Genomic DNA, 67,812 nt, shown 5'->3' on the forward strand with positions numbered 1-67,812 from the left:
ACACACACACACACATTGATACAGTATGGCAATAAAAGAGGTGAATGAAGAGGAACCTCCATTTGTTTATCAATCAGATCAATTTGAGGAGTACCTACGGTCTGCGTGTTACACAAGTGTACACAGTGTGGGACTCGCACTGGTCTGGTCTTGACTTGGTCTCAACCCCTTTAAGTCGTGGTCTTGTCTCAGTAACACTTTGGGTGGTCTTGACTTCAACACTGCTACATTGCCAGAACTGTGTCTAATAAACACTGCCACCCTGGAGTGTTTGGGATTTTGTTTCTCTTGATCTACCGTGCCATATAATGTGTCGTCACTGTCCCCTAGTGGTGACTTCCATGCAACTTGGAGCACTGCGGCAGGGAACAAACATAACTGTCAAAGCAGAAATACATATATATTTTGTTTGTTTTTTTTTACATGTGTGTAAAACAGAAGTTTACAAAACTGTAAATAGCACCAAATTGACGTACAGTATCTTTTTCTTCTCAAAAAGACCAGACAAAGTGTCCACACTGAGGATGTCAAGTGTGCTTGTCAGTAGAAACCCGTAGCAGCGCATTAGTCCCATATCATCCACTTTGTTTAATCATTTCTCTGTTACAAACAGTTTAACATCATAAGAATGCAGTCACTTCATATAAGTTAAAAAAGATAAAATGTGGAAACAAAACAATCATGATCAGAGAAAGAAACAAAATGCCCTATAGAATAAAATCTCAAGGGAAAATATTGCCCAGCTATACAACCATAGGTGTGTCTTTGTATTCTGTGTCTTCTTCTCCTCACTTCACTAAACTAAATACCCAGGACATCCGGAACCACTGGGACGGGGAAGCTTATGGGAAATAACTTTCACCAGTCCAGTTAATTTGCATCTGTGCAAATGGGATTTGAAAGAGAGAGGAGAGAAGCAGAGGAAGTCACTTGAGCCTAATGAGAAGCACACATAAGTCTCTTTTTTTGAAATAAATTCTGTAGCTGAGGTGCTACTGGTCTCCTTTTTGGTTGGCTGCTTCCTTGTTGCAGTCTTTGACCCCCCCTTTCAGCTCAGCTAGCTGTTCTGAATGGGCAGCCAGGGTGCCATTCACCTCGGCCAGATAGGAGTCTGAGTGTCTCTCAAGCTCTGCCCTGATCCTCTCCAGCTGCTCTGCCAGCTCCCCCAGGCTGCTGCACTGGCCCTCTACATGGCTCACCCTGCTATCAACGTCCTTCACCTCCTTCTGTACTTCTATCGCTGTGCTCCGGCAGCCCTGCAGCTCCCCGGCCAGCTGTCTCTTCAAGGCCGCTAACTCTCCCTTCAGCTGGGCCAGCCGCCTTTCCCCTGCCCCCAGGAGGGAGGTTTGGTGGCCCACTAGTTTGGTGATTCCTTGCACCTGGTTGACTAGTTGGTGCTCTCTCTGCTCCCAGGAGGCATTAGCATGGCCCACTTCACTTGCAATGGATCTAATAGAGTCCTTTAGGCCCTTCAGAGTGCGGTTCACTGAGTTGATGTTGACCTTCAGCAGGGTGATCTCTCCTTGGACGGTGCCCTCAATGTCCTCCTGGGCGATATGGAAGAGCAGGTTCTGCAGGGTGTTGTTTAGGCGGTCCAGCTGGTTAGAATGGGAGTTCAGGCGGTCAGTCATCTTTTTCTCTATCTCCTCACACTCCTCCTCCACTGTAGTGCCACTGACACCCCCTGCTGGCGGGGTGGAAGGCGAGCAAGAAGAGGTGCAGAGGAGCTCCAGATCTATTAACTGTTTCTGAATGCCATCCAGCTCTCCTTCCACTCTCCGCCTCACAGACTCGATCTCCGTCTCCAGTGCAGGGACCACCTGACCCTCCAGGAGTGCCGGAGCGGTGGCATTACTCAGCTCCTCAACAGCCACAAACACTCTCTCCTCCAGGGTCTTCAGCTTGTCCTCCAGCATGGTCTTGAAGCCATCAAGACCACCCGGGAGCCCTGCGACTCCATCAGGTCCGCCCTCTGTGGCGTTGAGGCGGCCCTCTATGTCCACCAGGCGGGTCTCGATCAGTGTCTCCACATGTATGCTCTGGTCAGTGAGGGCAGTCTGGAGCTGTCTCTGAGATTCTGTCAGACCTTTAACTGATTCCTCCAACAGCAGCACACGGTGGGACAGACTGTTCACCTGCAATAACCAAAAACAATTTGATTGATAATCAAACTTCATTTGTTCAGCCAGGATTTTTTTTTTCTTGCAGAGAATTAGAAGATTGATACTGCTCTTAAATTTTGGTGGTATGACATTGTTCTTGAAGTATTTTCCCTTCATGGAAAACCCACATGTAAATTTATTTAAAAGGATATTATATATTTATATATTGATCACATGACAGCAATGTTACCTGTCCACAGCAGCTCTCAGTAAGAGTTAGACCCTGGATCTGAGCCTGCAAAGAGCCCAACTCCTCCCTGAGCCCAGTCTCTCGTCCATCCAAAGACTGCTGCATCTGCTCCTGCCCATCCATGTGCTCCTTGTGGCACTGGTTCTGCACTGCCCCAATCTTCTCATCACAGTGGCTCTCCAATCCGGTGATACGGCGCTCAAACCCATCCAGGATCTCAGCTCGCACGTCAGCCAGCTTGGCGTCCAGGATCTCGTCCAGATGACCAGTTGAGCCAGGGCCAGGGATGGGCCTGCCTTTAGCTCCTTCCAACAGCTTCTTCAGCTGGCCATCATGACCTAGGACCATCCCCTGTGGTGAGAAGAAGAAAAAAAAAAAAGGTAGCAGTAAATAAAGGAAGGATAAGATAAATGAGGCCTGATCAATCTGTATAGATACTGTGTCACCTGGTCGTGTACAAGCACAGTAGCTCAGTACCTGAATCTCCTCTAAGATGAGAGTTTTGGCTCGTAGCTCATCCTTCACTTCTGTCACCCTCCCTGCTAAGTCTCCAAATCCAATGAAGCCCTCTCCTCCGTCCAGTCCATCAGGAGTCCCATCTGGGATCACCCCAAATCCCACTGCAGAGTCAGGCACACGGGGAGCATTGGGTAGCAGGGACACCAGGATTTTGTTGGTGTCCTCCCGAAGAGATGTGCGCAGTCGTTCCTCAAGGCCAGCCACCATCCCGTTGAGAGTGTCCAGACCCTGGGTGAGGCGACGCATGTCCTCCTCCATACGGTCCAAGCGTTCACCAGTCACTCCAGAAATCCCAAATTTGTTTCCTGTATTTCCAAGGATCAAACAGACAGGAGAAAGAAGGGTTTACAAGAAAGTATGAACCCAGGGCTTTACAATAAATTGGTTGGTGTATGCTCTCACCATAGTTTGGTCTTCCGCTCCCAGCAGGAAACTGTCCTGTGGGTATTGGTCTGCTGTCAGGCACACCGGGGACAGGTTTGCCAGGCTCCAACTGGCCTCCTCCAGGCCTCTGGTCCACAGGGGGTCTGGGGCCATGAGGGAAGCCCCTCATCCCCGGGCGATGCGGCGAGCCCCCACCCTTGAAAGGTGTCATGACGTCAGGCAGCGACGTGGGTCCATCGTAGCAGTTTTCTCCAGAATAGCCGGGACAACATCTCCACTCCAGCTCGGTCACCGTCTTAAAACCCACCTTGTACTTTGGCTTGTAGATTGTCCTGTACCTGTAGGAGACATGATATAAAGCCTGTGTGTTTACTATCAGAGGTTAAGAGTTTGTTCCATCAGAAGTGCTGCGTTTGTTTTTTACTAATTAAACACACAGAGGCCGGTCAGAGGGTGGGAGGTGTGGAGCAGAGATAAAGGGATGAAGTTGTTCTCTATGGGATTAAACATGGATTAGAGGGAGATTAGGAGATTAAGACAAAGTGTAACGTAAATGATGTGGCGTCAGAGGATTGAACTGGGGTCAGCGCCCAACTTCAGTGTTATCTTGTCTGAAATGAATCAAACACTCTCACTCTCCTTCTTTCTCTCACACACCCACCCCACACCCACCCACCCACACACACACACACACACACACACACACACACACACACACACACACACAGATGCAAACTCATTCATCGATCTTTTTTGAAAAGAAAATCCACTCCTTTAATTTCCCCTGTGTGTGGGGGGGCTTTGGAGAAGCATATTAAAAAGACTCACAGAATCACATCTAGAAGCTTCACGAGCATGTCTGCATGGGCGTACACACACACATGCACATACACACTCTTGTAGCTGCAGTAGATAAAATTAAAGTTAAGTTAAAGCTCAGTTTGAAACACAATACATAAATGATACTATGCTGAATTTTTTGGGTGTTACTTTAATAATTTCATAAAGGTAAGGGGGGCAGATAAGAAACAAGACCAAACAAGATCTATGATTTTATTATCACAGTTGCATTAACACCTTTTTGCCCCCAGTAGCAATTCTCTGTCAAAGAACTCTTGACTACAAACACAGATGTGTGTGCAGCTAAGGACCTACACTGTATCACATGTGAACACAAGAGGGCAGCATTGATATGGAGCACACTCCACAGCGCTCCTGATGCTGCTACTCCTCCTGAAGTCATAATTACCCTCATTAACCCTCACAACCAAACTCATTAGGACTCAAACTTAAGTGTCAGAGGTTTAAAGTGAAACTTTAGCTGTTACATTCATTGCATTTATTGTTTTGTTTGAACACTTACATGACAACCGGACACTTCTGACCCCAGATGCACTTGGTGGTGTAGTCAGCCTTCACATAGGTGGCCACTCCGTCCTGCATGGTGCATGTGATGTTCTTCTGGACCACATAAGCACAGTAGTTTCTGTGGGGACAGTGGAGTGACATTAGAGTCAAACAGCACTCATTAAAGCTACACTATTGCTTATCGTTTACACTTTTGACTTGATTTCATCTCTCAAAAACGACATGGTCTCACTTTAAGCAAACAAATAGCAAAACAAATAACACTTAATCACGCTCAGTAAGATTTCCCTTTAAAACACAGCTGGTACTCCACCTCCAGCTGGATGATGAGATTATCTCTCCCTGACAACTATGTCATTCAAACATGAAGCCTCCCTCGGGTTCAGTCTGAGTGAAAGCTTTTCTGTACTGTTTACTTGTTTGATGATTCTGTCTGGTCTCGTCTGTCCTCTATTCCACTCCATGGTGCTTTTTGTGTATTTTTATTCCGCTCAATAATTTCCTGTAGTTCAACTCTGCCTTTATTGCTGTTTTTTCCGTCTTTCTTTCTTCTCTACAAACAGCAGGACACAACTATTTTGGATTACGTAATCTCGAGCTTATAATATCAACTGTCCATGATAACGGATGCTTCAGATACAATTTATTCGTTTCAGATTGCATTTTTGGTTTGCAACCTCCAAACAGATCTTCCAAGCTTTGAAGTTTTTTTTTCACAGAGTTTTATGTTGCGTATGGATAACTCATGTTCAGTGATGTTTCTCTGTTTAATCTTAAAATCCATGAAATTGATAGATCCCTCCGGGATTAGTCGGAATGATGAAAGATTATGTTTGCTGAGTTTTATCTTGATGGACTTTGTTTCTTAGTAAAGGAACAGTGTGTGTGATTTAGGGGGATTTAGTGGCATCTAGTGGTGAGGACTGCAAATTGCAACCAACTGAAACTTCTTATTAGAATTCCTTCAGCGTTCAGAAAGTTTTTCACTGCGAGCCAGATCATCCACAGAGGTCTCCTCCTCTCCAAAAGAAACAGACTTGGGAATTTAAACCAGTAAAAACACTGAATAAAGCAGTTTCATGTTACAAAGCAGTGTTTCTCCCACGTTGTTGAGCATTACGGAGATGGGCCGCAAGTCCAGCACCTGCTGATGTGTGCTCAGCTTCATTCTGCTCCAGATGTTAAGGAGGTTTTTACCGTGAGCTAAATTATCTGCAGAGGTGTCCTCCTTTCCAAAACAAACACGCCTCGGAATTTTTTCATGGTAAGAACACTAAATAAAGCTGTTTCACGTTACACTTCAGTGTTTCTCCCACGCTGTTTGGCATGATGGAGACAGGCTGCTAGCCCAGCACCTGCTAATATGTGCTCACCTATTTCCTCTGATAACTTAAGATCCAGACGCTCAGGAGGTTTTACCAGCAGCCGAATTATCCACAGAGGTCTCTTCCTCTCCAAAAGAAACAGACCCAGTGATTTAAACCGGTAAAAATACTGAATAAATCAAGTTCATGTTCGAAATCTGTGTTTTTCTGACACTCTCCGTGTAGAGGGGCTTCTAGCTATGGTGGCTGATGCGAAAATTTGAAATTGCCAATGGCCTTATCTTGAGCCGGTGTTTGGTTTGTTCATTTAGGGCTACAGTAGAAACACGGTGGTGCAACATGGTGATCTCTGTAGATGAGGACTCGTTCCCGGGTAGATATAGATGGCTCATTCTAAGGTGATGTAAACACAACTTTTCTTATTTTCAGGTGAATACACTGAGAAGAAAATATTATATTCCACTTATGCCCATATATGACTCTAAATCCTACACACTGGACCTTTAAAAATGGTAATTCAAGAACTTCCCTACCAACTCAAAACGTGTTTTTATTGACGTGTTCACTGGTTTAAGCTGAAATCATTTATAAAGACAAGGAACAAGAAATATCACCGAGACTGTTTTCAATCTTGGGAGTTCTCAGATTCATCCAAAGTCCAACACATAATAACTTCACTATAACTACTTTGAACAGTTGTTGCATCATGTTGGAGCTGGACCTTCTCTCTCATACTCCCTCCTCGCTGCCAGTGCAGCTATAGCAACTGCTAAATGTTCCCCTGGCCGCTGTGCAACACAGGAAACAATGATCTGCGCTCTTTAGACTCACATGTGAAGCATTTCTTACATTCAGGGGGGAGCGTTTAGCAACACATGCAGTACTTAACATTGCTCCACAGCTGTTTCGGGACAAATAGAAGTGTTCAGAGGAGCAGGGAGGGACACGGGGGCCGAGGAGGGTCTTACATGCCAAGTTAACAGGTTCAGAGGGCTAACAGGCAGCCTGTCAGAGTCTGTGAGAAACCGCTGCACTGCTGCTGCTTTCTACAAACCGCTGACTGTGTTGACAGCGTTTGTGTGTGTCTGTGTGTGTGTGTGTGTGTCACCACTCAACCTGTGTTGACATATGTTAATAGCAGTGGAAGGAACAGGGCAGGAGTCGGAATGACAGAGCTCCTTTCATACCAGCCTGACAACCTGCTGCCAGGTCATGGGTTGTTGAGGAAGTGGTGGTTATGACCTGAACTGATGTGGTATGATGGGAGTCTTAAAGCACTTTAAACTCACACAGGCAATTTACTGGCTGCTGCAGATCATATTTAGTGTTAAAAAAGGAGGAAATCATGGTGGAAGCATTGTTTTTATGTACACTACGATGCTTAGGGATGAAGAGTTAAAGCTTAATCTGACACCTCTCATGAAAACACCTCATAAACTGTTTCCCCACTCAGTTTGCTGATGCTGCGAACAGTTTGCTTTTATGCATTTTTTCCAACACTACCCCACCTGCAGGCTCTTTTCTTTACAATCCCTGAGGTGGGTTAACACTGATCACTCCCTATGCTCTCATCTGCTGCTCACAGAGTACACAGTGCTTTGGGCGCCAAAACAAATTACATTTTTCTTCATTTTTTAACATGTGAAAAAACATATTCGCACAAGATCGCGTTCACGTGGTAAAAGAGATTCCTGGAGTGAAGAAAAACTGGCGATGCTGTCATCCTGAGAATATCAGCACTTTAGTGAGTGGTTTAAGTATTATATTGTAAAATCTCAATAGTGTTTAATGGCTATGGTTTCCTCCTCATGAATGACAGATTTATTGACTGCAACAAAAAAGCTTTACGACTTTGTTTTTTGTGTATGTGAAAGTAAGGAAAAAGCTTCTTCAGGCACACAGGGATTTATGGCAGCTGATGGAGAGCAATGCATCTGTGTATACAGTACAGTAAGTGTGTGACCCCTTCTCACATTACACGCAGGCCTGATCAGTGGAGTGAAAAGTGACCATGTTCACTGTTTTTTTTTTTTTGTCAGGTGCACATCTGGGGCAGTGACCTTCAGACTCACTCACAGTGCCTGAAAAGTGCAGGAATCCAGATGTACATGTGATGAAAAAAAAAACCTTTCTCCTGATCTCTGTTTCTGCCTCACTCTCCCCAGTCTGCTCTTTGCCTGTTTTCACAGATCTGTCAATGTCATTTGGGTCTGTGAGTGATATTTTATCCTCAGTGTCTTACAGACAGAGGGGTTCTGGCGTTTGTGAGAATCAAAGTAAAGCGCTGAGATAAATCCCGTCCCTCTGCGATGCAGTGTCGGTCAGGGCAACCGCAGGTCACCTCCTCTGCTGTGTAAAAACAGATCTTTATAGGACGAATGTTGAGTTTCAACTTGAGAGATAGTGATAGTGTGTGTGAGCTGCACAGGCACTGACACACTCTCACACACATGCACATATTATACACATGCAACGGAGCCCTCGGCCCTTTTATCTCACATCCACAGAGACCACACAGCTCTGCAGGATGAGGATTACACAAGCTTTATCGCCAGAAATACGAACCCATGGTGTGCAAGTGGTTATATGTGAGAAGAAAAGTGCTGTCTTTAGTGTTTGTAATTGTCTCAGCCACATCCAGCTGCTGCAGAGTAGGTGAGAACTTTGTTTTGCCTGCTTCTCCAGGTTGGAACTTGAGGGGAAAAAAAGCATGAGGAGTCCTGACCCAGCATGATCTGACATCAGAGGAGCACGGAGAGGAAGGCTTAAAAGAGAGAGTGGAGTGCTGGCCTTCTCTGAGCTATTTTCACACCTCATCCCTCAGCCAATGTGGCACAAGGAGACTGGTTTTAGAGAGTATAAATACTTTCTGATGTTTGTTTTAGCACTCGTTGGTGACAGATGGGAACGATTGGCCACACAGGATAACCCGGTAAGTGCCAGACAGTAAAAGTCACATAGGTCAAATCGACCTTATTTACGACTCACATTTAAAAACAACTAGCACTGGGCAACATACTGAACTGCAATAGCTAGTTCAGGGTGTCAATACAGCGTCCAATACCATCACACCAGGCACGTTTTTAGCACCAGTATGAGATGCAATGGGCTTTCAACTATCTCTTAAGTAAACCCATCTGCAGCAATAATGAAAACCGGCAAAGTCTGTGTATGGTTGAAGAATGGAGTGGTGGATGAGTCAAACAAACACAGGACTTTCACCTAGGAGGCCACTGTTTAGGTCCTGTGTGAAACCAAAAGTCAACTTTGAGTTTCGTTTAAACTACGCAACATAGTTAACATCCCATGACTCATTAACTTACCTAAGTGAAGCTCCATAAAAAACATACTTATTAAAACCCAGACTCACCTAGTAGTTGTGTTACTTTGACGTAAAGTAGTTGCCAAAACCTACATTTGCTGTGGACACAGTGGTTTATTTTGAAAAGCGTTGACAGTGGGGTACCTAAAGCATCATAGTGTGGAGAAACAGTAAATAGTAATAGGAAATTGCATGGTGATATTGTGAGGCTTGATCTGATAACAGGTCAGAGAGAAATTCAATTTTAAACAAGGTGTAAAGATGTCAACAGAGGGCAGGTGAACTATTTGTTAGCTTTGGGGTAGCAATAGCAAAGGTCTTTAAACTTAATTTTGCCCCTGGGACAGACAAAAGCATCTGGTCTGAGGACCTGAGTGACCTAGACAGAGAACAGTAAAGAAGGTCAGAGGTATAGGAAGCCCCCAACATGCATTATAAATCCTTACAAGACTAATGCCCCATTTCTTTCTTTCTTTCTTTTTTTTTAAGATATTTATTGGGGCATTTTTTAGCCTTTATTTGATAGGACAGACAAGTGTGAAAGGGGGAGAGAGAGGGAGTGACATGCAACAAAGGGCCACAGGCTGGAGTCGAACCCGGGCCGCTGCGGCAACAGCCTTGTACATGGGGCGCCTGCTCTACCACTAAGCCACTGACGCCCCTAATGCCCCATTTCTGCTGCATGGTATGGCACGGCTCTGCTCAACTCAGCCTCCCTGCCCTTCCACATGCTAAAATGAGGAAAGCCTTAAGGTAGAGAGAGCACACCTCCCTGCCCTTACATGCGCCTACATGGAAAGCCAAAGGCAGGGAGAGCAGTAGCAAAGACCCCGGGAACAGAACAAACAGAACACACAAACAGAAATGACACTGATAAGTCAGACACAGCAACAAAAGGAGGAGCTGGGGTAGAGGCGGGTTGCAAAGTGGCTTGCAGAGGAAGCAGCAACAGTAGGCAGGCCAGAGCAGTTTAAACAGGGCGCCCTGAATGAGATTCACCAATGGGTTGCCTAGAAAGGAATCATGTGATCTATCAGCTGACTCCAATAGTTGATTGAGCTGTTTGAGATCAGCTGATGTAGCTGGGATGTGAGCTGAGCTTGACATCATGTCCTGCCTGATCTAACACTATGCTCAGTTAGTAGAGTATTGGGTGAATGAAAACGTTGACCTATGTTAGCACGAGATGAAAAGTCATGGGATCCCCAAAATTACTACAATGTATCCCGAGGGTGACGTGAATGTGCGGACCAAATTTCATGACACTCCGTCCAACAGTTTGAGAGGCGCTGGACTGACTGACTTAAGAAACAACAGACATTGCCATCCATAGAGCCACGCTGCCAGCATAGCTAAATGTCTAACCACAGCTGATTAGTGTGCTGCCTTTGACTGAACCTACCAACCTCATCTAATGTACATAATGTGGTTACATTCCACTTGTCTGGTATGCAGTTTAAAACCAAACTAGGCCTTAAAGAATGCCCATACTTACTGACCTGGGTCTAAGTCAAAGGGGACTTTTTGCTTGTTTGACGGTTTTACAGTACAGATGCACACAAGGGCCTCCTTCAGCCAAAAAATGCAAATAGGCTTCCTGCGTATCACTCCAGAACTACTGTAAACTGTATCTTAGATATTTCTGATACTTCACATATTTGTATGTATGTAAAAACAAAGCTTTTCTCACGTGTGTTCAAAGAAACTTACACGTTGAATCCCACTGTCAACAGCGAGAAAACACCCAAAAATCTCCAGTTGATCCACACCCTCACTGAACCACCCAACCTCAACTGACTCAACACTGACTTTCTGGTCAGCCAACAATGCCCCAAGATATATCACATTATCTGTGTACTAAATTCTCTTGTGCACCTCCCATCTTCACCTGACCTCAGTCTGTTTCTCCACAATCAATATCAAAACATTCTTCACCTCCTTTCGCCAAGTAGGGAAAGCTACATTTACCATTTCTCCTGCCTCCCTTTGCCCCCTCTCCTCACACGCTTCCCTGTTTTAATGCCAAAATGTTGTCTTTTTTCTGTCATTGGAGCGTGTCATTTTTTGACTGCTAGTCTGGTCTCACTGTAAATATTTCCAGTATAGCATTACAGTTCCTAAATCGCTTCACAGCCTCCCAGGGGGAAAGCAGAATTCCCATCTCAGATTCTCATGTGGAGCGTTTTTGGGAAATATTATTGCTTCTAGACCTCCACCCTCCACTGGACCCAAAACAACTCACCTTTCAATCCCCTCTTTTTTTCTCATAACCTCCGTCTCCTTTTTTCTCCTGCAAAATCTGCAAACTGCAGGTAATCTCTGTTTACTTATCTAAGCATACCAGTCCTCTACTTGCCCCTGTTTTTTTTCTTTTACATTGTTCAGCTCTTCACGAAGCCCCTCTGTGTTGCCTCATCATAAACCCTGACATCACCGGCCCTCTAACTCGCCACTTTTTGTCCTTTGTTGCTTTGACGCTGTGGCACTAAAAGGGGTCACCTTCCTCATTACGAGCCGCTCTCTCACCTGCAGGGTTCCTGACCGTTTGAACCCCGGCCACTGCTGTTTCCTTTGACAGATTTATGACTGGAGCAGGCCAGATAGAAAACCACGCAATCTTTAATAGGACCTTTAACAACTGTGTCTATGGGCTAACAGCTCTCCTCAAGGGCCCATCTCTTTCCATGTATGCTTTTAATGAAACCTATTTCTAGCCAACTGGCAGGCCTTTAAGGCCCCATGGTGCAGGGTTGATTGACGTTGCTCTTGTGGCTACTGATTAGGGTTAAAGGAAAGACGTGATATTCCGAGCTCCATCACCAAGGGGATCACTCTGACATTCAAAGACAGAGTCAGCTCCAATGCCAGCTATGGCTATTATAGTTTAAAGGCAGAGCATTACTTTTACATGTGCTTAAATGTTGGCTATCAGCCATCAACTCCAAACTATGGCAATAAAACCATGCACATATGTTCCCTTTTCATTATAGATCACGTTCAGTCGCTAAAATTAGATAACGACAGGAGTCCTTGACACTCGTATATTCTTTATGTTGTTGTGCTGTATTTTTCTCTCGGAGTACAGTAAGAGGCTCAAACTTCAGTAGTGAAAAAACACACCAATAACTTATCCTCAGGCATTTCCAAAGCACATAATCTTCTTTGAGTAAGAATAGCTTGCTGTGTTCTTGAAATAAAAGGGTTTCAAAGAGAATTGTTAGATTTGTTCGGCTCATTGTACTGTATATGCTTGGGAATGAAATCAAAGTGTTGTACAGAGTGTGGCTGTTGAATGAGCCGAAGCAACACATTTTCTGGTAACGACAGGCTGTATATAATATTTACGATCAGTTGAAGTAGACAGGAGGAAGTAAGAAAATCTCATGTAAATCTCATGACATTAGTAACTTTAAAGAGCGCCAAGAGCACCACGGGTTGAAGGTCAGGGCTTGACAAAAGAGGTCAAGGGACCGTGGCTCAAATTCAAGCTCCTACCAGATGTCTGAGCTCCTTAACCTATTTCTGATGGTGAGCCCAGCCACCCCGATGGAGAAAATTCATTTCGGCCTCTTGCATCTGCAATCTCATTCTTTTGGTCACTTCCCAAAGCTCATGAGCACGGATGAGGGTTGGAATGTAGATTGACTGGTAAATCGTAAGCCTTGCCTTCCTGTTCAGCTTCACTGCACTACCTGCGTTACGCTGCACAAATCCAACTGTCGATCTCATGCTCCAATATTCTTCTCTGGTTGCCCCAAGAGAGATGGTTCAAGTATCTGAAGGGATCTTCATACATGAAACAAAAATCCAAAGGAATAGTTTGGCATGTTAGGAAATATTTGCTTTTTGCAAAAGGTTTTTTTTTAAGCCTTTATCAGATAGTGATATTTGAGAGATATTGGAAATGAGGAGAACAATAGGGGAATGATACACAGCAAATGTTCCGGCCAGCCAGAAATCAAACTGGTGACTCACTACTCGGGGCATTTAGCGCCCATGTGGTGTGCACACTCTGCTTTTGGTTCGCTGCTTTTTGCAAAGATATTGATGAGAAGACTGATACCACTCTCATGTCTGCTCATGTCTGTATGTTAGCTAAATATGAGGCTACAGCTAGCAGGTTATTAGCTCAAGTATAAAGACCAAAGGCCTTTGTGTATGCGTTTTTTTAAATCTGTCACTCAATAAAAATTGTAACACATTTATTGTTCTTTTTGTTGCAAAAATTTAGTTAAAATGGAAAGACACATTTGCTCCCTTTCTTCTCTCCACTGGAGCTACCTTCCTGTCGCTAAGTTTTGCATTTGGCACTGCATCAACCCGAGTTATGCGGCTATAAAAATGGCACTCTGCTATAGGCGTCATCATTGCTGTTGTGTATTTTTGGATAGGCTAACGTTACCTTCTCTTTGTTATGGAAGATTTAAAGACACTAATTGCCTCGCCTTCGGTCCACTTCTGCCCTTCTCTTGTTACAGATATACGCGTCCCAAAAGTGACGCTACTGTTTCTTCCCTGTTTCTTGGTCAAACAACTCTTTAAAGGCTTTTGACAGATGAAAAAAATGCCTGTTCCGACAGAGCCGGTGAGTAAACATGACACAACATGAGGTCATATTTATTTATAAACCTGTGACAGTTTACAGCCCAGCTAGCCTGGCTCTGTCCAGTGGTAATAAAATCTGCCTAGCAACACTTCTAAGGGCTTGTGTCCACATAACTGTTTTTTCTCAGCACCAGCAATTGTTCCCAGTGAGGAGAGAGCGTGTTCGGCAGCCTAGTGAACAATCACATGCTGATCCGAAGGCTTCTAGTTACAAATTTTTGAACTTTTCAGAAAGGCAGCTGTGACGTTACAGCTGTTTCTTTAACTACTGTAGGTTACCATCCACTGTCACAACAAAGACAGAAAAGCCCATTTTCAGGGAGCAGATCGGCTGGTGGACCGATTGCTTTGTAAGCTTGTTGCTGACTGTGCAGTCAACCCCAAGTAAATGTAGTGTTGCATTAGCTATCTAGCTAATGTTAGCATAAGATATTGTTGTCATAGAAATGTAACATACAGAAAAAAAAATTGCTGGGAGCACTTTTTTATGCAGTGCTTGGATAAAGCGCTCCCGAGAACCCTGCCACCACTTTTCTGCTGAAGAAAAAAACTATGTAGACACAACCCTAAAGTTTACACATTATATCTTGTTTCTTATGCTAAACTGAGAACTTATTAACACTTTACATATTTTTTTCCCCATTATAAGCTAATCTAATCAGCAGCAAGCTTTAGCATCATATTAAATCTGGGCAAGAAAGTGAACAAAATGTCCAACTGTTTGTTTAATTTTCTTTCTTTTTTTTAAGTTTTCAAGAACAATTTGCCTGGAGTCTTTACTGTGGACAACATCGATACCATCATACATTGATTTCATTCTGATTCTGAGATGAACATTGAACAATAATATCGAAATGTCACAGCCGTACTTGAAACTCTACTGTTGTATCGTAGGGCCGAATGATATGGGAAAAATATCGAACTAGACAAATATTGTGATTGTGATTCAGTGTGTGATTTAAAAAAAAAAAGCTCCTAAGCTTCTGTATGATTCACTATATACAAGCAATAAATTATTATATAGTGTATAGACTAACGCTACATTGGACAGTCAACTTAAAAACTCCTCTTTTGTGTAGCCAGGCATGTGTTTTATGATGGAATGAGATCAACTGATGCATGAACTGATACGATTAACATCTTTATTTGGCTGTTGAATTGCAAAAACCTTTCATCACAGTAGAATATTACAAGCCTTGTAAACATGTCATATAACCATCATAACTTTAATAAAATCTGAAGAACAACAAAGCACTTCAGAGCAACAGGCCGGGTGTGAACATTAGCATATGAAAAATAAATCTTACTGATCTCCAGTGAGTTACAGCAACAAATCACACAAACTAAAGTGCTCACTGACTTGGCTTTACTAATCGTCTTGTTAACATGTTGTTAACTGCTCCTGCTTCAGCTTCCAGAGGGCACACGGACTCTCTGCTCCGATTGCCAACACCTGTCTGCTCTCAGCACATCCATCATAAGTCTCTGGCTCGACCACACACTGACTACAGCAAACATGTAGGCTGAACGTGTGGATTGGACTTAAAGTCGGCCACTGTCATTTTCACAGAAGAAAACTGTGAGCATTATAGCTTGTGTGTGGCATTATACAAGTTGTTTTCTTCATCCACTCTCATCCAGGCCTATTGTACAGTGTGTTAGCTTATGAAATGGTATTACAATCCCCAACATGTTTCCAGAGAGGTCAGAGAAAGCAGTGAGTCAGATAAATATGTGTGTTAAGGAGCTTGGGAGTTTACTGCCCAGCCTCTTTGACCCTTGGCAGGACACTGGCTCCATTCTTGTCCTCCGCTGGACACTCAACACAAACTTACAACTGCAACCCTTGACCTCTAACCTCTACCAACTCGCCGACCTTTGCCCTCATGATCTCTGTCGCATAGATCATCGAAAAGCCCTGGGATATGTCTCTAATCTGATCAGTGAAGGCATGTGCCATCTGCTGGGATCCTAATTGATTTATACAACTCCCATTTCCTAGTGATGGGTATATGGCCCGTGGATTATGTTTCACCTGTCGTTGTGCGTTTTGTGGCTTAGAGTGCAACGTGGTGAGAGATGCTTGCAAGGTGCTAGACAGAATACACAGAATAAATTAGAGACATTTTTTCCTATGTGCTGCATCACTTGAAAAGCATATCAGTTAATAGCCACAGTTTAGTCAGCATTATTAAATGTTAAAATAATTTTGTGAATGAATATTTGCCACTTTGACAAAGACTTGGACCAAAACACACTCGAGAGAATCTCAACTAAGCCAACCACGCACAGCTTTAGCCATGGCCCATATAGGCCTCTCTGTAATAAAGCTGTGACAGGTACAGTATTGTTACTGTCTAAGATGTCACACTCAGTGACCGCTGGGCCATATATTTTCTGACTGCAGCACTGAGTGAAAGGAATGACTGTGAAATCAAATGACTTGCTTTGCTGCCAAAACACAGATAATAATTCAACATGAAGAGAGAGAAAAAAAAAGCCTGTGACACACCAACAGCTGAGAATTTTTAAAAATCTTTCTAAGGAACAGGCGTGTTTCTTCCACGTGAGTCTGCGGTCAGTAAAAAACAAGACTTCGTATTTACAAGCACATGAGTGATATCCTTCTCATTAAATACACATAAACAAACATACAGCCATGCACATAAGGACACACACACACACAAACACACACACACACACATACACACACGTCATCGCACGTGTGTTATTTTTAAGTCTCTATTTCCACTGACCAGTCAGGCTGACAACAACTGAGCTCATATATCTGTGGTGGTGGTCTGACACTGACACGTCCCCGGGGCCCACTGTGTCCAAGGTGGGTCAGCAACTCTTGTACAAACACTGTCGTTGGACACAGACACACGTGGGAGACTATTACCAGTTACCAGCAAAAGCAATTACTGACCACCTCCCACTACTGATGGCTAGTTGTGAATGGAACAATCTGTAACCTTTGAGTAATCTATGGGTGTCAGGCTTGGGAATGTATTTGGTGTGGGTAAATATAAGCAAACCTCTTTGGCGCCACTGTCAAAAAGTAAATGGATGCCGATGTCATTTGCCACCAGCATGCAGTAGACATGAACAGCAAAGTTTAACAAATCAGATATGAGGATTGAAAGGTGCATTACAGTAAAGTCAGTGAGAGCGCATATGTGATGACAAACTGACGATACGGCGAGAGAAGGATGCAGGTTAAATTGCTAGGTGAGAAAGTTCAAAGTGGAGACCGAGTGTGGGTGTGCATTCAGAGTGAGGGATGCTGAAGAGCCTGCTCTCTGGAGGTGAGGCATGCTGAGCGGGGCTGGGCGGCGATCGGCGCTGTGCTGTGCTGTGGCAGTTTGAGTGAAGCAGCAGGTAGCTGGGGAGCTGTCCAAAGACATAACAGCTCTCAGGGGAAGCCAAGCAAAAGAGACGGGGAAAGGGAGGACAAACCGAAAGAGCCCTGCAGACCAAATATCAGCCATGTCCGTCCAAGCAAAATATGTCCACAGGGCTCTTTTTCATCTCACTTTCAAATAGCTTTTAAACAGTTTGCTTATTCCCCTTCTGCTCATGTGCTTTGCCTGTCTTGACAATGTAAGTCCGGCGTATTTACGATCATCACAGATCACTGATAGAAAACAGAGGATCCTTCACCTTTACTTGTTGATATTGGAGGAGTCAGGCAGAAAAGAAAAAGCTTTCAACAGCAGAGTCACTGCAAACTCAGCTGAGACCACTGTGTTATTGCTGAAGTATTGATTAGAGATTAGTTGTACCACTCCCTTCTGTCAGCGGGTGTCCAGCTGTACTGTAAGTCTCGCCTCTAATTGAGCCCCCCTCCCTATCAGACACACACACACATATATACACACACACAGAGCGGCTGTGAGGGATCAATACCCTTGTCATCAACTCAGCACCCCCCTCGCCGCACCATAAAGACCATAATGACGGCTTTGTTTTCGTAAGGCAGCATGTCATTGTTGCTGTATAATGTTTATCCCTGGCCACAGATGGTTTTAGGTGTGAACCACAGAAAAGGGCTGATGGTGAGTAAGGGAGAAACAGAGAGTCAATTCAGGGATCTGTTACCAAGCCGATGCCCTAACTGAAACCATATTTCTGCAGCTCTGCTGGTGACATGTGTTTCTCGGGGGAAATACAGTATGAGGTGGGTCCTGCTTGCGAGCACTCTAGCTACTTGGAATGCTTTTTGAATTCAATACCCTGCAGCGTGGGAAGGGAAATAAAACGTGCATTAGCGCCTGCGGCATGTCCAAAACGGAGCACTTACTTGTGACGGGTCATGGGCTTGTTTGGTGAGTGGTGAGGGTTGAGTCCAGCCTTGTACAGGTTGTATCTATTTCCATAGAAAGGGTTGACATGGCCTCCATAGAAAGTTCCTTTACTGTCCACCACAGATAGCAAGACTCCTAAGAGAAAGAGCTGTGCAAGCAGATGACACAACTTGGTCCTCATTGTTTTCTTTTCTTCCTCTAAATCTTCAAAAGCTCAATTAATTCCAGAGACTTGAAAAATGCAACTGGCTAGTGAGGAGAACACTGTTAAAAAGTGCCAGTTGTAGCTTCCTCAGAGTGTTGTGTTGAAGTTCCCCGGCTCACGTGCAGTCTTGTCTTCTTCAGAGGGCCCTGAAGGAGACATGGAGCCCAAACAGCTGTAGCATCAGCAGCATCTCCCCCTGTACGCCTTCAGCTCGCGCACTAACCACAGTCTGAGCACATCGGACAGAGCAGAGGGAAAACTAGTGAGGCTGAAGAGGGAGGGGAGAGGAAGAGGGGCAAGGAAAACAACACAAAGGTGTGCTGGAGGAGGGGTGAAGAGAAAGAGGAGAGCAGGAGGAGGGAAGAGTGTGTGAGTGTGTCTCTAGGAAAGTTTCAGCCCGTACGTACACACGCAAGCGTGTGTGAGACCTGCTGACTCGGCTTGAGCCTCCAAGTCCTGTGCACTCTGCATGAGTGAGGGTGTGTGTGCAAGAAGCGGCGTGCTGCTCTGCTGCCTCTGAAGGGGCAGGCAGACAGACAGCCTGTATTTGCATATCCCACCCCAGCTCCAGCCTGGCTGCTCTGCACAAGGGGGGGACTGAGTGCTAATATGATTTGGTGACTCTTTTCCCCCTCTTTCTTCCTCTCACTCACATAAACACAAACACACATATAGACACACTCTCAGCTTTGGCTGTATTTGCCATCCCGTCTCCCGTTCTTTCCAATCTCCAACAATCTACATTTTTGTCTCTTTAATCCCCTAATGATTTTATTTCTTTACCCTCTCCTTTTCTGTCTCCATCTGCTCTGGGAGCAGCTGTACATCAAAGCATAACCCTCAGTGTGCAGCGCCATGTGCACGACCACGGCTGCAGCCAGCTAAGACGCTGCAGATCTGGACACAATGGACCTCCTCCTTGCTTCACCGCGGTCAGTCATTAAAAATCCCAGCCACAGCTTCAGTCGCGATCCACACCCCAGCCCCCTGCTTATGTTTTATTGCACTTCCATGTAGTTCTTGAATTCATGCATAACTGCCTCCTGTGTCTTTCAGAGGGTTTGCTCTGGGAATTACGCAAATCAGTTCAATTTCTATAAGAAGCATCTGTGTCTCAATTAATGTTGGTTGAGCCCTAAAAAATGTTTCTAAGCCTTTGATGTAAGAGAGACAAGATTGTTGTTGGCTTTTTTTCAGTTTTGTTGTTCTGCTTTTAGAAGAAACTGAAATCACAAAAGCAAATCATAGTTGCTCCAAAAATCTATTGGGAATTGTCTTGTGTCCAGAGAGTGGCACAATGACATTTATTTGCACATCCATATAACGGATAGGTGGTGCGGAAAGCTTGTTGCTGTGTCTATATGCAATACTTTTATTGAATACTGCCCAGCACACACCAACAAAATCAGTCCCCAGCATGTGCCTGTGTTCTGCCCGGCTCCTCCAGCACATGTCTCTCAGTCCATTCAGTTTTAAACCAAACACTCAGGCTTCAGGCTCAACCTTCTCCTTGGTCCGGGCCACAGTCATCTGAGGGCCAGCACGCTACTGCATGAAAAAGGGAGAGATGTAATCAGAACAAGGGGCAACGTGGAATACTTGGGGATGTTGGGGCGGGGGGTATATATTTGTCTTCTTAATTTATATGTTGTCTGTATATGTGGCGGCTGTGTGACAGTGGACGGTTCTCTCGCAGGTCCAAAACAAATTTCTTCTAAGGAAGACAATAAAGATCTTATCTTATCAAACCAGCAGCAGCTGTGTCAATCAACTCACCTGGTACTACTCTCATGAGCGACCCCCCCCACACCTCTCCCCTGCAGCTGACTACTAACCACACCCACCTCCACGATGTAATGACTACTTTTGTATTGTGCAGGAGCTAAATTTGGCAAAATGGAAACCTTGGATGGTGCAACACAGCTAATCTAACAACTAAGTCCATTTTGGGCTCCACAGTTTTCTCTGTAACCTCAAAAATTTGCACCCTGAAGAAGATTGGAAGCTGGTCAGCGATGCAGATTGGTGTGTAAAAAGTCCGCAAAGTTGAACACTCTGGAAACAAGAAAAGCACTCAGAGAGCGCAGACCTCCTCCAAGTAAGTGATATTCCCTCCCCCTCTGCGTCAGATTTTGCAGCCTGCATCACAATTAGGTTATTTGCATCACTATCGTAATTAGGTTATATATGCCTTCACCATGGAGACACTGTGGTGTATTTCGTTTTTATTTTGTACAAACACAGAATATAATATGTTTTTTTGTATTTTTCACTTTCTTTTTTCCAACACAGAACATTAATTTCAACTTTAGAATTACAACAATATTTAGCAAGTAGGACAAGATGTGTTGTCCGGCCACCAGATGTCGCTATTTTCACCGTCTTAATTGCTGCTGAGGCTGTCAGACCATAGACTTTATTTCCTCTGCCAAGGTTATGTTTTCGACGGCGTTGGTCTGTTTGTTTGTCTGTTTGTTTGTTTGTCTGCAAAATAACTCTAAAAGTTATGAATGGATTTTGATGAAATTGGGTGGATAATGGGACAAGGAACAGAAGATAATTTGGTGGTGATCTGTTGAAGCAAAGTGGATAAAATAATAAATAAAGTCTATCGTCTGACAGCCTCAGCAGCAATTCCAATTTCTAAAGATGGTGAAAATACCGCCATCTGGTGGCCGGACAGCACGTCTTTTTCTACTTGCTACCAGTTGAAATTAATGTTCTGTGTTGGAAGAAAAGAAAGTGAAAAATACAAAAAAACATATTATATTCTGTGTTGGTACAAAATGAAAACGAAATAAATACACCACAGTGTCTCCACGGTGAAGGCATATACAACCTAATAATGATAGTGATGCAGATAACCTAATTGTGATGCAGGCTGCAAAATCTGATGTAGAGGGGGAGGGAATATCACCTACTTGGCGGAGGTCTGCACTCTCTGAGTGCTTTTCTAGTTTATTATTTTATCCACCCATCACCACCAAAATTTTATCATCTGTTCCTTGTCCCATTATCCACCTTTCCTGAAAATTTCATCAAAATCCATTCATAACTTTTTGAGTTATTTTGCAGACAAACAAACAAACAAACAAACAAACAAACAGACAAACAACAGACCAACACCGGCAAAAACATAACCTCCTTGGTGGAGGTAATAAACTGTGCAACTTCACTTTGCCTCTTCGAGCACTGGTCTTTGAAAGGAGTCTCAACAGTTTCTTTTTTGTATCCTGGACCCCAGAATTAATCCTCATTAGGTCACAGGTCCCCATTTGAGAAGATTTTACTTTCGGGACCTCCATCTGAAAAGGTTTTGTTTGTCAATATGAAAGTATTCACTGATGAGGACCAGAATTCTTTTGTCAGCTACAGTTGAGGAGATAACCATGGAGGAAGTGAAACCTATGATCAGAATAGTCACCCTTACTCACACTGGGCTCACTTCTATAGGGAATTAGTGAAAATAAAGGTATCCTCGTTAATCTGAGGACCTTGTGGCACTCTCTCAGGGACCCCTGGAGGTCCTTGGACCCCTGGTTGAGAACCACTGCTATTGCACATACCATAGAAAAAGATGAAATGATATAAAGAATCATAACCACAATATTAAACTAGACTAGAGAACACATTGGTTGATAGATCTTCATAACAGTTTGGGCTTGAAAGGTACAGCAACAGAAATAGTGGTGTCTTGTGAAATTATTTAAAATCTTTCTGCAGTAAATTCTGACATTGAAATAACCACTGTCTGGATCACAGTTTTATCTTTTTAGCTCTCATGTGATCACTAAGGACAATGACTATGTGGGCAGCCTAAGCGTGTCTCATTTTGAAAGCTACCCTGAGAAGTAAAACTTGGAGGAAGAGGTCTGAAACAGCCTTTGTTTGGATGATTGGTTTGCAGTGTCCTTCGCACCTGTGTGTGGGCTGCGCACCATTTACCCTGCTTTATTTACTCTTCATTTACAGGCCGGCGTGAAAGAAAAACAAGCAGTTTTCACGGTATGCAAAGAGACACATCACATAAGTGGAAGAAATGCATCTATTTCAGACCCGAGAGAGTCAAACAGGCAATGGAGATGTTAGATGTGTGTTCTAGCTGAGTTTATTTTTTTAGTTACGGTTCTTCATTTCCTTTCATCTTGTTCTATGGTATGCACTACAGTATGGAATCGCTGAGGCCCGATTGGTGCGTCTATGCTGCACAGATTGAAAGCTCTACAGCGTGTGAAGCTGCTGAAGTGTTTAGCCTCCTGCTGAAGATTCACCCCGTTGCTCCAGAAACTGTCACCTAGCAAAAGCAGGGAGACAGTGAAAAGGAAACTATTTCTAAATCTTTGTCTATTCTGGCAGACAGCTCTGCACTGCAATACAATTTTTCACAGAAATGACTGGCACAATTTTAAGCAGATGTCTGCCCCGGCCAGCACACTGTCCAGATGTGAAGGAAAAGGGAGATATATCTGTGAATCTCTCTCTCATCATATCTCTCACTGTTAGTTTATGATCATTTATAGCATTAAGTAGAATCATATGAGCCTTATCAAAGAGCCGACAAGCCAACCAAAACATTTCAGATGAAGTAACCGACACTAAGATAATCAATATTTATTAAAAATGGGACATTTACTGTCGGCCAAATGTTGAACTTTCAGTTTGAATAATTAATTAGTGAACCAAAACAGTTTGTGTTGGCTCACGAGTTTGGGCTCTCTTCTACCTTCTTTCATTTCCTTGTGTTTCATGTAGAATATCTGGTCATTCTGCCAATAACGGACTATATGTCTTTTGTGCTACATCTGTGAGTAGTTTCAGATAAGTACCCTTATCTGCTCCTGACTGATTCCATACTCTGAAATCTGAGATGAAATTCATGCAGTATTTTAGAAGTCTATAGCCTCTTGAGCTCTGGCTAATATAATACTTTGGCCTTTATACTGAATTCAGTGAAGGTGACCAAAAATATCATACCGCACAATGGGCAATTTCCTCGTCTTTATATGGTTTTGGGCTCAGGATATCATATCCTTTTCCAAGTGACATACATGCTGTGTCCACTTTTTCCCCTTATGTCCCTGATAGGAGCCATCAGTATGAGGAGTCTCTGCACACAGTCCTGCAGTGATAAGAGACAAAGTTAATGAATCCACTTTCGCGAAACAGGACACCACTCAATTAGTTTCACTGCCCTAACCGCTCTGTGAACCATCCCCGTCGTTTGCTATCATTCCTCCCCAGTATCTTTACAGGACACACTTTTATCAGATTTAGACACTGGGGGCACAGACGCACTGCAGCGAGGGAGAGGTAGAGAAAATGGACGGATTCCAGTTCAGTGACATCAGCTACTTAGCAATGAGAAGGACACTTGATCCTTTCTTACAGTAGTGACCTGGGAAGCGACCCAGTCCTCATAAAGAAATGAAGACAAGGAGAATAGCCGTCATTTATTTTCCTATTCCCAAGGTGAGACAGAGAGAGCTGGTGCACGTGTACAAAAAGTCAGTCCAAGTGTCAAACATATGCTCGGGCCAGAGAGGGAGACAGTTCAGCTGCGGGAAAGCAACATTTTACCATTTTATTTATAACCACCTAAAAAAAACCCAAACCAAAAGAAATTAAAGTGCAATTAAGCCACTTGGTGTGTTAATTCCTTGGTGGTATGACCCTCCATCACTTCCACTATAAAATCTGCTCGTTAACATGTGACACCAGCAGTAAAATCAGGCCTCCGTCTACAACAGCTCAAGATGGACGGTGATAAATTACCCACTCTCTCCACTCTGCGGGCATTAAAGACCCACTGGTGGTTTTTCAACCAAAGAGAGAGGAAGTATTCTGTTTTGGCTTGGGGATGGTAACATTTCACACAGAGCGCACAGAAAACCCACTATCACAAGAGCAGATGAGGCACATGATGCGTTTGAGTTCAAATTAAAGGCTTCAGCTTCTTACTATGAGTGATGGGACACGATTTTGGTTATTTCACATACACAATTTCTGCACTTGTGTTTTTTCTTTATACACTTCTGATGTGCACTCAGTTGGAAAAAGGTGATGTTTGTTTCAAAAGTACGCCAAAGAGTAGCCACTGTGGACTGAGCTGGTGCAGACTCTCAAATAAGGGGGACAAACACAGGATTTTCACAGGGGTCAAAGGGGCCTTCCTGTGATGGAAACAGCCTCTTTTTCCACAATAGGACCAGGAGGATATGAACTCATAAAGATGTAGGTGTGGGAACGGAATGGCCTTTCAGAGTGTACCCATGCATGCAACAACAGTCACTTTTTCCTCTTCTCTTTGCACCCACAGAAATCCCAAAGCTCTTCTCGGTGTCGTTGTCACTCCACGTCAGGTATGCCGGTGTTTACCATCTTTCCAGGTCTGTTCAAAGAACAGCTAAAGGGGGTGAATGGGTTACAGAGAGAGAGAGAGAGAGAAGGGAGGCCATATGTGTTTGAGACAGAGAGGCACCTCATTGAGTCCGTGGTGGCAGCAGCATCTTGGCTGTGAGAATGTGACAACTGTTGCTGCTGAAACAGAGTCCCAGTGTGAGCTGGAGATGACCCATAAACTTCCTGTAGGTTTCGTCGGGGAGAGATGAGAAAGCTGGTCGTTGTCTACTTATATCTGTGGCTCTTTGTTTGAACATTTGATTTTAGTTTCTGACACTGGGTAGAAAACAAGTACAAGATATTGATGCACTGCAGTGAAGGCCTCACTGTGTTTCTTGTTGATTTCGATTTTTTGCACCGACCATATCACCAGGCAAGATTGTCAGTATTGGGTAATTCTGCAAAACCTTTGATCACACTCAGTGACATCTGATGCTACATCCAGTTCTGCTGTTTGCATTATGAGACAGCAATCATCTGCTGTATCAGCTGGACAGTCACAAAGTTCAAGGATATTTTTCCCAGGGGTTTTATTATGGGGTTAGCTGACTGGACGAATATATCGGCTATTGACGATTGGCTGAGTTCATCACTGGCTGTTTTTTTGGGTGATTTTGGTCATTTATTTTGCTAATTTAATGGTCTGCCTCTGAAGAACGACTGAGAGCTGCACCTCAGTGAGTGGAGAGAAACAACAGGGAGAAGCAATGTGTAGAATTGGCATGTTTTTACATCTAACTTCGTGCAAGAGTTTATTTGAATAGTCTCACTCTGAAGTCGTCGAAATCCAGTGCTTGGGCAGTGACTTGCGGTGTCAGAAACCATTAAAAAAAGGCATCCTTTAACGTCGGCAGGATATGCAGCTGGTTGCCCTTATAGTTTTACGGTGCTGGGTAGCGTCAGAGGGAAGCACAGCATGGCAAGGATGAAAGTTAAGGCATTGAAAGTCCGACTGAGGTGGGTAGGAGGGGTGGTGGATGGGTCCAACAAACATCAACTTTCACCCGATAGAGGGGTGTTTGCATGCCAAACCCTATTCTTTTTTCCCTAAATCTAACCTTGTGCGGTAGTTGTTGAAAGAAAAAAAAACTTCAATTCGTGTTGTTATACTGATGTAGTGCCTTTATTTTGAAAGAGACTGTACTTAAATTGTAAATTTCCTGTGAAAACGGAAGTTTATTTTGAAAGAAGACAATGCATGTAACAAGCAGAACTTGACACGGTGTCCCAGAACGTCAACAACCAACGCACCCAGGGTACCTTGCACGTTGTATGTGGACGTGGAAAGTCAATGACCAAAATGTCAATATGTGACGAGGTGGGAGTGAAATGTGTTGTATATTTCAACCAAACCAGAGTTGGTGATTGTTGGAACAGTGGAAAGACGTAAGACAGTTTTGGTGAATTCTGTTTTGTTTATGTCGAGTTCAAATGAAAGGTGTACTATGATGAGTTAACAAGGTAGTTAAGAATTCAGAAGGTGTACTGTTGTTTTTTTCTGTAGGTTTTTTTTTCCCATAAAAGGTTTCTTTTTCCTTATCCGCTGTGTCCAAGGACAGAGGGATGTCAAGTACTATAAAGCCCTCTGAGGGAAAATGTGATTTGTGATATTGGATTTTATAAATAAAATTGAAAAATGAAAGCTTCCTTTCTTGACATTTTGTGAGTTAACTTTGTTTATTCATTAGACTACAAAGCTAAGAGCGCTTGTGGAATGTAGCAAACTCACTGGTTGAACACATCTCCCAGCTGACACTGAGTGTCTGGTTAGAAAACTTTAACAAATCGCCCGACTCTACCACAGATTTACTTGCTTGCAAAGCAGTGGCCTGCTGACTGTATATATCTGCTCCTTTCAGGCTGTTTGCATCTTCTTATGTGCACTCTTTTGTAATGGCATTAATTGTAAATTAATTTGCAGTGGTGGCCTTTTACAGTTCCACAAAATTTCCGAGAAAGAAAACCAACTTGAGTGAGCTGCTGCTGAGCCAGAGGACCATTTTTCATTCCTAGTCCGTCTCTGGTAGTAGTTGGGATCATTTTTCTCCTGGATTTTGTTTGACAGGTGCCGGATGATTCATTGTGATACTTTCATGCAGCTGAAGTAGTGAAATATGAATGCTAATATTTATACTTGTGGGTTGAATTGATCATGGGTATATTTACCCATAGTGTTTATTTGGATATGACTTTAGTAGAGGCTAATGTTGCATATTGGGAATGTTAGCAATTAGCAACATAAACATGACCATTGTCATGCACACAGCTCATTCACATAATTATTAACTGCGACCAGCAGCTCTAGAGCTCGCTCTGATGATCCGTCGGTCCACAAAAATTGGTATGGAGACCAAGTGTGTGTGTGTGTGTGTGTGTGTGTGTGTGTGTGAAGATGTGTTTGAATATTGTATATATACTATAGTGAACAGATATATTTTTAGCTCTCTTTTATTTATACTATTAGCGAGCTAGCTTCCCTGATATCTGTTGGTAGTGTGTTTCATAGCTCTGGGGCCTAATTGACAAAGGCTGCATCTCCGATCTTCTTCTGGCAGTCACTGGGAACCTCCAATAAACCAGCAGCAGATGATCACAGCTTTCTTGGAGGCAAATAGTTAACAAGGGAGTAAGCAATGTAGCTCGGTCCAAGCACATGTAGGGATTTGTACACAAGGAGGAGGAGCTTAAAATCAATTGTAAATGTAACAGGAAGCCAGTGCAGAGCAGCTCAGACTGGCCTGATGTGCTCTCTCCTCTTGGTTCTGGTTAATAGTTGAGCTGCAGTTTTGAATGAGCTAAAGTCTCTCAGTGGTGGATTTTGGGAGGCCAGTAAAAAGTGCGTTACAGTAGTCGAGTTGAATTGAAATAAAGGCATGGATCAATTTCTCGGCATCTTTTTCATTTAGAAATGGTCGTATCTTGGCTATATTTTCATCACCATGTCAATGTGGGACTTGAAGCTTAGACTTATAACTTCAGATTTAATCCAGGCAGTTCAATTTCCCAGATTATTAAGCAGAATTTCTCTTTTTGTTTTAGACTCGACACGCAGGATTCCAGCTTTGTCTTCATTTAACTTTATGAAATGATTGCTCATCCATTTGTTTATTGCCAAAAGACAGGTAGTAATGGAGTTTATGGCTGCAGCATAATTTGGTTCAGCAGATATGTACAGTTGGGTGTCATCTGCGTAACTACGGAAACAAACACTGTGTTCTCTAATGATGTCACCAAGCGCCAGCATGTACAGTGAGAGTAATAATGGACCAAGGCTGCTCACTTGTGCAACCCCAAAACAGAAGTCACATGATCTCGAGGACTGACGTTAAACTTCCTCCATTTAATGTATGTTTTGAACCAGTTTAACACAGTCAGAAAAACCAACCAGCTTTTCAGGATGATTGATTCAGATGTCATGGTCAGTCGTATCAAATGTCATTGTTGTTACAAATTACTTAATCCTTCAGACCTCCTGATGTTACTAACGTTACATGGCGAGCCAATGAAAGTGGACTAGGTTCTCTTGGACTTTAACTATTTTGCGTGCTGTTGGGCCCACAGCTGAAACAAGTGCTGTCTTGTTTTTGGCCGTGTGAGTAAATGTACTTGAATATTGCTGTATTTTATACTTCAAATCTGCACATGGATGCAACGCTGTCAGGCTAACATTGCTAGCCTAGGTCTGGTGGAATGCTGTTAGATATCTGTGTCATGGCTACAAACACAGAGAGGTTGTCACAGCAAACTGTAATTACATCCAACTTGAGGCATGTTTAACACAATCCTTTAATGTCAGTGTTAGAAATTAGTTGACTCTGCTCCTCCTGACTGAGGCTTTTGATCCCAAACTGCTGCTGTTAATTTAATTTGAGTGTTTGGAGCAGCCGTAAACAGCACAAATCAGAGGCATTTGTGCAGTGTTGGTTGTCTTTGCCTCCAGTTGTCTGCCCTCCATCTGGACAGCGCACCGATGTGTGACGTCATATGCAAAGCCTGGATATTGTAATATTATTTTCAGGAAGTTTTAGCATGTCTGTCACATACAGGATACATTTTCTCCACATATTTCCTATTTAGCTATCTATATAATAAATAAATATCTAAACTCAGACACATGCGTGAGACAGCTTGCTCTGGAAGTCATGATTTAAACTACTTATGTTCCTGTTCTACAAATGACACTGCTGCTACAATACAGCTGCACTAATCACTAACCTTAAGCCCATATCAATGATCTGATGGTCCTCTGCCTTTTATCAATGCCACATAAGACGTCATAAGAAGAGACTGCTCCTATATGCATAAGTTAATAATCAAATGCTCCATAGCTGCTGCGTCTCAGCCAGGTTTGGCACGTCAGTGGACTTTTGATTTATCCATCTGAATTCTCTCTACAGTGTATTTCCCTCAGCAGTTGGAGGTGCCCAGAGGAAGAATGGGCCACACAGCAGCTGGTGCTCAGCACACACTCAGAGGAGATTGGAGCTTGGCGAAAAGCGATGAGGTCAGATCATAGACTCCGAATACACAGGCTCTGTATTCATATAAAGATAAATACGTTCCACGTGAGTTTGCTCACTGAAATCTCCTTTTACTTAAAACTGTTCCAATTCATTCATGCCATCCTTGGTCTGTTTTTTATGAGTTGTGAACATCGGGGCACTTGAATGAGTCTATTCTTTCACTTCCAGCACAAATTGGAAGACACTGGCAATTGGATTTGTGCTCATACACATGTGGCATTGTACACACTAATATCTGTGCTACCAAGAGCTGATACTTTGATTAGATTTTGCTCAATTAGAAGCCCTGCAAAGAATTTCAGCTCATTTTAGAAAGCTGGCATGATTATAAAATTAAATTTAGTGTTTCAGATTCACCCGAGAAAACGGGTGGCATTCATGAGGAAAGTGGTTTTAAAATAAATCTCATGATAATTTCATTTCAATCTTTACATCAGCTGATACACAGTATAGTAGGCCTGACAGTTTACAGGTTAACCAGAGTCAGCATGTACAGACGTAGTTTATTTAACACTGCTTTTAAATGACCGTAATATTATCAGTGTTGTCCAACTGTTGAGCCCTGCGACAGCACTGCCTGTATGGAGTCTATATGATTTACGGTTCAGCCATATGAAGCATGAGCTCATATATGCCAGCGAGCTCTGCCAAATGTGGTTGGTGCTACGCAAAATTACATTGGATTTGTAATCAATGCTGGCGCTCTGCATGCACCAACATACACACACACACTCACAGGCTTCATTCTCCCTCCAGTGGGTACGAAAGTCTGCATCCATTCCACATCTGGTTTACATCACAGCCAGACCACCACCACCACCCAGCCCAGATCTATCATGAGACACACACACACACACACACACACACACACACACACACACACACACACACACACACATTTCAATCTCACTCATTTTTAATACCTCATCATGCGCAGCTCTTTCAGAGCGGAGCACAGAAGCACAATGTTGTTCTTCATCCTGCAGAAAGAAAGCTAACTTCACTTTAATCCTCAGTGCTTCGACATTGTAACATCTCGGCCTGCAGTTGGAATACATCAGCATACTGAAGCGCAGACACACATGTTAAGAGTGTCTGCATGTGATCGTGCTTGCAAACACTTAGTACTTTAATTGCCGGCTTTGTGTTTTATTGTAAATGCAGCAGAGCTGGTGGGGTTCAGCGGTCTGCAGAAAATATGAGGTGTGTTAAGATGAACACGTACTCACAATGAGCCCCTTGTTTCCGCAGCAATGTGTTCTCAGTTGCAAAGCAATTAAAGACTAGTTTACTGGCCAGGACTGCTCTTTTCTCTGCCTGTGACGCAACCCTCCAGGTTTGCCCAGCTGAAGGCTGAGTGATGGGCATACACACTCGCACACACACACCAGCGAGCACAAACACAGGCACATGTGCACGTGCGCGCAGAAGGAGACTTATGTGTGTACACGAACAAGCGAACACACATCATTTAAGCTTAGCCAGAGTTGTCAGAAGGTAAACACTCGACGTTATTGCAGCACAAGGCATGGCCTGTACGAGGCTGCTCTTACTTCACCGACCTTACAATGACGATAAATCTAGATGAGTGACAGAAACTTTGCAGTGAAGTCATAGTCATTAATGTGTTGACTCAACATACGTTTACTGAACACAGACCCCAGTGTTAACCCCTTATTTATGCAGCAAAAGATATAAATGTAAGGGTGGAGGCTTTCATAATAGTGATGTCAACTTCCACCTGTTGAAGCTTTTTCATAGATAAAGAAAAAATGAAACAGAAAAGGATCGCGCTTACCAAGTCAAACTTCTCCCCCACTTCCTCGACAATCTTTCTTGAATGAACTCATTGTTCATTTTTTTTTCGTTTTACTCTAGATGAAAACTGCTTGTGTTTCCCCTTTTTTTCAAACAGGACTCAAACTCCATATCAACTTTATTTATATAGCCAGAGTTTGGAGTAAGTCACACATGTCCAAGCAACCAGCAAGTCTCAAGTCTTGGCCTTCAAGTCTCCAGCAAGTGCCAGATTACTGTGTTGAGAGTCAAGCAAGTGAAGTCAAGTCCCTGTTATACGTCAAACAAGACCATGGGCAGGTAATGAAACAGTGGGCCCCTGGGCACAGATATGCTCTCCTACATAGGAGCAAGACACAGTTTTGCCTCTATTTTTGTTGTTTTGTATCTCTTTGAGGTAATTTTGTGTCTCTATGTCATCAATTTATGTCCCTGTGTGGTTATTTAGCCCGTTTTTGTAGTTATTTTGTTTTTCTTTGCAGTTCCTTTTCATCTCTTTGTGTTTTTTGTGCCTCTTTGTGGTCTTTTTGAGCGTCTTCCTAGTCGGCATGTGTTAATTTAAGTGATGTTTTGCAGGTAAAGGCCAATGGGGACCCTGACACTTTGGGCCCCTGGGCTTGGGCCTGGTAGGCTTACTCAGTAATCTATGCAGGAGCAAGACAAGTTGAGTCATTGCTCACAGTCACAAGTCATAATCTGATAGCTTATTGGTTGGTCAAACGTTAGCTAGAAAGCTAACGTTTGCACCAATAAGTTAGCTGAAAGATACATTCCTGTGCTCTTCTTTGAGAGTTGTGTGGTGATGGTTGAAGGTGGATGCTGTGGGTCTCTTTTAAAGATTTTTGAGCTGCAGACTGTGCATACAGCTATTACCTTCATCGACAACATAATCCTTGAGTCCAGATATCATCATTTTTGGATGATAGCGTCCATGATGGCTGCCTTGTGTGTTGGCGTCTTTTGGTCTGCTGCATCTTAGTAGGTTGCCAAGTTTGCGCGCACTGCACTAGACAAACGAAACATACTTTCTTGATATCTACAGTAAAAACATGCAAATATTTAAAAGGGAAAAAAATGTCAAGTCTTTTGAAACATCTGTCTCAAGTCGAGGTCGAGTCATGAATACTAATTCAAAGTCAAGACAAGTCTATTATTAGTGTTAGTCAAGCGAGTCTCGAGTCCTCAAATTTGTGACTTAAGTCAAGTCATGAGTCCCCCATCTCTGTATGTAACACCTTTCATACAAAGGGCTTCACAGGGCAATCACAGACAAGATAAATAAAAAATTAGATAAATAAACAAAAGTTACAATGAAACAGTAAAATGTTAAAAAGGCAGAAATGTGTGCCCTTAGGTGACTATTAGGGGTGGGGGGAAAAATTGATACAGCATAGTATCACAATATTTTTGTGTGGCAATATCATATCATCACACAGTGCCAAGTATCGATTTTTTTTTATCATCTCATTTATCTCATTAGATAAAACAGATGTTAACAACATATTTTATCACAATACTCAGCATATCGCAACATATTTAAAATCGCAATAATATTGTATCGTGGATCCTCTGGTGATCCCACCCCTAATGACTATTATTACTGAGCTGTAAATATGCAAAGTTTATTGTTTTTGCACAGATTGATGAACTCAAAGATATAATTTCATCAGAATGTTAATTCATTAGTCACCGGTGACCGTTTTTAATCACTATCCTCAAATAAGAAAAGGTTAAACACTGCTCACGGTTACAACAAAAGCAAATCCTTGGGAATATTATGAGGCTAAATATTTTCACTTCTCAGTCAGGCGGTATCCACAGCTCAGACTGGTATGCACTGTACAGGTTGTTTGTGTGTTTTTTTCTTCCTAGAGAATCTACCACACCAGTCCGATGTGTCTTATGATAGCACGGCAGAGTGTGTGAACGGGCATAACTTTCTCCATGTGCGTAAGACGTGGTCTTTACCTTTTTTTTTTTTTCACTCTCTCTGAAACCTCTCCAAAAGCAAAATAGACACACATGATGAAGAAGGATTATTATTATTTGGACAGACTTGAAACAGGGTTCCACAGTATTTGGCCCACTCAGGGTCAGCGGGTTTGGGATTTTTGCTGTGGCTTAAGTGGGTGATGGGGTGGAAGAAATCTTGGGCACGCTCATTTTTTTCTCCATCTTTATTTTCATAGTATGGCATGAGAAGCGGTGCAAAGACTCTGCTGCTCTGTCCTGCACTCTCATATTACTTAACACTGCGTTATCACACTAAAAAGGAAATAAATCAGTCTGGTATAGAGGCTTTAGTTATTTTCGTCTTCTCTTATCTATGGTAGAAGCTAGAGCACACAATGGCAGCCTTGTGTTGTTGTGTTTGTTCTCTTCCTGTGGCTTGTGGTGAAAACAACAGGAATGAGCCAATCACTCTGACAACTGAGTGTAGTGTGTGTGAAGATATATGTGTTTGTGTGTGCCCTCATTTGTGCAAGTCGGAGTGTGTGTTTTTCCCACACACACTGGGGGGCTGTTAATGGTTCACGTGAGGTGAGCACTTTAAAGGGTCATAAACTTACAATACTAAAGCCATCATTGCCTTTCCTTGCCCATATCCTAGGATATCACTCATCAGTCTAAAAAACTAGTCAGGTCTCATTCCTCAATCTCCTGTTCTCTTCCACCCCCCTGAACACACATGGCTCACAGTGAGAGTAATCTTCCTCTCTGGTTCATCCTTCAGATGCCTCCCAACTCCCCCCCGCCCCTCTCTCCTTCATCACTCCATCATAATGGAGGAATTTAATTCTAGAGGCCGGGCAGCGTAGCTCTCCAGCCGCAGCTTGGCTCCCTTTTTAAGCTGCTTCTGTAGTGTGTTAACTGTGATTGGTGCCAATGTCACCACCCTCTGAAACACCCTGACATGGTCCACAGCCACCCTTTACAATGAGACCATGCACCAGGAATCACAATAAGTTTTCACTTTTCCACAGCATCAGTGACCGGTGTCAACTGGTCTCTCCTCTGTGTAGAAAGCCTTCTACTGAAAAGCCCTTTGGAGTGTCAGTCAGAAGCAACAAAACTCCAAACACCCAGCCACTTACTTTCAGTCTCCAGAAACAGAAAGAGCTCAAAAGCTTAATGGTGAATGGTCTCTCAATGCAGAGTGAGAGAGAGAAACAAGCGGCAAAGTTGAAAACAGAATTACTTGATGGGCAGATATCAGAACACACATAACTGAATGCAGCTTGGTCTATTCCGCTGTCAGTAATAAACTGGTGTCAAATCAAACATTAAAAAGACAGTGAGCCTCATTTAGTTAAAATATACACCCACACACTGTAGAAAAGATATAGACAACCTCAAGTTAAGACGTAGAGCCCTACCTTACACACCATGCAAAGCAAATCACAGCACAGTGCAACTGTCATTGCTAGTTTCAGATCGACACATTGTCATTTTCACGGCCAGCATCCACACTGTGCAAGTAGCTGTAGCTGTATTTGCACCCATCTGTGCACTCATGGGTGTGTAGGTCTTAAGAATGAGTTGTTGTCAGGCGCTTTGTTGTATTGATGGGCAAAGCAGTTCTTTAGATGTTACTGAATCACTAGAATCAGTTCATTCAAAAGATTCGTTCAAAAGATTCGTTCACCGAATCATTCAGTGCTTGGCAGAAGGAGCCCTGACTGTGTACTGCGTAGTCCGACTCACTGAACTGATACACAGCTGAGCTGCTGCTGCGTCTGCCCTGCACTGGTGAGTCTCATTACTGGCCAGCCTAATGTTTTAAGTTTGTTTATCTGGAAACTAAGTCTGTTAAAACAATGGGGAGGTGTGTGATTGTGTTCCTGTGGCTTGACTCCACCGAGTGTTCACCGAGTGATTCATCATGCGATAGGCAGTCCCTCCCTGCACCCTGGCTGCCTTGCGACTCGCGAGTGATTCATCGTTTGCACGGACCAAATTGGCAGTTCCACTCCCGGTCTACATGCTCGCTGCTGAGCTCAACTGAACTGAGAAATGAACAAATCAGTTCTGGAAGTGATTCAGTTCAGTACGTTCACTCAACAGATTCGTTCTTTTGAACAATTCGTTCACGAACGACACAACACTACTTTGTTGGTGTATCACTATTTTAAGGCAGAGAAATGCGAATGCACCATTGACCAAACTAATAAAAAACTGGTGTAATGTCAAGAATGGCAGAGTATTTTCCTTTAAGGGTGCTTTATTCAGATGGCAAAATGTGCCTACATAGGCAGGGTTCACAATGTGCTTACATAGTGTTACAAATACAGGGATGCTTGGATGGGTTGCGGGCAGGTGAAATAATACATAATTAATGAGAATCTAAAATGTGAACATAGCAGAGAGCAGAGCAGAGTTCCTAGTTAATAGAGAAACTGTGAACATTTACGTACAAGGAGCAGAGTAACTTTACTGAATATTTTAGAAGCTAAAGTTTAGCCATGGATCTTAGTTTTGCTGCTTAAATGTCCCTCGATATCTGCTGCAGTGACTTTACTGCTCTGTCTGCACTAATCTCAGCAGAAAACCACTCGCTTCTCCAGTTTAAATATCAGTACACCAAGTGCAGGCACACCTCGCTTTTAAAGGGAATAGGGGATGACAGTGATTGGTGGAATTCATGTTACGCCAAAAACACACCTATGATTAATAGAGGGACTAAATACAACCCCTGTGCCTCTTGTGTCTTACATTGTACCCATGATATGCACTGTCTTACTATCAAAAGTGGCCCTAAATGCAGTTGTGCTATGCACTTTAGACCAGTGTTTCCCAACTGGTGGGTCGCAGTCCAAAAGTGGGTTGCGGGTCCATTCTGAATGGACCACAAGTGACAAATGTGAACACAAATGTGTCAAGTTTGTAAAAAACATACTTTAATCTGAAGTACAGTGAATTTTCGGCTGTGGAGTGAGTGATTCACAACTGGACACTGCAGAGCTACATGACGGAGTCGACAATATGGCAAAACGCAGGTATGACGCTGAATATATTAAACTGTGTGGACCTTGAATGAATGATTGAGGAGAAATCTGAACCCGTGGCTGGACCAGTTGGGAACCACTGCTTTTGACTATGTGTTACAGACTGATTAAAAAGGACACTTAGAGTCTGCAGTCATACTAGCCTCTCTGTGAGGTTATACTCATAGTGCTGATACATCTTAATGTGCATGAAAGTGTTGAAATCTTGATGTCTAGTATTTGTTAATCAGCACTGAACACAAAGTCCAGCTGAGGCTGATGGGAATGTTATTAGTTTTCAAGGTTTAAAGCAAAGTACTGGAAGTTAAGGCCGCCTGTCATTGCCATCCCACGCTCTTAGCGTGAGTAAAATGAGTCAAGAAAACAAAAAAAGAAAAAAACATCTTATGAAATAAACACCACCAACAAGCTGTGCAGACCATCATTTGCTGCAACAGGAATTCTGGAAATGTGTTTTTGGCAGTCCTCTCAAACCAGTGTCCATGATTTAAACTGTGTCATGCTAGGTTTATTTGTACAGCCCTTAATCAAAGTTGCAGTCTCAAAGGGCTTCACAACAGCCACATTATGAAACAAATAAAACCAACACCCCACTCAACTTAGAGCCTCAGTGAGAACAAAGGAAAACACAGCAGAAAGCCTGAATAAGGGAGAAAATGGAGGAGACATGGAGACTAGGATCCCCTTTGAGGACCACCAGGCATACAGTGGTGAAATCAGCTACGTCATTGCCAACTCCAGCAACATCAACAGCGAGCATGAAACATGGGTTTAGGCATTTTGATGCTGGTTTAAGTTTTAGCCGCTACATACTATCATCATTAAGGTTTGAATCGACTTTGATCCTCGTTAAATAAGAAACACATCAGATTAAAAAACAGACTCACAATGGTATGAGTCAAGAACTAAAAGCAGGTTGCTGGTGGAAGAAATAGACCTTTTCTGCACGCTATGTCATGCCCAGGGCATAAAAAAGCTTCAGTCTAAGACATTGTGCTCCTTTTGGGAACTTTCACAAGAGTGAATTTGTTACTTCCCCATGCAAGCGCACAGGGAGCACAATGGATACGTGTCCATAGAGTGCAGCAGTCCTTCTTCTCTGCCTGTGTGGTGAGTTTATGATTTATAAACACCACTGACAGAGGAGAAGAAAGAAGAAAAGAAGAGCATTTGGCAGAAGCCGCGGGCCGAGAGGGATGATAAACCGTGCTGTGATCTAGCACCGCGATGAAGGCTTTTATCACTCTGGTGGAATTGGCATCACTGCTCGTAATCTGTTTCTCTTTTTTGACCTTCACCACCGACGCAGCACTCCCAGAACACACACATACAACACTTGCGAGCATTGTTTAATAGAAAATACAGCAGCCTGCTGTCAGTGACATTTATGAGTTGCATAAATGACTTTCTGAGCATTCACAGGAAAAATGGGATGCTGAGAGTATTTATTTTCTGTAGCACAAGTCAACGTCTCAGTAGACTCCTCATCAAGTTAGTGGAAAATAAATGCAGTAACTGTCGCACTTCATCGCCTATCTGTTATTCAGCTTAAATGGACAAGCCGGTAAACTTCAAAATTAAAAAAATCGTGTCTCTGAGTTAAAGCCCTGCATTATTCCCCCCTAATTTCCTGTGTGCAGAGCATGGCAGACATGTAGTAAAGCAGGGCTCATCTGGGCTGCAGTCTCAAGCTATGGATGCCAAGAACCCCTGGCCTGCATACCTTGGGGAACTGAGACAGGATAGAAGAGACGAGGGGGAAGCTTCAAACGCACCGCCCTGCAGTTCAAACACCGCACCGGGCTGAGGCTCCTTGACAGCCTCGGAGGTAGAATCAGCAGTGTTGATGTGATCTTTTGTCATGTATGTGAACAGAGATCATGTGTTTCCCTCTTATTTCTCTGGACACTAAGGAGCTTAACTTCAAGCAACACTCACAGTAAATGGGGAAATAAGGTGCACAAATGGAAGGTTAATAGACACATGGAGCAATAAAGCTGTCCACTTGTTGGCTGTGACAATCTAACTACTACACTGGGTTTAAGATGGGGAATTTACCTTTTGCTAAGCCCTGTCACTTTGGTGTTAGCCGCTGATGGTCTGTCAAGCTGTCGAAGCTAACATGGAGCCCTTTCGGAAAAATGGTAAAAGCAGTTTCAGGGAGAAAAAGACAGAATTTGAAGGATATATCCAGGAATTTAAACTGATTCAGCAGCAAAAACAGGTTAAGAAAATACAGATGGAAGCCAAAGCCCACAGATCACACTGGTAAAGTAAACCACTATGTTACCTAGGGAATAAGACAGAAGACAATAAAATTAAGATTAAGACACAAATACTTTTGAAATCTGTTCTACATGACAAGATAAAACCATAGATCAATAATAATACCTAGATACAGGATGCCAAGATGGCGCCTATTCATTCCAATAGAGCTGCTTGCCTGGCGCATACACCAAAAACAGTCCAGCTTCTGAGTTTACCCCCACTGAATTTGCACAGGAGTGTTTTCCCTGCTGGCCCAGCCCACAAGTTCCCACTCGGCTCACAGACTTTACGTTGTGATGATGTCATGGATTTATGAAATGTATTTTTCAGCTTGAAGAAAGTTTTACAAACATAAAACCACCGTTTACCAAAAATTTATAATAGAAATGGTCATAATTGACCTTTTAGCAGTTTGAGGTGTCCTGTCAACAGTTTTACAGACTTCTCTTTTATAGTGGTCTAAGGAGAAAATCAACCCGGTCTCACTCCAAGCTTGTTGAAATCTGGCACTTGGGCAGTGAGTTGCGGCATCAGACACTGACAAAAAAATCCATCCTTTAACATCGGCATGATACGCAGCCAGTCACCGTTATAGTTTAACAGCACTTGGCGGCATCAGGGGGAGACATGGCGGGATAAGAACGAAAGTTAAGGCAGCAGTAGTCCGAGAAGCGGTGGTGGACGGGTCCAACAAACACCAACCTTCACCCGGGAGAGAAGTATTTGCGTTCTGTAAGATTAGAAAGCCAAACCCTGTTCTTTTTCTTGAATCTAAGAAAGTTTTTGTTGCCTAAACCCAACCAGGAGGAAAAAAAAACGTCAGTTAATGTTGTTGTACTGACGTAGTGCATCTGTTTTGAAAGACACTGTATTTAAATGGTAAATTTCCTGTGAAAAAAATAAGTGTATTTTGAAAGAACAGGCAGAATTTGATACGGCGTCCCACGACATCAACAACCAACACACCCAGGGTACCTTTCACGTCATATCTGTATATGGAAGGTCCATGACAAAACGTCGATATGTGACGAGGTTGGAGAGAGAATGCGTTGAGAAAATGCTTTTTGGGCTGGAGGGGATTTTTTCACTGCAATATCGGAGAGGCCACTGGGAAAAATCGTCTGCGAGGCTGAGCTGCATTCCTGGGGGCCTGGATAAAACAGAGGAAAAGGGCTCACAAGGTTTTAGGCAAGTATTGAGCAACGCAGTAACAGAACCAGCGCTGCTTCAAGTTACTGTTTGATCTGAAATTTTTCAGCCTCTGTTTCCACAGTACAGGAAACAGTATGGCGGTATGGAGCTGGGATATAAGCAAGGAGATCTGGGTGTTGGCAAAATGGCGGGAAGTTTACCGTAGTTCAGTTACACCTACTATCCACACTGTTTTAATACAAAGCTGGTTGAAAATCAGTGAAGTATCCCTTTAATGATGGATGCATTCCATTTAAGTGTACCAGTAAGCCATACCGCCAAAGCCCAATTTATACTTAATGCATCTACATAGCTGTGACAGTCCACAGCATATTAATTTCATTATCTGCCCATGTCTGCAGCTACAATTGTGTCAAATGCACATTGAATGCACACCAACACCTAATGTAGGGTGTACAGAACCATTTGTACAAAAGAATACAGCCTTTCATCATATTATTAGTTACACTTGTGCTTTTCCTTCAGTGACGAGTCAAAATATCTGCTGTGAAAAGTTTAGCAAGCACTTTGTTTGATGCTTTTACCAATAGCCATTTTATGTTGCATAAAATTTATTTACTCAACACCCCAAACTGTTTCCACTCTAACCATTGCACATTTTCACTTAACATTTTCACTTTTAAATTTATGTATTTGTCCCCCCTCTCTATTCACGCTCACAAAAACCCAGTCACACAGTACAACCTGCTGCTCCACACACCTGACTGAATTATCCCAGTAAACATAATGGTTCACACGTGCCACAGACTGCATTGGCACTTGGTCCAGTCACTCTCCACTCCCTGGGGCCAGATCTAGTAAAAAGGCTTCTATAAATAAGGCCAACTGTTTCTTTGGAGCCAATAAATCTTAGAGAGCTGGGTTTTTCTCCATTGTGGCATCTGGCGTCATTTGTCACATATGTGGTGAGCAATTAGGTATAAAAGAAAACCAGGAAACCCAGCAGAGGCCACGCTGGCTGGTGCCAGCAGTCATTGCTATGTTAAACTCCACCACAAAGAGACCACGATGCAGAGACTCCAGAGGGGTGCGAGGGAAAGTGAAAAATGGCTAAGAAACCAAAGTATTGAGTCTGGGAAATGACATCATTGTTTTCCAGTGAATGATGTGGCTTAAGTTACAGCATTCTTGTTTATGTCCACCACAGGCTAACAAGCGTTTCAGGCCGAGCACAGATTGCAATCAAAGTCCTTAGCTCTCATAATCTGGGGATGTTAACCTTAGATCTGAACTTTCAAACAAACAGAGAGATATGGTGTAATTACAGGCAGACGTACACAAGCACAAACCTACACACACACACGGGGTGCGTGCCACCGCGGCCACACTGACACCATGAATCATAAGCTGACATTAACATGACCAATACTGTTGACATTTCATGAGAATGCAGTGCAATATTAGATAAAAATGGCTGCTGTATGGTGTCATTGTGCAGCATTTCCTCACTCTCGTCCTTGAAGTTGGATTTATTTCTGTCCTCTTATTCAAACAGCACTATTCAGCACAAACCAAGAACTAAAAAAAGGCTTCCTGTGTCTCGCCCAATCACTTCCTGGTGCCAGTCAGCGTGCTGCAACAGACCTACCCGAGATGAGAGGTTTCGGGCCACATTTCAAGATCTGTGTGTGTCTGCGTACTATAAATACTGAAATCTGGAACACTGGGAAGAAAACTGAATCTCGATGACTGTTATTTTGATCACAGGCCTGCTAACCCGCTACACGCTCAGGACAGAGATTCCTGCTCTGGCTCCAAAGACTCCCCAGCTCTTCCTTCACCTAAACCCAACAGGAGTCCAATTGCTGCATCTGTTTCCTGTCACAATTTAACCGCAATTAGGAGGTTTCACAGTGTGGGGGTCAAACAGCAGAGCTACCGTCCGAACAGAAACACTCTCAGACACACTAATGACTGCAGACAGAACAGGACACAAGTCAGGCCTGCAGAACTGAGAGCTGCAGAGGAACTGTTCTCCATAAATTCTAATAGAAATGTCTGCAGTCATATGCTCATGTTTAAATTCTTACTGTTAGAATAGGTGTTATATAAGGCTCAACCATGGATACTAAAACCACTTGTAGATTCCATCTGGTGTAAGTAAAACATCTACCTCCACCTTTCACTGTTCCTCCGCTTCTCTTTCATCAGAGGCCCTCCTATTTCTCCTGACTTCCTGATCTGGCGTCTTCAAAGTGGTGGACTACGCTGCAGTACGCACCTGTGCCAATAAACATAAAAGGATAACATCAGCACATATGCATGCACACACACTGAGATACAAACTTGCTGAAATAGTGGGCCAAATGTGCTTTTTTGTTAGTTTTAAACTGAAAAATGGGATTACTCTCCACTTTTTCTTTTAGCCTGATAAGCAACTTGTACGCTGAAAACTGAGGGACTGACTTTCCATATGGCCGCACAAACTGCCTCTGTCTAGACAAGTATCAAAGCCTGAGTGTGTGGGAGCAGCGACAACCCAAGTGGGAACTATTGGAGTGTGAATTAGTCGAGCGAGGGGCTGCAGAAGCAAATTCCTTCTATTACCAGGCTGCCCTTTCCACTCACTATCCCCACAACAAACACAAAGTAGCAACAAAATGCTCTTCTAATGGGGCTTTGACTTCCTCAGTGGGAAAGTGCTTCTGAATGCCAGAGATAGAAAAAGGGGGACGAGTGTGTGTGTGGACTGAGAGCGGACTGGGATCACTGATGCACGTCGAGCTATCAGACCCAAACCCGTCAACCCTTCAATTGCTCAGTCCCATCGCTCTCCAGAGCCTCTCATCCCCTCCCACCAGTATTTCTGTCTATGGCATTCTTTCACCTTCCACCCCGCTCTTTGCATCTCTTTCTATACCTCATTCATTCATGCTTTCCCCTTTCTCCTCCTCTCTGGATCATGCAGTAAAGAGAGAGGCAGATTTCAGTTCATTGATAGTGGAATGCCATTCAAAGCCTCTTCCTCTAGTTTAGGTTTTGAGAGTGGTATCTGTCTCCTACTAAAACATGAGTCAGACTTGAGCCACAAATTTGATGACTTAAAGGGGAGCTAATGTTTTTTTCAACCTGGGCCCTATTTTCTGATCTACTTTTGTCTAAATGAGTGATAGGATGTTCAGTATTTGACATTTCTCCAGTACGAAGCTAGGGCTGACCTGCCTGCAGCCCGTGAGCGAGTGCTATATTAAATAATAGGGCACTCAGACAGCGTCAAACAACGTCAAAATACGTCCACTAAAAATGCATTTTTTTTCACACAGATAGGCTCAGATTGTTAGTATAATTATCCAACAACATAACGGAAAGGAGAAATGAACGTCTGTGTTTACCTTTAGCTGGATTCGGACATGTTCCTCTGTCTGTTGCTGCTCCCTCTCTCTCCCGTGTACTCCGTGTTCAAATAAATACGGGCAGTCATCAAATTCAAATGGCTCATCCAGATCCAGTTGGTCAAAATTGGGTAAAAATTCAGCCATGACTACTCCAAACAGAGTACCTCCTCGCGTTTCTAAGGTCAGTCCAGCGGTAACTTCCTGCAACAACTTAGATCTCGCAAGACGTGAGATTTCAGAGCCAGATTTTCACTCTTTGCCACAACAAACATGTCCAGAATTTTTACCCGATTTTGACCAACTGGATCTGGATGAGCCATTTGAATTTGATGACCGCCCGTATTTATTTGAACACGGAGTACACGGACGTACATGGATGCAGAACTCATTGAAACTGAAGAGCCGGACAAGGAGAGAGAGGGAGCAGCAACAGGCAGAGGAACATGTCCGAATCCAGCTAAAGGTAAAGACAGATGTTCATTTCTCCTTTCCGTTATGTTGTTGGATAATTATACTAACAATCTGAGCCTATCTGTGTGAAAAAAAAAATTCACTTTTAGTGGATGTATTTTGAAGTTGTTTGACGCTGTCTGAGTGCCCTATTATTTAATATAGGGCGTGCTCACAGGCTGCAGGCAGGTCAGCGCTAGCTTCGTACTGGAAGAAATGTCAAATATTGAACATCCTATCACTCGTTTAGACAAAAGTAGATCAGAAAATAGGGCCCAGGTTGAAAACATTAGTTCCCCTTTAAGACTCGATAAAATTATAAAAGACTTGGACTTTAACACCAGTGACTCGTGACTTTGCTTCCATTTGAACCTTTTGACTTGAAAATACTTGATATCTACCGACACCATATTTCCCAGATCTACTTTGTTTGAACCAAGCCGACAGCACCCAATCAAGTGGAAGGATAAAACCACAAAGAACTACGTTACGTTACTGAGCGCCAGTTGAAAAAAATGATATAGACGATAATTTCGTTTGCGTACAAAAACTGTGTGGTGGTCAACAAAAAACTAATTGCAGTATGCAAATGTGCGGGTCGAAAATTACAGACAAAGATGCAAAAACCTCCTAGAAAAAACTTGTTTCAACAAATTAATACAAATTTTAAAAAGCATATCTATCGTAAAAATGGCATTATATTTACAGAAGTGCGTATTATGACTTGTTTAGGCCTCCAAACTCAAAGTTTAGGGCTTGGGACTGGAGTACAAAGACTTACTTGTGACTTGCAAAAGAATGACTTGGTCCCATCTCTGCTAAACCCCCCAAAGTTTTACAGCTTTGCCATCATTTTGAGATCCTTCATCAAAGGTCGACCCTTTTTTCAAGTCAAATATGTCCTGTGTCTGCAGTTCAAATGTCATATCCTCTTGTTAAGAGACTTCAGCGCCGACCTTTGACTTCTTTCTATTAGACAGAAGCTGGGGAAGCAAGTTCAAAGGGTTACTGGACATACCTGAGGCATTACTGGCGTTACCACTATATGAGGGATTACTTTTTGTTTTGTTGTGCACACTCATGCGCACTACCTTGCATGCTGATATTAGCGTACTGGCATGTCACTCCGAGTGATGGTAACCATTCAGTGAGCGCTGCGAGCCAAGCTCCGAGCTCCCGGGTCACAAAAGAGAACATAATGCACCTAAATTAGACAAAGCACAATGCAGCTTCTGTTGTTACAGTGAAACTCGCCCCTCTCTGTCCCCAACACACATCTGCAAAATCATTAACAGATGTCTAAGGAGCCTCCTTCGGCTAGCGTATCGCAAACACACACTCTCTACCTCACTATATTATTCCATTTTCTCAGTCACCACGGCTGGCTTGGTTCCTCTGCATTTCCTCAATTCCATCTCCACTGACTCACATGCTGATGTGCTTAGGCCACAAACACATGCAAATACTCACAGAGAAAACTTACTGACTCACACATGCTCACCTCTGTGTGCACACTTAGCCCGTTCCAACAAAACCACCGTCACCAGAGACACATACCTCTCTCATGTCGTGTGTCTTTCGCTGAAACGACCTATGCTCTCTTGTGGCGTCTTTAATCCCACATTACACGCTGAAGTTGTCACAAGGACTCTGTGTCACTTCTATTTATGTTTTACTCCATCAAACCTTTTTTTTCCTTTTGGGGGAGTATTAATAAATGTTTCTACTTTGTGACAAAATAGAAGAAAATGTTTTAAAAGCAAGTCTTTTTGTTGTCTTTACATTGTGTCTGTGAAACACATCAAGTCTCATTAAGCCACACACCTTTTAAAGGAAACGGACAACTGCGGGAGCCCTGCTTCCTTCACCACAACCACTACACCCTTCATCAGCTGTGCCCAATAATTATCACCACATAATTAGTGGTCCAGGTTTTCACGAGCCAAACAGAAAGTGTAAAAAGGTGTGCCAGGGCCAGGTGCCTGCCAGGCAGTTAAGTTGAGGGAGGCAGAATTCAGCGGAGTGAAGGAAAAGCTGGATGGAGTCCACTGTGAGACACATCGCGCTCAGGAATTTACAGTTGGTCTCATAAAGCCAATGAAAAGCAGAGCTCTGAAACAGCAGGCGTAGTCATCTGAGGGAAAACACTGGGAGGAAGAAAGACAAGAGCCAGTTGAAAGTTCTGAATGGACAACAACAAGCAGAGAGGCCTGATGTTATTCAGTTGTTATTAACAATGAAGCGTTACCCGGTTAACACCTGTAGATTTGTCGTTGCTAATAATTAACAATGCCATCAAAAGTGGTGTGGCTCTTGGACACGCCGCTACTTGGCTGCGGGATCAGAGCAGCCGGGTTTAATTAAATACTGTGTGGTTTTCAAAGTAAAGTGATAATATCTATTAGGGCTTACCGGATTAGTCTCGGTTACAGGCAAACACTGGAATGTAGAGAGATTGTGGTTACTCTCGTCAATCAGTGCAAATCCACAAGGTATTAGTCTGCTCACAGACCCAGAGGTTAGTGAACCAGTGTTGCTGGTCAAGGCCGGAACACAGTGGCCCCAGTTTGGGCCAAAACTAATGGAGTGCTGCCACAGACTACCTCATAACCAGCATTTGGCTTGGTTACACTCGCACTGGATTAGTTGTGTGTGTGTGTGTGTGTGTGTGTGTGTGTGTGTGTGTAAGGGAGAAAGAGAAAGAGAGAGCAAAGCCATGGACTATAAACTCCACAGCAGCTGTGCTGGTACTTGCAGAACCACACATTCATCACCGTATGACTGTGTGAATTGTATTTCGGTACACGTGTGTGTAAGTGTGTACTTGGGAGTCCAGAGAGGGTATAAACAGGCAAAAAGTAAAGACGTGGGTTCAGGTCCAAATCGCTCCCAAAGCTCTCCGAAATACAGTAAATGGAGGGGAAAGGGTGATTGAAACCCAACATGGAGGAGAAAATCGAATGGTTCGGAGCCAAATGATCCTGAATGAATACGTAAACAAAGCAGAGTTGGATTTCCATCAGACATCTGAATGAACTCCGGGTTGCTGCTGGTGCTGGCCTCTCACTTCATGTTCCAATGTTAAATTAGCACACTAACCGCTGAGGCTTTCCAGGGGACACGAGGAGATGGAGTGAAGGAGAACGACAGAGAAAAAGGGGCTCATTACAGAGATCGTATAGGAGCTCCGTGCTTGCTTTGCTTTTGTTTGTTTGGCATTTGGCTGGTGTTTACCATTAGCGTGTAGGGTCAACATTTAGACTCTGACTGTTAGGCTTTCTCACAGGGCAGCACACAACAATGACAGGAGTCTGCTAGTCTGCACAGGGAGGCCCCTAACCATGCCAAACAGGGGCCCGGGGTCACCACATCGATGCCACCGGCCCATGTGTGACCACCTAGGACAAACCAGGGCAAGTATGCAAACCTCATGACTCTGTGGTTGGATAGTGTGTATGAGAGTGTGTGTTGGTGGAAATATAACTTCATGTTGCATTCAGCAGGAACAACAACATACATGATGGGAACATTCGCTGTCAACAACTGTTGTTCTGACCTTGTGTTGATTTGATGGATAACAGGAAACCTTTACTAGACACTATCGTGAACTGTCTGTTACACAGTAAGTGCAGAGAAGCGGCACTTAACACAAACCCCTTTCAAACATGCACTTCATCATTCATCATGTCTGAATAAGCCCCCTGAGTCACTTTTCAGTTCAAGTCTGTCGAAATTGGACATTTTCATAACACAGCTCGAGACTGAATTCAATTCTTATGTAATGGAAAGGCTACAGCAAACATGAGCTTCATTCAAAGAGGAAAATATGTCTCATTATCACTCAATTATGATGTTTTTATGCACAAAGAAAAGAAAAGAAGTCGACAGAGCTGTGGCTGTAGCTGTTCTGAAGCTTTCACTCATATCACACAATCTTTATCAGCAGATATTTACGAACCTCTCATCCATGTTGGCTTAAAAGTAGAGACTGATGCTGTGTCCGAAATCATACTACACACTACATACCCAATATGTGCATCGTTCATCATACTTTTGTGTAGCCTACATAAACAGTATCTTTTCAAACGCACCAACCTCAGCTCTACTGGCATCCACAAACACAGGGGCGGACTGGGACTAAAAAACAGCCGTGGACTTTGACTCGGCCCAGCCCACAACAACCAGTGTGCATATCTATGGGCCGGCTGGCATCCAATTTAAAGGCTGCCACCTAGCGGACTGGACGTGGAACAGTAGATTATCAGGGAGAAAAAGAAAAAAAAAACAAAAAACAAACAAACAAACAAAAAAATGGTGATGACTGCGTACCGGCCGCCGGCCGTCCTGGAGTACCGGCCGTTCTGTGATTCTCCAGAACCTCCAGATGGCCAGTCCGCCCCTGCACAAACATGACGAATCTCTGGAGTTTCCGGTTTGTCATCACATCTGTCCGAGTAATGTTACTTCAGCTGTTAGAAATGTGAACAACAGGCAAAGTTATTGTGTAACACTTTGTCACAGGCATCTTTTTAATCAGTTGATATTAGCTAAATGCAAACATCAGTGGGTATAATGTTTTTGAGTGTGGCAAATTTCATGGCACGCCATCCAAACAGTTTTTGAGATATTACAGTCCGGATCAAAGTGTTGGAGTGACCAACTGATATCCCTGGAGTCATGCCACTAGTAGGGCTAACAAAAGCCCAAACCCATGTGTACCCATGACCATAAATCTCAGTAATAATGTACTATGTCATCCATCTGTAATAGTACCCCTACCACAATACTTCATATAGTGTTTCCAAAATTGTGCATCAGTCAGAAAACTCATGACCAAAGTTGTTCACCTCTAGATTACTTATTGAGATCAACCCAAGGGAGTCATAGAAACTTTCTTAGCACTGGTGGTATAAAGCTGCAGAGAGACAAAAAAGGTTAGGTGGTTTAAATATTCATCAGCTGTGATGATCAGTGGATGGAAGGAAAAGCTCATGAACAAACCCCTGTGAAATCACTGGGTGATAATTGACCCCTCGCTAAGTCCTCCTCCAGAAGCAGCCTGGCTAATCATAACGTAGCACAGGGCCAACTCAGACCAGGGTCTGTCGTGTATTAATGATACTCGTTACCTGGAGAGGTTGGAAAATGATATATGTTTCTTCCCTGTTCCAAAACCAAAATCAGACCCTGAAAAGTGTAGGGTTAGCTAGCTACTGAAGATATGCTTCACACATGCCCACATGCTGCTTTTGCTTTTTAATGATTATAACAGTGAAACAAAGACCGACCCTGCTGTACAGGAACCGGTGAAGGGAAGCAGGGAAACTTTGCAGATATTCAACCAACTGTGTGTCATCGTAGTGTGTGCAGATAAATGGTGGAGGTCCAGGTGCTGGCAGTGGCATGGGGGCGAAGCCAAACACCGTTCATCCACACACACTGTGATGCCACACAGCTGGTTCAATATCAGCAAAGTTTCCCTTTATATTCATTGTCTTGTGTGGCGATCAGCAGTGATGTGGTGGTTCACTTTTACACTGTGATCTGTAGCCTATAGTTCAGCTTTAGCTTCTAACTATCTTTGTCTTTTTAACCTGTTGTTGCTGCTGAGTCAGTTTGACATCCTGGATATATCCTTCAAACACAGACTGTAGACCCCTCTGTCTGCTTCTCTCTGGAATCACTGTTTCATTTTTCCAAAAATATGATAATATGTCTTCAGGGAGTGCAGTTAGTTACAGTGTGGACTCCATGCTTACTCCGACAGCCAGTATTATGTCATTTTTAGTATGCATGTAGGAAATACATTAAAATCATGTTCTGTCTGATTATGGTGATATGAATGAGAACGTTTTTTCAGGGGATTCATTGGTAACAAGCGAGGTGGTCATTGTCGTGATTGATTTGGACTGCACAATAGATTTCAAAATCCACCACTGTTGCACCGTGAGGGAGCTGCGAACTCTCCCTTTCTCTGTATACTAGATGACAGATATTGCGTGAGCATTGCAGCTCTACTGGTAACAGCCCTGTCATGACTGCCGTTTACATAACCGATGTTTGAAAGCCCAAAGGCGATCACTTGAACAGATAAATGAAGCCAGCAATGTTTGAAAAGGGCTATACACATTTCCAGTTCCAAACTCCAACACTTTCTTTATACCAACACAACTCATGCACAGATGGTTAACCAGGGAATGCTCCATCTCAGCTCCAAGTTTTGGAGCCCATCAGTGTCGATAGATGACTTTTTTTTTTTTTTTTGTTGCAGCATGTCTCTCAGATTTGGAATGGTGTCTTACTGCTGAAAGCCTTTTCCTGTTTTTGACTCTCAGATCCACAGCCACACTGTGATCACACCGCATACTGAGGGAACCATATCCACAGAGGATACACGGTCTGGATGCCAAAACCTGCTCTCAGTCTAAACATTCTCACACTGGATATTGAGGAGGACACTTCTCTCAACTCGTAATGGCCAGGTATGGGGTTTAACAGTCAGTGATATATCCAAACCCCTCACTCACTAGAGGAAGTAGTTATAGAAAGTCAAGGATTTGTGAGAAGCTCTGTTTTATGTCCAAGTATGAAACAACAATTGGAGTGATGGCTGGGAACTTGGAGAGATTTCCGCGGGGTTTGAAGTGGAAAACTCCTTGTCTTGATGGGCTGTTGGTGATCATGAGTGGGTTGCTATAATCCGGGTGGTCAAGGATCCCAGCTGTCCCAGTTGCCTGAGCCATGCCAGCTGGACGCGGCAAGGCCCTGGGAGCCACTGGGACCACAGGGACACGAGCCAGAGAGACAGGGAACAGATTTCCTGGTAGAATTGGTAGCAGAGGAGCCATAGTTCAGAACATCCACAGGATTAGTGACATCTTTGATAGCGACGACTGAAGACAAAGCCAGTAGTAACCCAAGACTTTGGCCCTGTGTTCATGTGTGGAACAAAAACAAATGGAGACGATGGATGCAGTGTGAGATGAATGAGGAAAGGATATGAAGCTCAATGGAATCCATGGAGAATACAGGCAGAATTGGCTCAAGAGTGACAGCCTTTATAATACTTCATTGCTCTCAATTTGGATCCTAACCCACAGCGCTGCATCAGTATCTCTGGACGCCTCGACAGATTACCTCAATTACAGCAGATTGTCCCATCTGGCGCCTCTAAAGGCCCCCAAAGCCCATCGCTGACTGTCTGTCATTGAGTGCATGCTTGTGTGTGTGTGGAGAGCGAACGTGTGTTTTTTGCATGAGTGCATATGAGTTGTGTTCATGCATACTATTGTGTGTTTCACATATCTGATGAGCGCTGTCTAGCTGTTTCACATCTTGCCTCTCTGTTCTTAACATGTGTGAATGTGCACGGTGAATGTGCTCACGTGTACCTCCGCAATTGCTAAATGTGTGTCTATTAGAGTAATTGGAGTATTATCTCTGCCGATGCCGAATTGTCCATTTAAGTCAAGAACAGGAGCTTAAGTCATCAGCCATCATGCTGCCTCAAAGAGCACAAAGCTGGTCCAGGAGACAGAGAGGATATCTTCATTTTCAAATTTAGTTTGTTCTTCATTACAGACATCTGGAGGGAGTGAGACACATTTTCCAAATTAGAGGACCTTAGACAAAATCTTCACTCATTGTCTCCTTATTTTATTTAAAGTTCTCTTCTGTCCTCCTCTTCTTGAAACAAAACTTTACGTAATCATAATGCATTGCAGTATTTGTCCAGAGGGTTTACCAGAAAGGCTGTTGTGGTCAAACGAGGACACAAAGCCAAGACAACAGTTTTGGATTCAGTTATCTGCTGAGGCCTGCCTTTGCTCTCTGCCTCTGCGTTCTGTCAGGTGGACAGATATCAGAGAGCCGCGTAGATGAATCTCCGCCGACAAAATACTCACATCTGCAGACCAGAGATGCATGCGGATAAACAGAGAAAAAATATCAGGGAGAAAGGCAGGGCGACACGTTTACATTTCCTAATGCAATAATAGAGGGACAGACAGAAAGTGAAAGTGAGAACATGTGAAAACTGCATCTTGTGGTGCCTGCAGGGTTTCATTAAGACGATGTTGCATCATATACTGGAAATAAACACGGCAAAAAAGCACCGAATTGCAATCAACCATAAATTATCCCATTGCACAAAGCTCAGAGCGTCAGCATAGTGGTTGATTAGACACAGGCACAGTAGTCAGTTACTTTTTCAAATGAAATAAGGCAATGTAACGACAGGATTTTGAAGTTCTCATTGGTGGTGATGACAAAAGGAATGAGTATTTGGCTTATCATCTTTTAGGGTTCAGTGTGTAGTATGTTGGGGAATATATTGCCAGAAATGGAATATAATATAATAAGCATGTTTTCTCCAGTGTATTATCAACTGAAAATAAGAATTGTGTTTTTGTTACCTTAGTATGAGACATTTATATCTACATAGGGAGTGAGTCCTCGTCCAGTCTGCCATGTTGCACCGCTATGTTTCTACAGTAGCCCAGAATGGACAAAGCAAACACTGGTTCCAGGTAGGGCCATTTGCTTTTTATGTCAGCCACCTTAGCTGGCAGCCCCTCTGAAAAACTGCATTATTCTGTGTTTTTATCTGTTTAAATCAACAGGTCTGTCTGTTTAGGAAAAGGAAGAGACTTCTGTGGATACTTCTTCTCCCAGGAAAAATAACTTCTGGACAACGCATACCAAAGAAAATATAACCAGGACATGATTCAGCTTGTTGTAGGATATAAACCTCACCAATAGATGTCACTAAATCCCCCTAAATCTTACACACTGGACCTTTAAATCACAGAGACAAACACATGCTCAGTTTCATGCACTTATCTCATCCAATTTGTAGCCATGTGAGAGTGGTGTTAGTAAATAGAGACCTAAGTGTAACATCCCATTGGGGCGGTCTGTTTGTGCGTGGGTGTGTGTGTGTGTGTCAGCTCCACTGAGGCTTTGATGGCGTGGTGCTGTATCAGTCCACGAAAAAAATCTTATTTTTCCTCCTCTCAGCGTCTCAAGGGGCCTCCCAACCTCATCACTTCCAGGCAGTTAGCAGGCCACCTGGGAGCTCAGGGCGTTGAGTGATGTGTGTTTGATAGTCCGTGTGTGTTTGCATGCTTGTATACATGCACTTTTGTGGGTGTCCAGTGTGTAAAAACACAACAGAGTTTAACGCGTGCAGCAGAGACAAAGACATCTGCAGTTCCATGACACACTGAAAGTTGAGTCCTGCACAATTTGACCTCTTCTTCTCTTAGGCAAACACTCAGTGGAAACTCCTCAACACAGTGGAAAGAAAATACAAACACACACAGGCGTGCACGTGGAGTAGATCGAGTGGAAAGTCCTGGTGTTTCCCAGTTTGGGAGAGCTGAGTAATCAAGCCTTAGGATCAGGAGCAGTGTTACAATGTGTATCCTCACTGATAAGCCGGAGCTCCTCTCCCATCATGCTCTGACCTTGTGGTTCGCAAAGAATATCCTCTCAGATTTTATGTGACAGCTTTCCCCAAAAAGCCTTTCCTAAAACAACTGCGATATTGCCTAAAACAATAGCTGTGATATTATGCCTGCGCTGGGTATGAATCTGTTTAATACAGTAACTGGTTTGTTTGGAGATGGTACAAAAGCCCTAAGTGTTTTGTCTCAAATATAAATTAATCAAGGTGAAGCAGGAGCCTTTCCAAAAACATCCTGAAACATTTCAGTCTAGATCATTTAGCTGTGCATAATACCCACTGATTAGACTTGACATCACACTACAAACAGATGCTGCACTTGAAAGCATCAGAAGGGACGGAGAATAATGAGACCTGGGTCTTATTAAAATGCCAGAAACCGATACAGACAACACACTGGACTGCAGGATCGATGTGTCGGGTCAAAAAAAACAGAACAGCACAGTGTAATTATCAGTCCACACTGTCTACTTCTCCTTTGAGTCAATGCATCAAACTGCTTCTAATCAACATTTAAAGGTTTGCTTTATTTGCAACAGATTGCACTTGTATACAAACGGACCCCCGTTTATAGCTCTCACACACAGACCAGAACACAAAGAGTCATCCAGTCCAGTGCACTGGTATGCAGACACACACATGCACCCACACATGCACAAACACAAACAGGCACCTTAGTGAAAGTGGACGGCTGCAGCCACTACAGCCTGTTTGTTTTTGTGCGGATGGCCAATTCCGATGGGCGGACTTTCAAAGCCGTTTCTAATCCATTTGATTAGCTGAACCCAAGAACCTGGGCAGCAGACAAAGAGCTCTTTCACACATGCAGCCACTGCTTACAGCTACATGTGATCTCAGGAATCTGTACATCACAAAACATTCTTCTGCATACCGCCTCCGTTCTGTCCTTCTCGCTGTTTGCGTTTCCCTCTCCTGCCTCAACTGATAAGGCCACAGAAGTGTTTCTGACTTGATATCAGTGTCGATAATCATGTTTTTCTTTCCCCGTACTTGGAGGATGGCAAGTTTGGTGAGAGTGGTTTTGGCTTTTCTGCTGAATCATTACCTATTCTTCTGCAGGAATATGCAGGAATTACGTGAAAAATGGATACTGACTCAAGTCAAAGGGCCGGACGGGAGGATTTACTGCAGGATTACATATTTAAATGGATTAAGCTATTTAGTATTGTGCTCTCATCAAGTTTGGTCACTCGTAAGACATATATTTCAAGAGGAATGGTCAAAACCAGTGCAGCAGAGAGCGAGATATCTTAACTTTTAGTCCCTGTGGGTCAAGCTACAAAAATATTGAATCCTTCACATCCTATTATGCAACTTGACAACATCTTTTGTTGCTCCATTCCTGATAAATCATCTCCATATCCACAGTTTGTAACTCAGACTCTCTGTTAAAACTTTTTAGTCACCAAGCCCATGCTGAGATAAACCCTAATGACTTGCAGTTATGTTTTCCAGACAGTTGAGCCTTTGTTAAACATCACCCCAGTTTGTTAGCCTTCTGTTGCTATAAGACACCTGTCAAGCTCCCCATCGGCACTGCACATATGCACTTCACATTAACTGCCACAGACTTATCCAAAATTTTAGAGATTGTTTTCATTCAGTCCTTGACTTCAGACCGTAGGCTGTACAGAAGTGGATGTAGCCACCATGAAGTCACCCATTGGTTTGTGGACTCCTGAGTTTGGCAATTTGGCCATCGGCATCTTGGCTTTTTGGAGCCACAAGTGACCATGTTTGGATGAGGTGGTGGAGCTGCGGGGGAGCGAGCGGTGGATCTGAATGGGAACCCGAGGACACAGCTGTGGTAGTGACTTGTCAATCACAAGGTAGGTAGACACGCCCCGAACAAGCATACCCTGATTTATTGTTTTTATTTTACACTAAATGGGACTTTAATTCACAAAACAAGCATCATGTTGTATTGTAAGACTTAAAAATACAGATTGAGACCATCAGCTTATTAGGAAAATGTTTACAGAGGTCATAATTAAAGTGAGACGTAGGGTCATTTGTTCACAGACTGCTTTACAGACTTTTGCAATCAGTGAAGTCCCCCCATGCTGGCCATTAGAAAAAATGTATGCTTCAGACAATTGGCTTCACTTTTTAGACCCAGATATAACCCCTAGCTCCAGACAGAAGCTGACAGATGCAGACAATCCTAGCTATTTCCAATTGATTTTGTCGGCTTTGATGACTGTCACTAGCAGATTTAATCAGCTGTAGCTAACAAGATAATTAACACTTCCTCTATGAGCTGGCTAACTCATAATAAAATGAGAACCATGTATGAAGGTCGAACATATGCCGTTACATGGCTACACCAAGCCCCCAGGAAGAGACAATTTTACATAGTGGCCAAACCATGGAATTGCACCTTCCAGGTCCGTCACATGATGACATTAGGCCCAAGAATTTTTTCCTCCATTGGCTTGTGACAGAGATGTCTATAAAGTCTCATAACATTTCAAAAGTCTACATAAATCACACAGTTAAATCATTTTATTCCAATTCAAGATTTTTGAAGCATTCAGTCCTTGACTTCAGACTGTAGGCTGTATAAAAGAAGTGGATGTAGCCACTATGAAGTCACCCATTGGTTTGTGGACTCTTGAGTTTGGCATTTTGGCCGTCGCCATCTTGGCTTTTTGGAGTCACAAGTGACCGTATTTGGATGAGGTTGTGTAGCTGTGGAGGAGCGAGGGGTGGATCTGAATGACAACCCAAGGACACAGCTGTGGTAGCGACTTGTCATCCACAAGATAGGCACCCCCTCTCCTTTCCCAAACCCTGCTTTATTGGTAGGGTCATTTGCTCATAGACTTTTTTTTAACAATCAGACTTGTTTTGCAACCAGTGAAGTCCCCCCATACTGGCCATTTTAAAGTATGTTTTTAACACTGGCAATTGGCTTCACTTTTTAGACCCAGACATAACCCCTTGCTCCAGACAGAAGCTGACAGATGCAGGCAATCCTAGCTATTTCCAATTGATTTTGTCAGCTTTGTCACTAGCAGATTTTACCAGCTGTAGCTAACAAGATAATTAACAATTCCTCTATGAGCTGGATGAAAAGTCTCTCCGGCTGACTCATAATAAAAATTAGAACCATGTAAGAAGGTCAAACATATTACGTTACATGGACACACCAAGGCCCCAGGAAGAGACAATTTTACATAGTGGCCAAACCGTGGATTTATAACTTCCAGGTCCGTCACAAGTCTACACAAATCACATAGTTAAATCATTTTATTCCAATTCAAGTTGACGGAGGCCTAAACCGGAAATTAGCCGCTCAACAAGCGCAAGTCTCTGGTGCACTTGCTCTATGGGCCCAACAATACGGAAGATCCAGGTAATTTTATACCCAGGAAGTCGAACTTTTTTGACTTCATGCACTACTGGGCAACTTTTCATAGGAATAAACAGGGCCCTGCCCTCAATGCTGGATCCAGTTCTCTTTCTACCTTCATGAGCTATGTACAGTACATGAAGCTCTGGTGAAAGTTCACTCAGGAGGACAATACTTTTTATGCCCAGGCTGAAAGCTTCTTTCTCACCCTGCCATTCACTTCTTTCAGCTATGCTCACTCACTGTCTCTAGGTGTCATTGTCTGGGTAGGTCAATTGAGTCATCAGCTGATTCACAATCAACCAATAGCACAGCGACACACCTTCTCTGTCAGCCTATCATCTTACTGCTCCTCATATTAAATATGGTTCTTTCTCTGTTGTAGTTCTTTCTTGCTGCGTTTGTGCACGCCCTCCACCTCCCCATCACCACCCAGTCTTTACAAATTCATCAGCCTCATATGCCTCAGCAGTCAGCAGCCTCAGGCCCCATTTATACGACAATGATTTCAACTGAAAATGGTAAACTCTAGTTGCGTTTTGGCCATTTACACGACAGCAGTGTTTTGGGTGCCTGAAAACGCAATGATTTGAAAACTGGTTCCAGAGTGCAATTTTTTGGAAACGGCAGCGTCTCCATTGTCATGTAAACTTGCAATATGCAGTTCCTCTGAAAACAGAGACTTTTCGCACATGCGCATTACGGTTCCACTCACTAGGCATGCTGACCGTCACAACAACAATGCCGAGCTCTGTTTGTGCTGCTCACCCTGTTGATTTGAAGTGAAGTGTAGATCTGTTACTGTAGCAACTCCACCTCGTCGTCCATCCAGACAAAGTTATCTGTGCATGCTTTCGCCATTGTGTCTTCTTTGTTTTGATTTGTAATCACCGCGTTGTAGAGGAAGGCCCTTCAGTGCAGGCGCATGGTGTCATGCCGTGGTGTTGCTTTGCAAATTTACACTGCCACCCATTGGCCTGGCGTGCATACTGCAGTGTTTCCAGTAGATTTTGCAGCTCTGTGTGAACGGGGATCGTTTCAATAACGTTCTCATATAAACGCAGAAGTTTTTTAAAATGCAAAGGACAGACTTTTCCGTTTTTAGAGAAACCGTTGTCATCTAAACAGGGCCTCAGAGTCATCAGCCACCACCACCACCACCTGTGTCTGGACTCCATGGGGGGATTTATCCTGCTGCTGCTCAGATGTCCCTCGATCACAAAATATTTCCCTCTGGTGTCCAAGCACCAAAGATTTCTGTTAAATCTATATCAGCACAAATCATCTGTTAATCTGTAAACTCATATTCTGTATTAAATATTATCTTTACTTCATTTTTCTGTCTTTCCTGATTAAAATGATCTTATGCTGCAAGTTGGAGATTGAAACTTCATGTCCCAGGTAATAAAGTCTGCATTCTCACCAGGGAAAACGTGGAAGGGTTTAGCAAACATTCAATCAAAAACTCCCTCCAATCAATGGAAAACCTCTTTAAGTGCCTTTTTTGGCACAGGTGTTAATGAAAAGATCCTCAGGTGATTTGGATGAGAAGTTACTAATTCGTCTTAATGCAACAACGTTAATTTTGGTCTAATCCTTCATTACAAGATTTATTTTAACAGTGTGGAAAAAGTGAATTGCTGTAATTGCTTGGATCCCTTTAAACTTGTGTCTCAAAGTCACCGAAGGGTTCCCAAAATCTTTGAGAATGTAGCCATAAACAAATCTGTTTTAGATATGAAATAGAGGCAGCAGAAATGCATTCCTCCTCGTTACTTTTGTCAACATGTCATTAGCTGCTCCCATGTGTTGCCATCTCTGGTTCTGAAGCTGATCTGTGGAAAGTAATGAAAGGGCCATCTGGTTTGACAGGGCCTCTGACATCAAATGTCTTCAGTTAAAAGACCACGAGAGATCCCAGGGAGGACCGACACGGTCGCACTCACGTGAATACCACCATCTAGTCAAAGCCTAAACACATGAGTCAATGTGTGAAGTATGCATCGCTGTAAAACGGTAGTGATCAGAAAACCTCACAGGAACCTTAAAACCTGCGGTGTGAATAGCTGTGAGTGAGTGTTCTTCGTCTTAGGTTTGCTTCACCGACCCTGGATCAAAGTTTTAATAAGTCCCCCAAGTTCACTACTCATCCTTTTACAGTGCCACCAGGTGCCTCAGATTTTAGATTACAAACAGTGAAAAACGTCAGGAAAGAGTGAACATCTTGTATTTTGTTTTCATGGCTTCCTCTTGGAGCCGAAAGGCAAATTTTCTGACACTGGCGAACAACACGAGTTATTCTTCCTCCCCTGTGTGAAAAGACTGTAAAAACTCTGAACGTGAGCATCTGTGAGCAGCTATTTACTGTCTTAAGAAAATGGGCAAACGCATGTGCTTTTAGGGCCTTATTCATGAGTTTTGACACACACACACGCATGAATGCACACACATGCACGTGCACACAAGTGCCTCCTCTCATGGAAAAAGTTGTCAGATGGACACTTTCTTGTGACTGCTGCAATAAATAACACAACAGCATGTCAAAACATTTAATGAAACGTGCTTTAGGTAACATCCCCACAAGACCATTTTAAAGGTGTGTTCCACAGTTTCATAGGTTGTTCCAGACAAAGGCTCATGGGACAGAGGCCGACTGAAAGCCTGCCTGTCCCTATGTGTGTGTGTGTGTGTGTGTGTGTGTGTGCACGTTGCACAGCATATGCAGGGGTTTTATGCGACACAGAGGAGAGGCAGATCTATGCTGAGGAGGGCGTGTCAGTGTGACGGGACTCTGAAAGCAGGCGGTCTCCCGTCTCTTGGGTCCATCGCTGTTCTGCTTGCTTGAAACAATGTGGCAGCAACAACTAAATGAAATGTTTTCCCAATGACAATGATAGCAACCAGTAAAACACCATTGTCTTTATTTTCTTTAGAGGCAGAGCCAGAGCAAAACACGAAAACAATTCAAAGTTGATCACAAAGTTAATGAAAGACACAGGGAAGCATCTGTGATGGACAGGAGGAGAAACAAAAGCTGGTTTGTGTGTTTTTACTCGAGCGTGTACGCACGTGTTTCTATCTGCGTGGTAATACCCATGATGGATTGTTATCTCAAAATACAGTGTAGTTAAATAAACACAATGTGCACACTTTATTCTTTGTTCGTGAAAGATGTTTGGCACTTAAATGCATACAACAATGGCTTCTGCTTATCTGCAGTATTGTGTTTTGTTCGGAGCTGAAACAGATAAACCATAAAGTCTTCAGTGTGACAGACCAGCACAGCTATCCAGGTTTGGCAGGTACCCTTGATTCTCTATCTTCCCTCTCTCTCTCGGCTTGTGCTCCTCGCCAGCTGTGAGTCTGTCCAGCCAGTCAGCGTGAGACATCTGGGATGCATTGGACCCGTGAGAGAGGAGAGAGGGGGGCAGCTGGAACCTATCAGAGCCCTGGAGATCAGCAGATCTGTTCTATGTGTTTGGGATTTGACCTGTCCTGAGCTTTAAACTTGTCCACTGTCTCGTACAGGAATGATGACAAGGTAGAAAGGAGGGGTGGTGACGATGCTGTGTTTATAAACCGATCTACTGTAGGTGCATGTCTGTGTTTTAGGTTTCCACGGATTGCACAATTTTGTTTTTTTATGTTCAGGTCCAAGACATGAGTTGTGCATTTGCTTGGAATAATGCAGATTTAAGCTTCAGTAATATTGTCTTTCATTGAGTCTTTTAAGAACAGGCCTGTCAAACACTGTTTTTATTAAACTAACTCTCCTTTCATCACCCCTTTTTTAGGTTGTTGTGCAGCATCCTAGGGTGGAGCACACATTTGTTCTGTTTTATATATTGATTATATTTTTTTTTATCACAAATGGTCAGACAAATAGAATAAAAATACACAGCTGGTGAATTCCAACTGTCTAATGAAACCCATTCAACAGATTTTTATAACCAGTTTTTTAGAATGAAGTGTCATCTTTTTGATACAAAAGCAATCTTGAAAACATTGAGAAGAACTCCGCACACGAGGGCTGCCCCTTTCCTAGTCGACCAATTGTCGTCATTTAGGGCTATTAGTCTACTAGTCGCCCGCATGTTTACGATATTAATGTAATTATTAAATGATATATTTTGGGTGGGGCAACACAATGGTTTGAGTTGAAGGTGTGAGAAAGAATAGTATCAGTAACATTGTTAACACTGTGCTACATTACAGAGAAATACAAAACTGTACTAATGAACCTTCATTAATATAGGCCTATATTTTATCTACAAGTGCACGTCACACACTGAGCGAGCCGCCTGTTAATGACGCTGTCAGCAAAGCAGTAATGATTGTGCTAAGTGGCTAATGGGCATGTAGCTACTGACATGTTTCAGATGATACGTCATGTTTGTAGTCGACCAATGAAGATGAGTTTACATATCACCTTGGGTTCGTCCTTCACCTTCTCAAAATGATCCCACACTTTGGATTTCCTGCCCGACATGTTATTAATTAGCTGTGTGATAACCTTTCAAGAGCGTGGCAGCAGGTTGTTCTGCGTCTCCTCCATGCTTTGAAAAAATTAGAAGATAAAGGTTTAGAAATGTTGTTTAAACAGATGGGTCTGCAGTGCAATACTTTGACTGAGACCATTCATTGTACTTGTCTCTGGCTTTGTGCACAGCAGGATCTGCTGTATAGGCTGAATTACATATGGACTGATGTCACATTTAGATTTTTAATGACACAGAAACATCAGATCAGTTTTTAACTCATTTAGAGCAGTGGTTCCCAGCTGGTGCAGGGGGTCCAGATTACTCATTAGTTCAAGGTCCACACAGTATAATACATTCAGCGCCATACTTGCGTTTGCCCATGTCGCTGAGCAAGTTTGCTGTCTCTGTTAAGTAGCTGTTCATTAGTTACTTGCTCTACAGCAGAAACTGCACTTGAAAGTAAAAGCTTTGTGCCATAAATTCACTGTACTTAAAAATAAAGTGTGTTTTTTACAAACTTGTCCATTCAGAAATGGAGCCGCGACCCATTCTTGGATCGCTACCCACCAGCTGGGAGCCACTGATTTAGATTACATTATTCTGAAAGGCTTGCTCCCAGAAAGTTAATTGTTATTTGTTTGTATGAACTACAGTCTAAAGAGCAGCCACCGAACACTCCTAATTCTTTCAGACAGTAGCTCAAGGATACTAGATTATGGAATCAAACATTGGGGCCTGGCCAATGAATGAGTCCAATCCCTCTTTTCAGCAGCTTTACCTTCCTCCTTCACCCAAACAGAGTCAACATCTGTGGACAGGTTAAACCAGGTGTGGCCTGTCCTGGGCCCGGGAAGCCCGGGGTTAGATTTGGAGCTTAATGCAGGGGGACAGATGTGTTTATTGGGGGGCGCTGATACTAATGTGGCCTGACACCTGGAGCCTACGGTGGTGATGGGAATATTTGGACATGCCTGTACCCTGTAATCCCTTTATGCTTGGCCTTTTCAGATGGGAAGTGAAATGAGTAAAGAAAAAAAAAAGTGTCAGAAAATCACCTGACAAGCACTTTTAAATCTCTGCCCTCTGGCAGCATTCTGCTATGAAACTCCAAACACACCTGCCTCAAGGCACCTGGCACCTGCAGCGCCTGAGACATCAGACTGACACCAAATGTCAAAGTGGATGGGGTCACTGGTAAGACATGTCAATGAACATTAAAGTAATTTCAAATGATTTTGACTGTGGCAGTAATTTGATTAGTGTTTTTTAGACATGCAGAGAATATCATTTTTACTCTGGCACATGAAAGAAATTCCAAGCCAGCATGTCCCGCTGTGAAATGCAGAGGATAACAACCAGCTAGAGTTCACATGGACAGTACTCATCTTTAGGGGTTTGAGTTGTGGGCAGTCAGAGATTGTGGTGTTGGCTTTCAGTGTTTTTAAGAGAACAATATTCATCATCCCTGCCAGAAATCAGGACCCACCCAGGGATAATGGAGCAAAAACATAATGATTCTCAAGTACACAGACAACCCCTCCCCTCATACAACACACAGAGTTGAACCCAGCTTCAAGACATTTGATACACATTTTTGGCTTGTTTGAAACGTAATATGTTCTCACAAATCTCAACTGTTGAAATTCGTGCTGGTGCCCAACACCACATTCATGTGTGAAATACAATTCCAGGCGAAGGTGTCCAGGCTCAACTGCATGACCTTTCACAACCACCGATCCGCGCTATGAATTTACAGCTAGATTAGTGTTTCAGATTTCATCCCTCCCATTGTATTTTCTCTCATGTCTGGCCAGCCAACCAAAAGCCCTTCATTCACATACTGCTTCCATATGCTCCAGAAATGCCCTGAGCGATTGGTGACATGGGTTAAAATCAAGCTGCAGAGTACATGCTGTTTGCACCACAGGACCTACTGTACATCACAACATTACAAGAGCAAATTTCTAATATGCAATTTGTTCATGCCTGGTAATGTAGTTGTTTCCTGATTAACAGCATGTAGCGAGTTAGTGAGAGCACCAGCACCTTTTTTTCCCAGAATAAGGAGGAAACAGTTGTGTTTGTTTCTTTTGGGGCGACCCCGTATTGCTCTGTAACTAGTTCCCAGACTGCTTTGTGCTCCAACCCATCCTCCAGTATTCTAATTCCCCCCTGGTCACAGTACATTAATTTATTATGTCATCCTCAAATTGCAGTTTTTGTTTTTAGCGTGCTTTCCAAATAATCAAAAATCATTCAGGCAAGATGCTGTCCAACACAGTGACTCATTGTTTTTGAATGTAAAACACCATAGAGGAAGAAGTTTATATTAATCACTGGTGACAATGATAAAGCTGAGGCAATGCAAGCCCTTTGTATGTTTATAGTCTTGCTGAAGGGGCCTTTTGTGTGCACAAGTGTCATAACAAGACCACCCAACACAGTGCCACTGGGAAAGCCTGAGTGACCTGACGGACAGAGATTAAATCCTCAGTTTAGTTTTAACAAAAATGTTTAAAAGATCTGTTGTATAGTATTTAGAGGCATCTATTGGCAGAAATTGTATTTAATATTCATAACTATGTTTTTATTAGTGAGTAATAAGATGAAAATAAGAAGTGTAGTGCCTTTATTACTTTATAATGCACTATATGTGGACAACACGACATGTTGTTTTTCAGTAGCCCAGAATGAACAACTCAGACTAACCCAGTCTTACACTGAAGTCGTCGAAATCCGGCACTTGGGCAGTGACTTGCAGCATCAGACACTGACGGAAAAAGTCATCCTTTAGCGTCGGCATGATGCGCAACCAGTCGCTGTTACAGTTTAACGGTGCTCAGTGGAGTCAGGGGGAAAACAGAGCGGGACAAAAATGAAAGTTAAGGTGGCGAAATTCAAACAATGACTTTCATCAGGAGAGCGGTGTTTGCATCCCCTAAGATTCTAATGCCAAACCCTGTTCTTTTTTCCTAAACCTAACCATGTGTTTTGTTGCCTAAACCCAACCAATTCGCATTTTGTACCAGTGTAGTGCTTTTATTTTGAAAGAGACTGTATGTAAATGGTAAATTCCCTGTGAAAACACAAGTGTATTTTGAAAGAAGACAATGCACGTAACAGGTAGAACTTGACACAGTGTCCCAGACCGTCAACAACCAACACACCCAGGGTACCTTGCATGTCTCATCTGGACGTGGAAGGTCCATGACCAAACGTCGATATGTGACGAGGTCGGAGTAAGAATGTGTTGATCAAACACTCGCTCTATAGGACCATTTGCATTTTTGCAAAGAAGTTTCAGTTCTGCAACTTTATTGCTAGATGTCACCAAATCCTACACACTAACTTTCTACAGTTGAACTAAAATGGCAGAAAAATTCATTTTTCCTGTGACATCAATATTAAATTATATATGATATATTCCATTTTTTTTACGTGTACTTATTTGGTCATAATTGTATTCAACGAACAGAAAATGAAGTTTTGTTCATTTTTCCATTGTGATAGCATCACCTATATTAGCACTCTCCAGGGCGTGGTGAATTTTTGGTAGTGACTGACAGTGTACTGTCATTTGATTGGTGCAATATCAATGTTGGCCGGCACTAAAGGTAAAGAGGCTTGTTGAAAAGGGGGAATAAAACATCTTGTGCCAACGTTCATAGACTTTACGGCACTTTAAGGAACCTTAGTTAGTGGCACACCATGGACTTTAACAGTGCATCTCCCAGCAACAGTGGCCTTCAAATGTCAGTCAGCTGCTGCCATGGAAAACGCCCATCCAGAGACATAGAGAGCACAGTACATGCTGTTGGAAAGAGGAGACTCTAAGCTCTCTAACTATATCAGTATTGTTTTTGTATGTCAAATATTAAGCAAAATATAGGCCTTCAAAGTTATGGTGGCTGCAAAGATATGTGACAGAGCCCATTGGCCTTCCAAGATGGGAGCACATGCTGAACTTGAGGGGCTGTCCTTGGGTGAAAAAATACACAGAAAAGGGACATTTTCATTTTGTAGCCAGCAAGGTAATGAAAACAAGCATGAAAACAACACAGTGCAGGGTGAAAATATTGTTTGTCAGAGGAGCTGCGGTCCATCTGACAGCTGAAAATTATAGTTAGCGACTTCATATAACAATACTCACAACTTGGATTAATTTTATGGAAACCTTCTGATTCGATCCAGTGGGTTTCAAGAGATGTTAATATCCTCAAAGCCAAGGCTGTTTATTTAAAATCAGAATAAAACCCACTCCCCACTGTAATGTTGAGCCTTTTATTCATAACTTCAGGGATACATAGAGGGAGTGAGGGAGCGTGAAAGCTGAGTAGGACCAGAATGCAGCTGCCAAAGGATGGCTGCTAGCTTGTCATCGCGCCTTTACAAGCTTCAAAATTATATTCATCATCTGAATTTGACAATAAGCATTTCATTTTCTGAAAGCAGGGACTTTGTTGATTTATGATAAAACAAAACCCTAAAATGACCATAAATCAAGATGTTGACACAAATCCATGTTAATCTAGAAATGAGCCACAGTGACATCCAACTGATTTTGATAAACCACTCCACATATGTCCAAAAAAGGTTTTGTCTTTTGAATGCGAATGTGAAAATATGCACAATAGCTGCTGCAGCATCATTATAGATTGTTTCCATACACAAACTGTGAGGAGAACAGCTCAGCCACTGGACTTACCACACATAAATCATGTTCCCCCTCCCTTACATAGATGCACATCCTCTCAGGAAGCCGACTTTGCACCATCCTGTCACTTCAACACAATCTGACTTCTGCAGCTCCGCAGCAGCTGCGGGAAACCTGGAATTCCAGAATTCCAAATTCCCTTTCCTTCCAGGAAATATCTCCACTTCTGTGTTTTTCTACTTACCCTTCCCTCTGTGTCTTATAGGTCAGAGGAGTCTTTTTGAAACCATCCAGTTCAGCGCTGCTCTAATATCAAAGTCACAGGTGGAAACCTGTCCTGCAGAGGGGCTGTTAGCCTCACTGTCACACAGCTCACTGACTCACAAACAACTCGTGACCTGTGCAGCTTTTTTTTTTTTTTAACTTTCCAGACACTCCTGTCTTTATCAATGCAACCATACACATGCAAAGTTCATTTTTCCAATTATTTACTAATGCAAGTTGACAAGTTGGCTTCCCTCACAAACAGAGCTGACCTCCTGAGACACTGGAGCCTCCCAATCTGTGTTTTGGACCACCAAGGTCCTGTCGCCAATTTGACCTTTGACCTAATTGTTGACTGTTAGTTTAGCCACCTCTCCCTCTCTCTCCCTCTCTGTCCCTGGGGTTTATGCATCTGTCTGCATTATGTCCTTCTCACTCTGACTCACTTGCTCCAAGAATCGTTTATCCTTTGTTTCCGTCTTCATCTTCAGTGTTACAGCTTCTCTGTATTATGTCTTTCCTTTGTGTTTCTTCTTTCGACCTTCAATTTGCAGCCTTCTTTTTTCCATCTCTGTTCATCGTTTCTCCATCTGTTTTTGAAGAGGCCAACTATTGTAATAAGTGTATTAATAGACAATTGAGTGCCGCTCCTCCACAGCTCCTGCAGTTGCTAGACTGCCTGGGTTAGGGCTGGGTATCAGTTCTCAGTACCTTCAAGGCATCAACCAAAATAACCCAAGTAGTGCTGAAACATCTCCAGTCAGACAATACCGGATCCTTTTAGTGCCAGGGGTCTGATGTGTTTCTACTCCCTGTCAAATCAGCAAACTTTCTGTTGCTGCCATCTCTGGAGCTGCTCTCCTCACAGCAAGCTGTCAGTTCACTGACTGTCTTGTTAGCATGAGCTAACACAGCAGCAGCAGCGGCTAACATCCAACACTGAGCCCTTAAACAGTCCCAACAAACTCACACAGATGCTGAAATAGCTCAACATTTTCATTGAACCTGTTAATAACCGTTAGCCGTGGTAAAGGTAACTGTGTTAGCCATGTGATCCTAAAGGCCAAAACACAATGGTGGCAAATGCAGCGCCTCCGAAAATACACCCCTGTTATTTTCAATTATTTTCAACCCCATACTGGCGGCGGCAAGATATGCATCGGCACACCACTGTCCTATTTCCAGCCTTGCCGCACCCGAAATTTAATGCATTTTTCCCCCACTTGCTCTCTGCTTGTACATACCTGCTCCCGTAGCTGCTCTTTTTCTTTGCTCCTATGGCAGCTCGACTCCTCTCCTCACTATTGATGCATGAAGAGAACTCTGTTGCTGATGCTGTCTCATGTGTGACAAAGGATGGATGAGGAGAGACTCAATGTTGAAGTAGATAAACATCCCGAGGTTAACGACCCACGATCTCATCATTATAAAGACAATGGCCAAGATATTGCCTGGCAAGTCATAGCTCTGGAGATGGGCTCTTCAGGTGAGAGATCAGGTTTGATTAGGGGCTGTCCACAACTTATTTTAAGCTAATGCACAGATGGAGGAAATACAGACCTGTCAGTAAAAGTGGTAATAACCTTGCATGGTCGTCTGTTGACGAGCTGCAGCGCAACATGTCCAGTGTGTGCTAGGTGCAGCACTTGATGCATGTGACGTGCCATGCTGCGGTGGCAGTGTTTTCAGCTTCACAATTAGCACTGTAATGGTGTGTGTGTGGCCAAGCAGACTCTTACACTCTTCTCTTAAAACTGTCCTCGGTGTGAAGCTCACACTCCCGCATTAGCAGCTACACAACATACAGTCTGTGGTGGGGTAAAGTCGAGCATGGTGTATTTGAGATGCTACCAAACTTTCATTCCATTCACATGATGGGTATCGAAGAGGTACTCCATCTATATCACTTTAAGGGTACTGGTATCTTAGTTAATTAAAATTATTCCCAGCCCCAGCCTGTGCCAGAACAGCTCTCTGCCATTTCTTTTTGAGGTCCGAGGTGGAGCTGAAATATCAAGAGAGGGGCCACTGAAATGACAAAATAATGATTCAGTATTCCTGCCTCTACATGGCCTCTTGCCAAGTGGAATTCCTAATTACACAAGCAGGTATTCCCAAGATCTAAATGTGATTAGAAACAGCTTCAGCATGTGTGTATGTGTGTACAATGGGGCTCTGTCTCGGATGACATCAG

The 67,812-nt window shown here is 43.1% G+C and overlaps 1 protein-coding gene across 1 annotated transcript; it reads right to left on the reverse strand.

Moving 5' to 3' along the window:
* Positions 1-381: 381 nt before the first annotated feature.
* Positions 382-18,857, reverse strand: LOC125891078 (EMILIN-3). Its single transcript, XM_049580031.1, has 6 exons — positions 18,179-18,857; positions 4,619-4,741; positions 3,274-3,593; positions 2,830-3,176; positions 2,353-2,703; positions 382-2,135 (listed from the first exon to the last, which is right to left on the reverse strand). Exons 1-6 carry the CDS (start codon positions 18,361-18,363, stop codon positions 993-995), a joined length of 2,469 nt encoding a protein of 822 aa, XP_049435988.1. The 5' UTR covers positions 18,364-18,857; the 3' UTR covers positions 382-992.
* Between the last annotated feature and the right edge of the window lie 48,955 nt (positions 18,858-67,812).

Source organism: Epinephelus fuscoguttatus, linkage group LG7, assembly GCF_011397635.1.
Source record: "Epinephelus fuscoguttatus linkage group LG7, E.fuscoguttatus.final_Chr_v1".
In the NCBI taxonomy this organism is placed as follows: Eukaryota; Metazoa; Chordata; class Actinopteri; order Perciformes; family Serranidae; genus Epinephelus; species Epinephelus fuscoguttatus.

What these genes read in the sequence shown, in the direction of transcription:
- LOC125891078 (XM_049580031.1), bottom strand. Translation starts at nt 18,363, where the DNA reads ATGAGGACCAAGTTGTGTCATCTGCTTGCACAGCTCTTTCTCTTAGGA. An exon ending in AAGCCCATGACCCGTCACAA is followed by an intron (nt 4,742 to 18,178) that starts GTAAGTGCTCCG and finishes CTGTCCCCACAG; the next exon opens with AAACTACTGTGCTTATGTGG. An exon ending in CAGAAGTGTCCGGTTGTCAT is followed by an intron (nt 3,594 to 4,618) that starts GTAAGTGTTCAA and finishes TGTCTCCTACAG; the next exon opens with GTACAGGACAATCTACAAGC.